Below are 72,089 nucleotides of genomic sequence, written 5' to 3'. Positions count from 1 at the left end.
GCAGGGAAAAGAAACAGAAAAAAGTTAGAGAAATAACAGCAATAAAAGGCAGTGGCAGAATAAGCCCCAAAAGGGAGTGTCTTGAATAAACATCTACACATCTTGTTGCTGGGTAAAGACTGGGTGCTGCCAGGCAGCTCTCTAAAAACATGTCTTTAATATCAGTTAACTGAGACATGTCAGCATTCCTAGTTTAGATCTCAGCCCTCGAATATGGAATTGGGTACTGGATCCTCTCCTGGAAGAAAAGCAGTCCTGAAACCATTTGGTTAGTCCTGGAAACACTTAGGAGCTGCATTGCCATTGTATTTCAAAACAAAAGAGGAGGAAATGCTTTTCAGGGAGGTAACTTAACCTTAGCTACTTTGATAATTTACTGTGCACTTTCACTTCTAAGTTTTGCAAGCAGTAGTGGGCTGGCAGGATATCAGAACGGGAGCTAAAGGATGACAGCCCTGAGTGTGTATGGAAAAACAGGACCACCTAAGGCTGGCAGGAGATTGCTGCCAACAGGAAGAGAGTCCAAGGAAGCAAAAGGCTAAAAAGGTAAAAGGAATGAAGACCAGAAGATCTGAGCAGTGACATCTCTGGCAAACCAGGAACGTGGCCCTCTTCCTCAGCTCCAGCACCTTAGGTATATTCCAGCTCATAAGGACTTGAAATCCAGACCCATATTTGTTGGGAGAGGAAGGATCTAGCAGGACACTAGCAGAAAAAGGTGCCTTCCCATCTACTGCAGGATGAAGGAAAAGCAAGAGTGTGTGCTGTGTCCTAAGCTGAATGCACACATCAGTAACTAGGCTGGCACCAGCTCAGCAGACTGGCACCAGCACCGGGCAGCATTCTGGCAGATAGACCATGAACCAGCCACAGCCTGAACAGCTCTTGGCATTGACAAATGGGCCAAACACAAAAAATCACAATAGTTCATTTTCATCCTTATAAATCTTGTTACTAATGATTTCACATCAGTTCAAAAGGGCCTTCCATAGCTCTTAGCCTCGTAGAGCCTGAAGCAGGGCCAGCTCTGAGCAGATGGTAGATATATTCTCCTAATTCTTAAAACTAGCTGTGTAATCTCATTTTGTCATCACCAGCAACATGGACTTTCCCAACAGGCAACCTTGGAGTGCCTGGGGGGACTTTTAGAATCACATAAAAATATCCCTTGTCTTTACCAGTGGCCAGAACTTCACCATTTTTCCTGTGGGAAAGTAAAATGAAGAAAGAGAAAAATCCGCACTCTGAGTGATGTACAAGTTCTGAATGTGAATTCAGAACCTGCTGGTAAATGAATGTATTTAACAGGAATCTCAGGACATTAGAAATATGCTGCACACTACAGGCTTTCTTACAGTAAATAGAAGAGTCTAAATACTGGCTAAGGTTTAATTATGCATTCATACATGTAATGGGACATTTTTGCAATGTAGTTGCATACCAAAGTTCCATAACAGTTTATGACAGGTATGAGCAGCGTCCACAACATCGGTGGGCTGTCCTTTGTCACGCTAGAGCTGCTTCTCAGGTGGGTGAACAACCTGAGCTGCATGCTGCTAGGGCAAAGCTGTCTCCTGTGTTGAATCAGCTCATTTGGTTTGGGTAATGTGACACTGTTTTGCAGTCGAAATTGCAGCCAAATCCAGAAAGATTAGTGTCCGGAGAGCAGGAGTTGAACTAAGAAACTTTCTCCTCCTGCTGAATAAATGTAGCAAATGAGTCCTGAAGAATGGAAGTTGAGGGTGCTGTGCAAAAGAAATGCATATCGCTGTCTCCTAAAATGAGGGTGCCAAAGGACTGGCTGTACCAATTAAATTAAATCAACTTCATAGCCAATATCACACTATTGCACAATCATTTGTAGACAGTGTTATTTAAATTAAGAGCATTTTCTCTCAGTTTAGATTAAGCCAGTTCATAGTAAATTTTTAAAACATTAATATAAACCATTGCTGAATGGAATCAGAGCCTTGACAGCATACCATTAGCTGATTTCTTGCAAGCCTTGAAAAAGCAGCTTCTCACCAAGATACATGAAGTTATGAGCAAGGTTTTTGTTTCTTGTGAGAAGATTTATTATTACGACTATTATTTCTAAAATTCATTTCTAAAGCACTGTAAGACTTTAGTGTGGCTGGCTTTGTGCTTCAGTGCTGCAAGCTGTCTGAATACTGAAGACTTTTTTGCTGATAAAAGATACTGAGAACTTACACCTTCTTAAGCTTGGACTATTAAATGGTCATTGAAGATCTACCAGCTTCCAAGCACAGTATTTTTTAAATTAACTTATGAATTCATATGACCAATCATTAGACAGCATTTTAAAAACTTGCAGGAGAATTTTTTTAGTTGTTACAGGAGAAAGACACTCTTGAACTGTGAAGCCGGAGAATGGTGCAGGTAAGTGAGACTGTCCAACAGAAGCAAGAACATTCAGAACGTTCAGTGAGACTGACACAGATTTACAGCAAAAAGCAAAAGTACAGACATCTGTGTTAAATTACCTAGTGGGAATACCCATTGGAGTTTTCCTTCCCTCAAGTGGGGTTTTATTGTCACCTCATCTAAGGCACGGTCCACTCTTGGTGTATTTGCCAGTATAATCATCTCCTATGTATATATGCGGAAGGAGGAAGCGAGGAGGGAAGAGAAAGAGGAAACAAAAGAGGGGAGAAATGAGATCATATGATGTTTTCAGACTTGACAGCATAGATGTATTTCTGCTGGAACATCACTTTAGCTTGCCTCATTTGGTTTATTCATATACCTGGTATAAATAACAATGTCAAATGTAACTGTGCTGTTAGAAGCTTAGAAAGACTACTTATGTTACACAACTGTAAGCAATGAAATTATTTTTGTTCAAATAGAGGTTATCTGGGATCTAGTGAGTGGGTTTGCATATATCCGCAGTCTAGTTTAGTACAAAGTGCAGTGGCTTGGATTTTTCCAATTCGCAGAGTTTGGGATAGCACTGATACTGAGGTAGAAATCACCACCCTCACCCTGAACAGGTTCAACAAACAACTTTCAGTCTGACAGCAAGCTAACCAGTCACAGCTTCTGTGCTGAAAATTTCATTAATCACTTGAACTCAAGATTTTGTTTTTGTCTGATTATACTGTAAGAGGGCTGAGTGGTAAAGCTATTCCACTATACTATGTGTCTTTTAGAGTAGCCTCTGGCCATGACCTGAGAAGATACGTCCTAGGGCTGCACTTGCATAATTTTGTCAGAATTCATGGTCACTTCTCCATCTCTCTTATGATCATGCAAAAACATCAGTCCCCAAACCACAGATCGGCAAAGATTTGGTCCTACCAGACCTCAGCTCCCTGGCCATAGGACTTCTTTGATGCCACACTGGTACAATTTCTGCTAGCAGCTCCAGCCTCTTAAGCAATCCTCTGGGGAGTATTCTTGCCTAGAAAAGTTGATAATGTCCTTATTGAGCATTCATTAGCTTTCCCTAAGCAAGCCACTGAGTGGGCAGGGAGAAGAGAAGAATAGAGGATACGTATTGAGAAGACACAATGTTCTTCTCTAGCAATGTGAAAAGACTGGTACATCATAAGATTCAGGAATAATAAAGGCATCTCTTGCACTTTCACTAGCTAGTTCATCAATAGGTTTAACACACGGATGTGTTTGAAAAGTAACCACCCATGCGAATACACAGCTTGTGTACGTCACATAAGGGCAATGGAGGAGAACTCTTTAGAACTACTTGATAAGAAATTCTATTGAAAATGAAAGTAGTTGAAAAGCAGGTTCCTATTTCTAATTTTTGCTACAGAAAAGCAAAATCTCACATAAGAAAGAATATATTTTTATCCAAAACACTGGCGAAGCAGAACTAGTAACTGTCAATTGAGTGACTCGTGTTGCCCCTGCTGTAGGCAAAGTTCTGTGGTCCAATTGCATGCCCTGTCATGCCTGAAAACATCATTCCCCCTCACTCATGAAAATCATTGCTTCTGCGACACCTGGTTTGCAGGGCAGAATGGAGGCATGAGGAAAATAAATGACAGCTCTCCTAAGGATCTGGCACAGCACTTTCAAAACCAAAGGCACAGGTTTGGCTGGACTACCTCTGTTTTCAATGAAAAAAAATACCAGTTTCTGCCAAAATGCCATTGACATCTGAGTGACTATTTTATTACATCTTAATGATTGAAAATGTTACCTCCTCAAATTTTGTGAATTACCCTCCTTGAGCCATAGGAAACAATGATGGACTAATCTTTCTTCTTGCATTAAAAAGGAAAAAATGTGGTGGTATACAACTTGACTAATTTTGCTAGACTTTCAAATCTAATAATAGCATTCTTCATAATTGATTTAGTCTTTCTCAATTCCACTTAAATTAGCTTTCTGCTTTAATTAAATCACGACGTATTTTATGCCAGAAGAAAATTGGTCATTTTGAACTGCTGGTATAATTACGAAATACCACCACAATGCACAAGAGCATACTGAGTTCTACAGCTATGAATAAGCTTAAGAGTTAATTTTGTGCTTCTGTTTTCCTTACAATATTTATAGCATATTTGCATTGCAGATACATTTAACACTGTTATGTTTTATAGTGTTTTGCAGACAGTGCTGAAATTCTCAGCATGCAATAATAGGAATTAAATATTTATGGTCGTTTATAATTTCAATTCTCTCTGCAGTCTTCACAGTTCCTCTTAGAAGTCAGCATTTGTCAGCTCAGAGCCTGCGTTGGCACCAGCAATGATTGCACTGGCACAGCCTCATGCTACAGCAAGGGCTCTCTCTAGCCACAGCTCATCCATAATTTCTGTGCATTTCATCCCATCTTCTTCACAGAAAAAAGTTATCAAAGTAAAAAATATTGCCCTATTTTTCAAGCCTGAAGAAGACACAGACTCAGACTAAAGTTTTGCTTTGAGTTCCATGCGTCTCATGCATACCTTGGAGTGGGAGTTTTGACTTCATGTGAGACATTTGTAACTCATGCCTCTGATCAGGCCAAGACTTCAGATTTCTCTTGCCTGACGATAGGTCACATAAAACACACAGGAAGAGACATTCAAGCACTCTCCATGGCATTTGAATCTCTCTAGAGGCTGCAGTGAGGGGCTGAAGGAGCAGATTTTCAGGGACAGACACTCTTCTTCTGTACAGAAACACAACACAAGCATGAAGGACTGGAAGAGCATTCAACCTCTTAGCAGAGCCAAAGCTGCAGCTGACACACAAAACAGTTGAGACAAACCTTTGCCTACCACTGTCTAGCTCCCTCCTGGGTCTGGGTCTCATCCTTATAACTGGTCCTGGTGATGTTCCTGAATTTTAAGATACTTTTCTAGCTAGTAGACAGAAAAGCCACTGAGGAATTTAGATGACACAAGACAATAAAATGGAGATAGTAACTTCAAGGAGAAACATAATTTAGCTATGGATCACTTCATGTCCATTCACGAGCAATCACAGGCACCATGCAGGACCACTGCTCCCTTCCAGCTACAAAGAACTCCAGCAAACTATAATGAACTCCAGGTGCATAGTAAAGAAAACCAAAATCCATAAAGGATCATGTGCCTTGACAAGTGGTCAGGAAGATCAGGATCATCACCAGTGTGAAGGGCACTGGCATTTGGGCTCACTGGACTTGCCCTGTTAGTGGCAGGCAATCCCACACATATAGTCTAGAAATTTAAAAACTAAATAAGAATAAAAAATCAAGTTATATCTGTTAACATCTATTACAAATGTCTAGACTTTTTATTTCTTTCTAGGTTCCTTTATCTGACCATCTGTGCTACTTCAAAAGCAGGAACTCAAGTTCTACAGACCCCTCCCCACAGCTTTTATCCTCTGCTATGTAAGTGATGTTATTTTATGAAGTTTTTTTAACGATAGTACAATACTCTTACATTAGGCTTCATTTCCTTTCCAAAGGGCCTCAAAATAGGGAGCTCATTTACAGTGTTCAAAAGCACTTGTATCTGCATATTGCTTGAACTTCTTTTAATATGAATTCTTGCAAGACAGAGCACAACATAAATCACCTGTATCTGTATTTGCTTGTGAGCTTATAAACATTTGCATCTCTTCCTTTCTTGCTTTTTCTTTGTTGGGTTTGTTGTTTTCTTCTCAACATAATTTGTTAGGGAACTGATAAAACATTTGCAGCAGTACCTGTTGCCATTTTCAACCTTCAGTGTATCCATCTAAAGAAAAATAAGAGGTCAAGAAAGTCAAATATTCCTCTACTGTATGTACTCTTGTATATTGTTCCTAAATATAATTTCTATTTTTATCTGGCAGAAGCTAGGAAGGGACAGCAATGATTTATCTTAAAGATGACAAAAGCTCAAGAAATTATGGAATTAGATTTATGCCTCCAAAGGCCTATTCACTCAAAATGCCCTATGTGTCTCAGTATGAGTAGAGTTACATGCCTTCTCAATTGGACCTTAGACTATTCCCTTAGTGTCTTTTCTAAAAGAACATTGAGTCTGTAACTTGGACATTCATTAAAAAGAAGTGGGCAAATCCTGTTATAACTGTATGCATAGACACAGAAAATTACGCTATGTGTATAATTGCATAGGACAATTTAAATTCTTTATACATGTGCGTCTGTATATATGTGCGTCTGTGTTTATCTATAAATATAATAATATAAAGATATTATTAATGACTGACAGCTAGAATACTGGTGCCTATTCTAGTGGTAAATGGCTTAAGAAATCTCCCAAGGGATAGTGTCATTGGAATAGAGTTGGACAAGTGGAGTGGACAATTGCTATGGACAACTTGCTCTTCATGTGGAGATTTATTGACAATATAGTCCTTGGAAAGTTTCTGTGGCAGATCTCTACCTATAGCTGCACCAGCTCTTTACATTAAAACACAGGTAAAGCCTTCAAATCATGTGAAGACTCACAGCACCAGAGCATCTGAAAATGTCTTATGAAAATGTTAAAGATTTTAATGAAGTATAACTGTGTGGTAGCTGAACTGGTTCAGAAGGTGTTTGACGTAGTCATACATGCATGGCAGCATTCTACTACATCTATCTGGAGATCTCTGTTAGTCCAAAATTAACTTGAGTTTTAATAAACATTGCAAAAGGAAAACAACTAATTAAAGGCAAAGGAAAAAAGTAGGAACTCCTTAGCTTTTAGGTTCTACTACTATGAGCACAAACAAGTAGAATTCAGTCACTGATGTTACATTTGAAATAACTTAGATGTCACTCAGGACATGATGATGGAATAGCTGAAGACAAAAGAAGGAAGGTGAAGAAACCAATTAAGCAAGTGGTAATACATTACTTGCTATTACATATAGACAACATACAAGAAAAAGAAATCACATAGCAAGAAGAATGCAGGGAGGAGACCTAGTGCTTTTCCTGAAAAATTGTCTAAACTTCTCCCTGTAAATCTTCTTTGGGAGCACATTGGTCTTTAAGGCCAATGTTTCTCACATAATGTGAGGACATTGATTTTCTTCATTAAGTCAGAGCTATAATCCATAAGACTGACACCAAAAGAATTCATGGTCCTTTGTCCAATTTTCAACTGATTATTATCCACTCCGAGCAAAGCTGTGGTAAGCAAAAAAATAACTGACTCATTCAAAAACAGACCAAACTACTTTTCTATCAAAACCAAAATTGTCCTTCTTTGGGAAAATGCTGGCAAATTTAAATAAGAAACTTATTTGTCCATTATATACTCAGCATATTACTTATTTCATATATTATTAGTTACTTGAAGTAAATCAATTTAAGCATTGCCAATAATCAAGTCTTTACTTATTGAGCTTTGTTGGGCTTTTACCCAAAAAATCCTATTTAGTTTGAGAGTCATAACTTTTTAAAAACTTGTGCAAATCTGTCCTGTACTTCTTATAGAAAGGACAACTGAGCTATAATCATTTAGCATTATTAACATGAAGAAACTACTCAGGTTTAAAAATTGGCACTGATTTATTTACACAGGTAATTCTACAACAATTGTTATCATTTTAGAAACAAACAACTGTGCATAAAACAAGAAGAGAAGGCCCACTGAATGCTGGAATAGTTGCTGTAAGGATTTCCACCTGCAGTGACACTCTTGAATTGGGTCAGCGCAGACCATGCACTCAACTGCAGGGGTGGTGACCAAACCTATCACTCGTCTGCAGTGTGGCTTATAACACTTAAGATCTGGCCTTCTCTGCCTCTCAGCTCCAATTGTTCCTCCAACCTGGCCAAGATCAGTATTTCTCATATAGCTGGAGGCGACCTTCCCTCCTGTGGGCAGGAAGAGATCTCTGGGATGGCCTGTGACACAAGAGGCTCGAGTGCCTCTCAGCTTTAGGGCTCATTCTGCAGAAGGTCCAAAGAGACTTTTGGCCTCCGGGTACCAAACCTGCCTGCAGGCTTTGGCAGGCTTGCAGTGAGGAATACCCTAAGTCACAAATCCCTAGCATTTGGGAGAGTGCTCAGGGAAGTATCACTGTGTACTTTCTCTGGCCTTCCTCTCTTACTTGAGTATCCACTCCTGGACAAAAGGCAGGATACCAGTTTAGGTGGTCCCTGGTCTGACATAGTATGTCTTAGCTTACATTAGGTAGGATTACTGGCTACAATTTGATATCCAGATTTCAGAAAAAGAATGAGGCAACACCAGTTTCAAAAGATCCCTTTTTTCCTTCCTTCTTTTTTTTTTCTTTTTTTGATATTCCAAGGAGTGCAAATAACTCACTACTTTTAAGAAGTCAGTAAAGACTGTCATGTCCCTGCAAGTAAATGAATGATGTTTAGACTTTCTACTATACAAGTTTGAATAACTGATGGATTTTATGCCGGAAAATTAGTTTAGGTAAGCAGCACCACTAAATTCTCATGCATCAGAACAAGACAGACTTTCATTTGAAACCACCTGAAAAAGAGAGTGAAACTATATGTCTAAACTCTTCAAGTACACTTGGATTGTTTGACCTTGTAGGAAGCACTCTGAGAGCTACTTATATCACCTAGGGAAGTGCAGCAGAGTGATGCTATGCTTCAATCTGTGTGGCCTCCTCTTTGCTATACACTTCTATATGAATGATAAAAATTATCTCAGGAATGAAAATACAGACTAAAAGCTGGGGCCAAGATGTTCTCAGAACAAGAGTGTTAATAGTGAGCAGCAGCTGGAGAAGTTTGTAAACTGTGCCATCAGAAAAAAGCAGCACAGAGACTCTTCAATCAGCAGACTTCCTGGGGAAATAAGGTGGGCAGTGGCTGAAGAATTTGTTCAGACCTCAGGCACATCTGAACAAAACTGGCCCCAGCCACGCCAAGGAATCCAGAAGGCCATGGAGAACTACAGCTTCTATCCTAGTACCCACCTGTAGGTCTCACCCCTCCTGGAGGAGTGCCCAAGAGATTTCTGCCCACTGAACCCTAAATCTAAATACCACATTTGCAAACTGCAAGGGAGAAGCTGGACTGGACCTCAGCTCATAGTAAACATGTGCTTAAACACATGTGAAGGCAACTGCAGATAATCCATTGGGAAGGGACAAACCTACACAGGAACACCTTCACTGCTTATTGAGAAGTAGCTTTGAAACTTGGAAACTATTATTCTGTTAGATGTCAGTGTGATTTAAATGAAAAAAAAAAAAAAAGAAAAACAAATTGATGACTTATTACAAATTCTTATTAGACTGGAAATTGATAGAGTACTTATTAACTTGTAGAACCCAAATCCTGCTCTTTAGCATTCTCACGACAACGGTCCAGATACTCTCCTTAGCTGATTAGTCTACAGTTAAATCTCACCATCTGAATTAATTCTGAATTTTCAGATTAATTTTATCTTTTCTTACCAATGTTCTGACATTTGACTGGACTTTCTTACCCTGCTTATTAAGGAGAGCATTTAAATTACAGTGGCATTCTTCCCTGGAACTATGTGCTGATAAACAATGCTATGCAACTTTTGTAACCATGTTTTTAGATGCTAACTAAAGCAAGGACAATTTTAACTGAAGTGCACAAACACATTTGAGGTGACCAACAAAGACAAAAGATTTTATTAACTTAAATATTCTACAAAGTCAACACAATAAAAGTGGATTGACTGAAAAACACATCAGTCAATAAAGCAACACTCATCATTTCAAATCACTCAGGGAAAAATATGTTTATCTGTGGCTGCTTTTAAGAGTGGAAAGTAATTTAGCCAAATTTCAGAGGGGAATAAATGACCTTTTGCCAGAGCGTCATAGCGAAAACGTAATTGCTTTCTGACTTCTAGCATGATGGCAAAACCCAGAATCCCACATGGCATGTGAGTGCAGGGTCCCATCAAATAGATCAAGGAGAGGATCTAGTATACAACCAATGCTAGTCTCATTTGGAACTATATGTATTTATAACTATTCTGATTTGACCGAAAAAAAAGAAACAGAGCAGGATGAATGCGCTAGCTCAAATCCACGATAAGGTGTGCTGCTGCTTCATTTAGAATGAATTGCAAGTAGCAGGCCAGTTTTACCAAACGAGAAGGGAGTCACGAGTGTTATATCTCAGAAAAGTACAGGTAATTATTGCCAGATCAATACATGATAAATAACAGTGCATCCCACACAGACCCTGTATCATAAAATCAGCCCTGCCAAACTATGCCTGTTGAAGCAGAGCTTAAAATGACATTGAAATTTTTCATGCTGCGTGTACTTCAGAGTAAATCCATTCAACCCCAGGAGACACAAACCAGGAGCGGATCCTCCCAGAGAAACTTCTCTTATCTAGCAGCAGCATTCCTGCTTCGCCAGGGCTGAGGACATTTTTAATGCATCTAACCAGCAGTGTCACTCAGGCATCCCTTCCCACAGAACTGAGTCCTAATTTGACGAGTACGCAGAGCACAACATACAGAAGCAAATCACGACAGCTTTATACCCTGTGCCCTGCTCATCTCCCAAACACCTCCACTTGCGCTTTCAGTGGCTAGTTTCCAAACTTTTCTGACAAATGAGTCACCACCCATCCACCCATGTTTCTTTCAGCAGAAAAAAAAAGCCTTATGCAATTTTCATCATGACGAGGGATAGCAATGCAGCTGTGAAAATGGCTATTGCCAGCAGGTCGCTACTCACAGAGAGCATGGGACCAGCACACAGATCCACACACCAAGCTCTCCTAGGTCACAGCGTCTGCAGACCACCATCAGAAACCCCCACCTCAAATAGAGGGGCAGGCCTGGCTCACCAAGGCCCACTGTGTCAGGATTTTCAGTGCTGAGAGAGTCTCACCCATTGCAACTGGGTGGCCACACAGAGCCAGACCTGCAGGAGAGCTGGCCTCAGCACTGCAGCCCCCATTACTGTGCACAAAATATTCTCAGAAAATGGCTGAGGGCTCCAGTTAACATAGTACCACTACTAACAAGTATCTCATATTTAAGAAAAGGCAGCTTCTAAATATTTTTCCTAAACATTTGAAGGAACCTTCTCCTACATACCACCTTTCCTCTAAACCTCTGAGTTTACTTAAGCAGCATTTCACTTCATGCCTACATCACCCTGCCTGACTCAGTTTTCCCACCTGCATTTGTTTTGCCTATTATCGATGTGCTTCTGCTTACACTCATTTCAAAATAAAGTTTTCATGTCAGTTCATTAAAGTATCTTAATCTAAACTTGTTCTATTGAAAAATAAGTAAATAGCATTGAGCATATTTGCAGTTTCTTGTGTGAAGTATAATCTGTACTGAAATACACCTCTAAGGATTTCAAAGCTCATCATATTATACTGATAGTAGCCCTATCAGCTAATTAAAGATTTTACTCTCTTTGAAAATGTGAGTCCTTTTTTTTTTTTTTTCTGTTCTGTTTTCTCAGACACAAAGTTCTGGGGTTTTTAGTAGCACCTGATTTTTTCTGAAAGACATCTCATCCAGAGAGACATTCTGGAAAGAGCAGCAATAATTTCTGACCTATTATGGGCAAATCAGCTGTATTAAGAGATCTTCAAAGCACTTCTGTGGATGGTGCAAAATGTATATAAGCTGCTACAGCCAGTTATTGACAAAATTATCTACCTTCTGGTGCCATTACACAGAACAGCCTAATATGCATAATTACAGTAATTATGCAGAGTACAGCACAAACAAAAACAAAATTATATGCTGCTTCACACTGGCACTCTTTCAGCCAAATTCATTTTCACGTTTACAGTACTGCAAATACAGACAACACTATTAAAGCGGAGTTTGAACATAATTATGAGTACCAATTCCACATTAAATTGGTGTTTTCCATCTTCAGTAAGTTGTAGTAGCTGCTGTGATGTCGTTTTGGTGGTACACTAAGCCACCTGAAGTCTAACAACCTGTAAAACTCACTCTGTTTTTCTTTTAACAGTATAGCTGAAAGTTAACCACTACAGCGTCTGTTATCACCGGCTGCCTTCAAGCTAACAGTCCCTGCTTTACATAACACAAGGAGCTGGTAGGAATTACCAGACAAGAAATCTTGACTTTGGGACCAAACGGGTACAAAATTACATCTTAAGGTAATTCTGAAAAGAAATATCCTTTCTGTTTTAGGATTTAAAATATACTTTTCAATTTCCCCCACAAAAACAAAAAAAGTCTGGAGAAAATCTATTAAGCACTTATTTAATTTTAAATGAATTTTAAATTCAATTTATAATTTTAAATTCAATTATTTTTAAACAAAGTGAAGTCTTGGAGCTCTAGTTCTGAGACTTCCCAGACCACAGTAATAACCTGCATGAGCACAGCTGTTTCCAGAACATACATCTCCCTGTTCCCTCTGATAACATTTCAAGCAGCTGTTCTTTTAAGCATGCAGTTATATAAAAGCAGAGCCCCTGTTGGGACACAAGGCTGCTCTGACTTTGAGGCTACCACTTTGGCTGTGGTTTGGCTGAGAACTATCCTAGACCTTTTCCTCTTGCCAGCCCAAGCAAGGGTCTGTGGCAAGAACAAGAGGAAGCAGAGGTATTTTAGGGAAGGGTGTTAAAGGTACCTGGAAAGGACTCATCAGGCACCAGCTGTAAGACACTGCTGTGGCTGAAAGAGTATCCAGAACCCACCTAGACAAGTAGTAAGTGATTATTAAGTGCTGGTGTTTGATTGTAAGCAGTAAGTTATTGCCAGAACAGAATACCTGCACTTGTAAACTCAGTAGCTGGAAGAGGAAGAATAAAGGGTGGCCCAGTTTAAAGCCTCCAAGGGAAGAAGCTTGATACCATCAGCAATTATGGAATTATTATTTTTACCTGTTGGAAACCACCTCTTTCACAAGTGGATTCATGTATTCAGGCTTTTGATACTTGGAGGTGGGGAGAAAGAAGGATTATTGCAAGCAAGCTGCTGAGGAAAGCAAAACTGAATAGTGTGTTTTTTCCACATTGACATGTTAATGATGTCCTCCTTCAGCTTACAGTGGGTACCATACATTCATACTAAGACCACCAGGAAATGCAGAGCAAAGGAGAGTTAGAAAGATTGCAAATGTGAGAGGAAACCTATGAAGCCCTGCCATGGGTCAGCAGGGAGTGGGTGATGTTCAAACTTGCTCAGACTGGTAAGCATGGGAGAGGAAACCTTAACATCAACAGGCAGACTCCTTCAGCCACTAACCTGTCCTGAAGGTCCCCAGACCTGAAGAACTTCATGATCAGAAAAGCACTATTTCTTTCTAGACATTCCCTTAGTCAGCTTTGGCTCTCACTTTAAGAGTGAGAGCTAAAATGCTAGCATTTCTCAAGGAAACAAGGGTCTTGTCTGCATCCGTGCCTGTTTGTCTTCTGTTTAGGTGTCTTTTCCCTAACCTTTTGCGAATTCATTGGCAAATTTTGATCTAATAAGCAAAAAGTCTTAAAGTCACTAAGATCCTACACTTTTCTGGAAAACAGGGTGTGGGTGGAAGAGAAAGACCTCATTAATGCTGCCTGCGAGGGAAAGGCTGGCGAACAAACTCCCACCTCTTTAGAAACCAGATTGCACACAAGAGAGAGAAAGCAATCAGTTATGAATATCTCAAGTGTGGGAAAAGCTTCACTGAGCACTCACACATTAGTAGTCTGCAGAGGACCCAGACATAAAGCTCAGAGCCACAGGAATCCAAACTTTGTTTCTTTATATGTTTTGACATTCAGTCTAACCACTTGGGATAATTCAATCTTATTTTCATTGCAGGACCTGAAATGAGAAGGGGACCAGATGTGTTTGTGCTTGGGGTCTAAGTGTGCACATCTGTGAGTCCACATAAGCTTCATGTGGATACCAAACATGCCTCAAATAACACATGAAATTACTCATGTATTTTAACTGCCCTAAACTGGGGAATTGTCATCTATAATTGCAAATAGTTGATGACCATTGTTAAAATTGATGGAGCCCTGCTTGTTGAGTGGACTGTATTATACAAGCAGGGTAACAGCTTACACAAAAAGAAATGAAGCATTCGGTACCACACAGCAACTTAAAACTAAGATAGATGAAAGCTTTATGATCAGAGTTGTGGTTGTGGTACATGTACTAGATAAATATTCTAGATAAATATTCTGCTTCTGCGTGGACATGTGATCCAGCTGAATAGATCAGCTTTGACCCTCTGATAAAATTATCTATTTAATCAAATTTAGAATCAAATAGCAGCCAATTTCTTATGAGAATATTCTTTCACTGAGAATATATGGTTTTGTCTTGGGTTTTTTTAGTATGTTAGCTTGTTGCATTCTGTGTGGTCTCTGACTGGGTCTCCACCAGGTGCAGGGACTCAGGACTTCACTTTTCATGACAGAAAATTCCCTCAAAGTTCAAGCCCCAACTCTCATGCTCCTACAGCACTCTGACTTTATAAAGGTCTCCAAGTTGTCACTTAGGAGCTATGGCAACCACTTGAAGACAATGACCCAAAGCAGCTTTTCAAACATTTCAAACATTTTAGCTTGAATTTCTTTTAATCTGAATTTCTACTGAAACAAAGTGTTAAAAGATAAAAAAGGCTTTAAGTAGGGCAGATGATATTTAATTTAATTTCTTTAATCACAAGATTTTAAAAAATGTGTTCATTTCAAAAGAAAAATTTCCACTGCAAACACTTGAAAAATAAAAGGCATTACATAGAATGTTTTCAGCTTCTGTCTTAGAGTCATGATATTTAATTTCCGTATCTGATTTATTTTATTATATCCATTTTACTTTATCCCATGATGTTGTTAGAATGAATTAATTTTCTGCTTAGAGGAAACCACCTCCCTACTAGTCTCATTTACCCTTTTGGCCACACCACTGGTGCTCTAGAGCATTGCTGAAACTGTGGAGTCAGCACATTCGAGCCACCACAACACCTATCTGCTCCCAAAAACGATGCAGCCACAACAGTACAGCACTGCTTCTGAGCCTGGTGAAGTGAAACACGGTGTTCACACTACTGTAACACCTTCCTATCTATGGCAAGTGTGACAATCACTGGCCTGGGCACTTCGGTGCTTGCAGAACATAACAGGCAGATATTTCCCTTGGGGTAAAGAGAAAAGAAAAAAAAACAAAACCGTGATAGGATTAGGTGGACATTAGCTATCTACTGACCCCTGCAGGCACTTCAGTCCAATACTGAGAGCCTCAAAAAGCAGAGTGAGGTTCTCGCTCGTACATTGACTGTCTAGGGCTACATACTACATTTAAGGCACCTGTATTTTCAGCCTTAAAGCTCCTCTGGTGCTTAAAGTTCAGTCCTAGAGCATGCCCACACAGTGCTGAGCAGATGGGAACTACCTCAAACCTGTGCTCCCACCAGGATTTACAAACCCCAGCATTTGTCCATCCATGTGCCTCTAATGCTTCTGCCATTTGCGGGAAGTGCTACCAGGGCCACATGAGGATAAATCAGCCCACGTTGGTTAGGGACATGACAGAAGCTGAGCACAGCCAGGGCAAAGGATGATCGCACAAGCACGCCAGTGGAAAGCCACCATCCTGTTTTAGGTCCAGGACAGGACAGATTAGCCTGAGCTTCTTCCTCCTGCACCAAGTGGACAGTGACAGTCAGGTGATGCACCACCAAGAAACAGTCACTGGATTTCATATTGGCCAAGAAGGAATTTTCCTAATGAGCACTGATTAAGAGAGGCTGGAAAGATTCTGCTGCCTCCCTTGTGACATCTAGAGAACAAGCCTTATGAGGAACGACTGAGGGAACTGGGGATGTTTAGTCTGGAGAAAAGGAGGCTGAGGGAACACCTGAGATGCTCCAGCCACAATCATCTTCACAGCCCTTCACTGGACTCTCTCCAGTACATCCATGCCACTCTTGTTCTGGGGAGCCCAGAACTGGACCCAGCACTCCAGGTGTATCTCACCACTGCTGAGTAGAAGAGAAGGGTCACCTTCCTCAACCTGCTGGCAACACTTTGCCTAATGGTGCCCATGGCACCATTCACCTTTTTTGCCGCAAGGGCACATTACTGTGCTCACATTCAGCTTGGCGTCCCAAGACCCCTAGGTCCTTTACTGCAAACCTGCTTTCCAGCCAGTGTGTATTAGTGCCTGAGGTTATTCCTCCCCAGGGGCAGGACTTGGCCTTTCCCTTTCCTGAATTTCATGAGATTCCTGTCAGCTTATTTGTCCAACCTGTTGAAGTCCCTCTGAGTGGCAGTGCAACCATATATGGTGTATCAAATACTACTTCCAATTTTGTAGTGCCTCCAAACTGGCTACACTTGCATACAAATGCCTCTTTCTTATAAGGAGTTCCAATTTTATCAGTCAAACACCTAAAAGCACTGGAAAATCTCTGTCTGGGTAGAATATCAGTATCTACCTGTCTTTCAGCAGAAAGGCGTGAGTTTTGCCTAAGGGCACTTTTTCCTATAAAGTTCAACACTAAAAGATGCAGTACTACTATCAAACCTGTGTCAACAGATTTAATAAAAGATACCATCTCTCCCTAAAACATCACATCTCTTATTAAATCAAAATGGTCGCTACTAGTACTACTGCTATTGCTACCATAAAATTTCAATCTTCTTTTTTGGGCTTTAAGAGTAGGTTTTATGGTTTCTTTACTGGTAGTTAAAAATCTCTGCTTCTTACCTCTGCATACTCAAATAGATTGCTTCATATATTCTGTTAAACTATTATTAATCACATTTATTACCTGAAGATTTAAGCCTTCACTTGAGAGATCCATATAGAGTGTAAGGAGGTACACACTATTGGAGGGGCACATTGCTGAGCTGTCTACTTCTGTTAATCAAGGAACCAAAGGAAAGATTTCCATCCATATAGCTACACCAGTTCTCACCAGGCAACGATCTCTCTTTAACGTCTGAAAAGCATTTCTTATATAACAATGCCAGATAATTAACTAATCACAGAAGCACATGTCTATGGAGAATGAGAGAAATATATGCCTATGAAGATTGTTCAGTCCCAGACACAAGTATGACAATGGGTTTTTTCCCTCTAATTGGTATTGAAGCTAGTTTCCTCTTTAACTCCATCCTACTGCTCATTTGAATTTCTCAGAAACATTTGTTTTGACTCTAAAAAAACTGCATTTCAAATACTTGCACCTCTGCTGATGTTCGGATTAGATCTCCTCGCAGAGCAAAGCGTTCCCCACGACAGCTCTGCTTAGCAGGACGCAGGGCTTATTATTTGTGTGAATCAATCCAGACTGTTTCAGGGTCACTTTTAGCAAAGGAAAGCCTGCCTGTTAAGACCAGATAAGAGTGAGGTCATTGATTTATTTCTTTCCTCATTATCTGGCAAGGTTTCAGTTGAAGCCTAAACTCATTATCTCTGTGGAAATACAAACATAAGTTGCTCCCTTGAAGCAAGTTAATTTAGTTTGAAAACAGTTAGGGAGTTACCTTCTGAATTCAATTAGCTAATAACTCCTGATAGGTAAAGGTCACAGAAGATCAAGGCACCGTGCTGGTTTAAGTTAAATGCAATTCCAGGTAATACCAGAGCAGCACTTTTCCCCTTCCTACTGAATGAAGGCTGTAGCTCCTGCCCACCATCTCCAAATTCTCCATCAATAAGGGAGACAAATTTATGCCAGAAGGGAACACCTTCGGGGCTGAGAACAGCAGCAGTCCTTTTGAGCCACATCTCCTTCAAAGTCTTTTCTTCATACTGGGAGGAAATCAGCAGGGGAACAGCAGGGGAAGATCTCACCAATCACATTGAATAAAGCCCCTCTACTCACCTATGTTAATCAGAATAATGTGTACATTAAAATCCAAATCCCTCTTGACAGCAAGTTTGTGTCTACATGCAGGATCCATTTTCTGTTCCCAGATGTAGAGATGTTTCTTACAAGGACTCATGCACAAGGAGAGACTGTACTTCTCCAGAAGATATGACAGTTCTGGATCACTCATGGGCCACCAGCCACAGAGGCTGTTGCAGGCTGGGCTGGGAAAACATTCCCTGTTTAACAGCCAAGTTAGAAAATAACACTATAACAGAAATACTGGCAGGCTTGATCACGGTATAATAACTATTGGTATCACTGTCATGGAGGGGAAGTAAATGGCACAAGGGCGGCACACTGTGATTGTTCTCTCAAGGAAACACTGGGCTCTGAACCTACCCTGGGCAGTCACAAGCTACAAGCAGCTCCCTCTTAGAGAAACGATTTTTCATGTTACAACGTGAAAGCACATTTCTTGCCAGTGTTACCTCAGGTCATTAGCTGGATTGTAATTCTTGTGTTTTTCCAAACTGATTTCCACCTTAATTTGATTTTGAGCACCTGATTAAATTTACCCTCCCTGAAGAAACATTCAATTTAACTCCGGCTTGACATTATCCTTGTACCAAAACACAATTCTCATGGTTGCACTTTTAGCTATAGAGTAATTTTGCCACTGCTTTAAAGTGGCATTCTCTAAGCAATGACAATATGTTGGCTTGTTCCTGCACTTCTATGTTATACACAAGCTCAGAAAGCGGGACAATAAAGTGTACAATGCAAAAGGTGGAGCAGTAACTCTTCAGAGAACTACAAAACATTGAATTACAGTATCATGCGTTACTCAAAACCTTTTCCAAACTTTACCTTTCCCAAGTGACTCTTTCCATCCCACCAAGAGGCACCACAGGATAATATGCAAGGTGCAGCACCAGTATTCATTTCACTTCTTCATCCCACAAGGAAAGGAATTCAATACCCAAAAGCATGGGTGCCTCTTAGAATCATTACAGTAGTCCTCAGGGCTCTCAACGTCTTCACGTGGCTGGGTCAATGTGACCTTTTGGATGCTTCCTGTTCCAAGACTCCAAGTGGACATACAGGCTAGGTCTAAATTCTGTAAGTAGAAGTCAAGCCTCAGGACCCTGTGGGTCTCGGAGGTATTTTATGTGCCTTTCTCCCAGACTGATCCCTCACAAAACACATTATGCGGAAGAATTATACTGGATCACACACTCCAGTATCCCACCACTGACAGGAGCCAGCACCACATACCAAGGGGAACAATTTTAAAAAGGGGTAACCATGCAGGTGCTTTCCCCACTCTCTCCTCCCTACATCCAGCAGCCTGCCATGCAGGCTGTTCCTCAGGCAGGAATGTCATCTTGCTGCCTAATTGCAGCTGATGGATTTGTTTTGGCATTAATTCACCTGATTAGTTTTGAGCCTGTCTAGCCTCTTGATACCCAGCAGATACCGTCAGACTAGTTCCTGTTTAATCACACACTGCAAGGACCAAGTTGTTTGCTGTTGTTAGCTTAAACCACTACCCAGTAATTCCACCTGATGTCCCTTGTTCTTGTTCTGGGAGAAACGCAAATAATCATTTGCTACTTATTTTCTCCATGCCACTCATGATTTTAAACACCGCTATCGCATGCCTTTCTACCTCTCTTTTCCTGTCTTTTCCTGTCTAAAGAGTCTATTTAATCAATCTCCATTCAGAAGCCGTTCTCTATTTCTGAAAACACTTGTCAGGTTTCTCTGGCCCTTTTGGGCTCTGCTGTACCCTTTCTTAGACAAGGAGATCACAATGGTGCTCAGTAATCAAGAGGTGAATGCACAGCAAAATGATTATTTTGTTTTCTGTGTCCTCCCCAGCAATTTCTGACCATGTATTTGCTTTCTGAGCATTGCTCTGCCCTCAGCCAACATTTCTTAGAATTACTGACAGCCACTCTGAGCTGTCAGCCCTGAATGGTAAGAGGTAGTTGAAGCTCATCTTTAGCATCACACAGTCAGGTTTATTTTTTCCCATGTGCATCATTTTGTGCTTATTGACATCGAATGCAGGCTGCCGTTTTACTGCGATGCCACTCAGAGTCGTGAGACTCTCCCACATTTTTGAAAGTAGGCTTTTATTTTTTTCTATCCTGGATACCTCAGTTAAAGAAGCATCCGGCACATCACTATTTAGCACATTTTCCAGACCACTTATGAATATGACAGACATCACAGATCTTAATGCAGATCACTGTGGGATTCCACTTGTTATCGCCCACTGAAATACCTGACCGTCTGTTCCTATCCCTCACGTCAGTTCCAGGGGGGATCTTTCCTTTCATCCTGCTACGGTTTTGCTTCTTTAGGATCTTCTGACTGAGGATTTTATCAAAAGCTTGTGGAAAATCTGAGCACACCATACCAACCAAATCACCCTAAACCACACACGTCAGCGCTTCAGATGAACAGCAGCGGATTTCTTTCAGACACTATTTCTCTCGACAAAAACCACATTGACATATTTCCAAAGTCCTTTTTAAAGATTAGTGTCAAATTGCCATTTGCCCATTCTGTGGTCCTTTAGTATAGTGGATCTGGGGAGAGGAGGTTTGGGGGGGCAGGTGCTCCTGCTCTGCTACTGAAAGTTGCCTGAATCAGAGTACACTGTGGTTGCAATGACCAAAAGTCCCTCCAGCTGTAACCATGCAAACGAGGCCCCGCTTGCTCTTCTGAATGATGCCAAGCACCATTTCTTCTCCAGGGGATTCCCTGTTTAATGGCTTCAGTAAGCAGTCACTCATGCTGCTTACAATGCAGTCTCCCTCCCCATCACACCACCTTCCCCACTAACACTCCTATGTTTTTCCCTACAGCTGCTCGGTTCTGTGGGTTGCTTTCATTCCTTTAATGCCCTAAACACCCCCTGCAGAATAACCCCTCAGCAGCCAGACCTCTCCTGCAGCCAGGCTGCACTTCCCTTGTGAACTCAGGCCCTTCCAGAGCTCTCCTGCAGGGCCAGGGATCTGGTTTGTAGGGGTGAGGCTCCTGACTTTCTCCACTGCCTTCAGCCGTCCTTGGTGAAGCTGGTGGAGCTCTCCTTTAAGAAGTGTTAACAAAAGCCCAATTAACAATTCATGTGGGTTGCCCAGTGATGAAAATTTTGAACCCACAGAACTATACTAGCCCTTCCCTTTACAATTCTAGGTTAATCATCTTAGTGTTACAGCTACTCATCTAAAGCCTGAGACATTAATTAGATCAGTGCCAGTGACAGAGTTCTTCTAATAACATCCAGCTATTTGTCAACATCTGGTAGTTATTCCAAATTGTTGCGGTTATTCCAAATAAAATATAATTATGCAAACATACCTGATTCTTTCTAATTTTACATATTTTTATGTCAAAGGACATATTCTTATCTTATCCTTATCATTCAATGCCTTGAAAAACATAAACGTGCAAGTTTCAGTGGCAACTTAGCTTTCATGACAAGTTCTTAAAGCTTTATACATACAATCAGTAAAAAATCCACCAGGCTCTTAGGCACTTCTTTGCATGTATGAGGTGCTATCTGTAAAAGAATTCAATCAGAAAATTCATTACAAAATGTGAGAAATGGCCCAGAACCTCCAGTCTAGTGTATGCAGAAGTTTATGAAGTGGTGTAACGGGAAAATTGTTTCCAGAAGGCATCAGACAGATGAGATAGATAGCAATGATAAAGACTTCCAGACAAGAAATTGGAAAACAGACCACACTGATGACCCCAAAATATGCCATTATAATTCAAGATACCAATGCTCTAGTTAACAAGTAGATGTGTATCCACTCATGTGAAGCTAGACTGGGGATTAAAAATGTTCCTGTCTCTGAAAACAGATATTATGAAGTATGTTAATATTAATGGAGTATTCTCCTCTGAAGAGGTAAAACCTTCCAGTGGAAGAAAAACAATCAATTTGAATTTTCTCACCAATACATTTATATGTCTGCGCATGTGCACGCACCTAAAGATGAACACATGAGCTTATAGAGCATTGTAAAAACATGCTTTGAGCTTCACAGTATTTTTAGAATCGAAAGGAGAAACAGGTAAGGTGGCACTACTTTTGCATTGTGAAGCAGCCTTATATGTTTCATTTCAGATGAAAACAGCCCTGACCCTGCACCATCTCCCAGTAGCAGCTGCCTGCTGGGGAAGGGAGGGTGGAAGAAGCTGCTGGCCTTTCCCTCAGCCAGCCCATGGCAGGAAAAGCCTGCAGGCACAACCGAGGCAAAGCAGCTGCATTCTACCCTTGCAGCCACCTTGCCTAAGAGACAATACCAAATCTGACCCATGGCAAAAGGAGGAGACTCCTCCAGGTTCTTCTGTCTTCAGCTGCACAAAGCCTGGGCACAGTTCTTCATTAGCATCACAATATTTGCTTATTTCCCAAAGTCCCTCCTTAAAAAGTCTCACAATTAATTACACAAAAACTCATCTTTCATTTGAAACAAGCAACAGGTTTGAGCCTCCGTGGAAGCCCAGACATGTGAACTGTACATGCACATGAGGAACCACACAGGTCCAAAGATCTCCAAGTCTATTACCATTACTGCTTCCCATGTCCCATCTTTTTAGCATCTGGATTTGGCAACATTGCACAAAAGCACCAAGCACAGGGCTTACCATTTCCTTTCTTCCAAGCTTGAGGCTGTTATGTGCCACTGGGGGTGAGATCACTGCTGCCCAACAAAGCTCGCGCTCTTCTGTTGTGGGAGCACTGCTGTCACTGACAGCAGTCTTCACACCAGAGATGCTCAGGCCAAAAGTAAAATCTTTTCAGCTTCCAAAAAACAGCCAGCCCCTGAAGCTACAGAGAGGGCAGGCTCACGTTTGTTGTTTTTTTTTTTTTGAGTGGGTGCAGAAGGATTTGGCACATTTACTGACCAGGCTATGCATTCTGTCATCTGGAGCCTCCTACTTGCTCTTTATTTGTAATTTTTCAGAAAAAACCCTTGGTGAGGAAGGACATACCCTGGGTTGCTGGTGACAATCTTTTCCCTCCCTCTCACAGTAACAACCCCTCAGCAGCTCTCCTGCCGTTGCCAGAAGTGCCCAGGAGCACTGAGATGGGAATGTGTTGAAGCATGAAGCAGTGTGGGATTATAATGAGCTATAGACCCTTAACAAATAATTTGGTATGTCTAACCAGCAGTTCCCTGTGGTGACCTATTCAAACACGCCCAGGCGCCAGGCGCAGTGAGCAGGTGATTTGCAAGGTGTACTGCTGCTGTCTGGGGATGAACCAAGCAAAAAGCCCATGGCACAGCCAAGCCTGTTCAGTATCAATGCCAACTTGCCACAGCTGTTTCTGGCTGTATCCGTGGGTTTCCAGTAAGTAAACTGACCTTATGGGTGATAAAAATGAAATCACAGAAGAGATGGTGTCAGGCATTTTTAACAAGATGTTTTTAAAATTAATTCTTCCTTACTAAGCAGTAAGAGGCTCCAGTCTGTTGGTAACGTGGCTGCAGACTCACGAGGACGAAAAGCATCATGTCAGCCCTCTGTGAAATGGCATTAAATGTTGCAAACGACCTTGAAGTCTGCTTTCCTGCAGCATGATCAAGAGATACAGAATGTGACATTTCCTTTTTTATTTTTTTAAGTGCTGCTTATTTTGTTTCCATTGAAAATACCATCTGGCAGAAATCTTATCTCAGAAATCAACACCCAGGTCTAAGGGAGGAACTCTGCCCCACAAACTATTCCGTGTTATCAGCTTTCTTAACTGGGAACTTCAGCTTACTCAGCCAACTTTTCCTAACAACTATTTCAAAGCGTAGGCCTGAGGAATAATTCAATGTAACAGCTAGCTGTGCAGCAGGTCAACACATTATTTTATCTCAGCAATACTTACCATCTTTAAAAGCTTGGAAAGTTTTAAAATCTTTTTAAAAATAGGGGGAATTACTTATTGGCACCTCATAAACCATGCACATGGAGAACTGCTATTTTATTTTCAGATTACCCAACGGCATGAACCAACCCACTCCCTTTTTTACCACTTTAGACTCCATACTGAAGAAAACAGTCATAGTATTTTGGTTTTCACTCTTGTGTTATGAGTAGATAGATACAAGAAAATCAGCTATACCCAACTGTAGCAAGTTGCAGCTGTATTAGTATCTTCTAAACATTTTCTTCCATATTTTGATTCTGTAATGGTGAACGAGATTGTAGGGTATAAACATTTGCACATAGATAGTATACTTTAAGTGTGCTACCTTGAATACATCTAGTACATTCAAAATCCCTATGCTTTTGCTTAAGAGTTTGTAGACTTGCAAACTTTTCTAAATTTCTAAGACTGATGTCTTTCTCAAGAAAAAGTAAACACACAACAATAAATAAAACACCCCTCTACAAGCAATGGGGGTATTTTCCTTTAATTATGAGAAAACAACAGCACTCAATTTCAAGTTTAAATGTGGTAGATCAAATATTGGCTCTTGCACAGAAGCATGCTTCCCAAGGCACTTTGGAAAGTTGACAATCCAAAGCAGAGAAGGAGCTTTGACTCAGACAGGGATTTATTAGTATTGAGCTAAATTACTGTACAGTTCACCACCAACACAACTTCTATGCTAAATTGCACTAGAGGAGCTAACTGAGCTAAATGGTCTGGGAAACACCAATATTAGATCTATTTCACTTCCAATGACTAAGAAATTTTGCTTTGCAAGGAAACCCTTAGGTCCTTGCATTAGACCAAGCAGACAAGCCGAAATAGTTGAATCTCTGAAATGTATGCAAAATTGAATTGGAATGGATGAGGATGTTACCACAAAAATTGGTGAAGTCTTCATTTAGTTAGAGTAATTCTAAATGGAAGATGGAGATTTCGAAAGTAGCAGAGAGGAATGAGGACCAGTGCACTCCTCTCAGCTTAATTATAGTAGAGATGGTTTCTTTCTGGAATGCTATTTAAACTCCCAGAAAACTGTGTGTAGCTAGCAAAAAAGGAAGCAGAAACAAAAATCCAATATTGATTTCAGTACTCCATAGTGACTAGGCTAAAACTTAACTTCTGTTACAAACTTTCACCTCTTTCATCACAAGTTTTGTGGTTGCTTTTTTCTTATTTTGTCCTCCTTCTTAGGAGACTACTTTAGTATCTCCAGCATCTTCACTTTCAGAGGCTTAATAGAGAAAACTTCTTACTGAAAAGTTATACAAGGTTGATTACCTTTATTGTTTTAACAAGTTCACGGGAACGGGAGCTGTTTATGAGTACTGAATATAGATTTCATTTTGTGTTTCCAACACCTGTGGACCTTGTATTTAGGGGTGGGAGGGAGAGGGGTGGAAAGAAGAAAAAAGAAAGAGAAAGAAAAAGGGCTTCTGATACCAAATCCTCAGATTTTAGTAAATTTCAGGGATTTGGAGAATACATTACTTCAAGGCCAGGCTGGATGTGGTTCTGAGCAACCTGATCTAGCTGAAGATGTCCCTGCTCACTGCAGGGGGGGTTGGACTAGATAACCTTTGAAGGTCCTTTTCCACCCAAACTGTTCTATGATTCTGTGACTTCCATTTATTTTATCGGTATAACAGCATTTTACTGCCACCTAGTGAGCAATGGAGAAGAGGCTAACATCAACGTGCAAGAACATTTCTGGTCAAAAGCCATTTTTCTCTTTCACAGGTCCAAATAGCAGAGAAAAGCAAATTTAGATATTGAACAGAGCCAGAAAATAGGTAATACAAAAAAAATTTCAAGAAAATACTGAAGAGGGACAGGCAGGCATAAGGAGAGGAGCTGAGAATATTTTAAAACCATGTTATCCCAGCGTCATGGAAATGCAGCCTCCACTCCTCCAGAGATCTTGATGTGATCACCCATGCTTCAGGCAGTAGGGTTTACTGTATTGACAACAATTAAATATTCCATTTTCCTCCACTTAGCCTTAAGCTTATAGAAGGTGGAAGCGAGGACAGGCGGCCTGGGAAGAATATAGGAGCATTGCCCGAGAAGCTAGGGACCAGGTTAGGAAAGCTAAGGCCCAGCTAGAATTAAGTTTGGCAAGGGATGTAAAAGATAACAGGAAAGGATTCTATAGGTACGTAGCAAATAAAAGACAAACTAGGGACAATGTAGGCCCTCTCCAGAAGCTATCAGGAGAACTGGCTACCATGGATTTGGAGAAGGCTGAGGTTCTTAATGACTTCTTTGCCTCAGTCTTCACCAGCAAATGCTCTGACCACACCACGAAAGTCTTGGAAAGCAAATGCAGGGACTGTGAGAACGAAGACCTTAGGCCCACTGTAGGAGAGGATCAGGTTCGAGACCATCTTAAGAACCTGAACGTGCACAAGTCCATGGGACCTGATGAAATCCATCCACGGGTCCTGAAGGAGCTGGCGAATGAAGTTGCTAAACCACTGTCCATCATATTCGAAAAATCCTGGCAGTCAGGTGAAGTTCCCGATGTCTGGAAGAAGGGTAATATAACCCCCATTTTCAAGAAGGGGAAGTGGAAGACCCAGGGAACTACAGACCAGTCAGCCTCACCTCTGTGCCTGGCAAAATCTTGGAACAGTTTCTCCTGGAAAACATGCTAAGGCACATGAAAAACAACGAGGTGGTTGGTGACAGCCAACATGGCTTCACTAAGGGGAAATCCTGCCTGACCAATTTGTTGGCCTTCTATGATGGAGCCACGGAACTGATGGACAGCAGCAGAGCAGTTGACGTCATCTACCTGGACTTGTGCAAAGCGTTCGACACTGTCCCGCACGACATCCTTGTCTCTGAATTGGAGAGACATCAATTTGATAGATGGACCACTCGGTGGGTAAAAAACTGGCTCGATGGCCGCACCCAAAGAGTTGTGGCAAATGGCTCAATGTCCAGTTGGAAACCTGTAACAAGTGGTGTCCCTCAGGGATCGGTGTTGGGACCGGTCCTGTTCAACATCTTTGTCGGCGACATGGACAGTGGGATTGAGTGCGCCCTCAGCAAGTTTGCCGACGACACCAAGCTGTGTGGTTCGGTTGATACGCTGGAGGGAAGGGATGCCATCCAGAGGGACCTTGACACGCTTGTGAGGTGGGCCGATGCCAACCTTATGAAGTTTAACCAAGCCAAGTGTAAGGTCCTACACCTGGGTCGGGGCAATCCCAGGCACTGCTACAGGCTGGGCAGAGAAGAGATTCAGAGCAGCCCTGCAGAAAAGGACTTGGGGGTGTTGGTTGACGAGAAGCTTAACATGAGCCGGCAGTGTGCGCTTGCAGCCCAGAAAGCCAACCTTATCCTGGGCTGCATCAAAAGAAGCGTGACCAGCAGGTCCAAGGAGGTGATCCTGCCCCTCTACTCTGCTCTCGTGAGACCTCACTTGGAGTACTGCGTACAGTTCTGGTGTCCTCAACATAAAAAGGACATGGAGCTGCTGGAGCGAGTCCAGAGGAGGGCCACGAGGATGATAAGAGGGCTGGAGCACCTCCCATATGAAGACAGGCTGAGAGAGTTGAGGCTGTTCAGCCTGGAGAAGAGAAGGCTGCTTGGAGACCTCATAGCAGCCTTCCAGTATCTGAAGGGTACCTATAGGGATGCTGGGGAGGGACTCTTCCTTAGGGACTGTAGTGGTAGGACAAGGGGTAATGGGTTCAAACTTAAACAGGGGAAGTTTAGATTAGATATAAGGAAGAAGTTCTTTACAGTGAGGGTGGTGAAGCACTGGAATGGGTTGCCCAGGGAGGTTGTGGATGCTCCATCCCTGGCGGTGTTCAAGGCCAGGTTGGACAGAGCCTTGAACCACGTGGTTTAGGGCAAGGTGTCCCTGCCCATGGCAGGGGGGTTGGAACTAGATGATCTTAAGGTCCTTTCCAACCCTTACAATTCTATGATTCTATGATTCTATGATTCTATGATAAATACAAGGCAGGTAGCACACCCATAAGCCTGAGCAAGGCTCTAGTGCCTACCCACAGAAGAGGCACACCCAGGCATCATCAACAACTAACAGCCACACCTGCCTCTGTTCTGGTTTGAGAGAACATGAAATTGGGTTGCCACAGGGTTTCTTTCCATCCATAAAGCTGTGGTGCAGGCACCTGTGAGGGCAGGATGCAGCTTTGCTTTTTGTCTGAGGTGACAAATTTTCCATCTTTTCCCAAATGCTGACTGAGAACAAGACTTAGAGTGTGCTGGTCTCAGTTCAGATCCAAAAAAGCAAAAGCAAGGGTGGGACCCTGAGGCCAAGAGCCTATGACCCCGCTTGAGACCACTACACTTAATGCAGTGGGGTTACTGCTCTGTGGGTGAAGACCTCTCTTGGTCAGCAACACCACATAAAGCTAGTTAGGTTATTTTGGCTAGCAAGTTCCTAGCTGTGGTGGTCTCAGAGCACATCAGCAACATGCTGGCAAGGGCAGATCCAGACATCCAGCGTGGATTTTCCAGTGCAATACTTCAACTGTCCTTCATAGTCCACTGACTTTTAGAGGACAGCATATGTCTAACAGGTGGTGTTCAGCGTTGACTTTCTCTGTCCTCACTTGTCAGTACAGCTGTCCTAAAACTGTGCTAATGCTCAGAGCCATTTGGGACACTTTGAATACATGCTTGTTAAAGGAAATAAAAATGGATAGAGCATAAACACATTTGTAATACATCACCCAGACATGGCCCCACAAAGGCTATGTTATTTATTAGGTCAAGAAGGTGGTTTCACAATATTTGTTTATATTCACAAACTCATAAATTCTGTCAGCAGTTACAGAAGCAGAAGAAAGCTTGGAACAGGTGGTGCTTTAGGAACCATAGTCCCCCCATCACCCAGTGACTAGCAGTATTGATCACCCTTTCTTGCCATGCTCATTCAAACACATTAATAACATAGAATCATAGAATGGTTTGGGTTGGAAAAGACCTTAAGATCATCTAGTTCCAACCCCTCTGGCATGGGCAGGGACACCTCACCCTAGACCTTAGGTGACACACCTAAGGCTCTCTCCAACCTGGCCTGTTCCGATCACACAGGACCCGCAGGGTTTCTGGCACTGATGCCGCAAGAAACAGAGCTGGCTGGAGGAGAAAGGGAAAGAAATGAAGCACAACAGCAGAACTTTTCTATGGCAGATATGTTTGCAGAGGAAAAACTTAAATGCATTTCAAGTACTAGCATATTCCCCAAAAGTAGGTTATAGGAATAAATATATCTATGATACCTCCACACTGCTGAGTGGCAGATTTTAAGAAGTTTATGTTTACATTACCAGCCATACTGCTTCAGCTAGCTGAAAATATTAGCAGCGGTGAGAAGTCAGGATGAAGTTCCTGTCAAAGCAAATGACACCACTCAGCAATTTTCAGCCTGGTATACCTCTTCAAGGACCCTTTGCAGTCAGTGCACACACAGCCGATCCCACCAGTCTAGCCTTTTCAAGAGCCAAAAAGGAGAAGACTTCTCTAATCGGTAATTTTTGTTATGGTCATTTTGATCCAATACCACTTACAAAACAGATGTTTCCTACCCTCCTTTCTCCAGCAAAGTCTTCTAAAAAATTTCTGTCATGCATGACAAGCAATGCAATATATTTGTTAAAATGTCCCTGTAAACCATGAGAAGGATAGAACCAACTGCTAGTTTCACCAGCGCAATACTGAACATCTGCTCCATCTGTTCCAGGAAATGGCGACAGGCATCTTGCTACAATATATCATGCTAAATTTTCCAAGATATTTTTATATTAGGTCATTTAAACGATAGTGAGGCATTTTATCACTACAGGCAAGAACAGATTGAACCTCCATAACCATTTCTAAACTACTTTAGTAGCCTAAATCATTCCCTGTTTCCGTAACTTTAGTGCCACCATGGCAATGACACCCTGTCACAGTCAAGCCCTTTGCCAAAACTGAACCATCCTTGTGGGCCTGCATATGGCATGGCATGCAGGGACACAGCCCATAATGCAGTGGAGGAAAGGAAGGATTTAAGAGCTTCCGTTTTGAACGTGGTAAACCTTGCCAACTTCAGAAGAGCTGTACAACTGGATGAATGTAGCACATTTGCACGTATTCACAGCATCGCTTAATTTCATCAATTTGAACACAAAAATCAGCATTCAGAACAAGTATTTCATCACTTGCCAAAGAAAGAAGGCCGCCCATGTTCTCTATTTGGACACTGAAGAGTGATACATATTTGGATTTCATCTTGGATTTCACTTATGAAATTTTTAATTTTTTTAATCACTTGCAGAAGTCCTGATAGTACAGCAGCAGCCAGAAAGCCTTTCTGGTTGCTCTTTCAAACTCTGTTCCATATATTTAAACACATATAAACCTCAAATTAGTGCTACTTAACTAACATTATATTCTACAGATAAACCCCATTTTTGTCCTTCAGCATTTTCTCCACTCACAAGAGGCCTTATTCTTTTCTAATTTTATGGCATTGATTTTACTGGGTTTCTTTTATAGGCTTTTGGGAATATCTTTTGACTGAGGGATGTTAACATCATGCAAAGTGCATACCTCTCAGCTCTTCATTTTTTTTCAGGTTTACTATATGACTACTTTTCAAATCACTGCCATTCCCTATAGCTCAAAACACCAGCAAAAATTGAAAAGCAGGAATAACCAAAATAACTTGTTCTGTGAATTCACAGAGGCCATGACTGTCACTTTCCTGACAAGCACTGAGGTTGAGGAAAGCTTGGTATTAAATTCAGTACTCCTGGAGTTGGATCATGTAAGACAGTAATCTATCAACACATTTTAGCAAGCTTAAATATAAGTAAAGCATGCCTGAATCTGAAATCAGGGGGAGTACAAAGACTTTGAAGTGCTTTTCTCCACCAGAGCCAGAATGCTTAACATGAGCAAGTGGGATTTGTTCATCCTCCCTTTAATGAGATGCCCTTGGTAGGGGAGGGAAGTCAAACAGCAGCACTGGAAAGAAGATCAGATTTTATCCTGCTTTCAACATTTTAGGAGGTGTAATCAGAGACTCGCCACCATCAACTCACTGTGAAAAAACAAGACAAGGGGATCTCACGTGCCATCAAGTCCATTTCTGCTGTAGGCAGACATCTAATACAACTTTTTATAGTTTCACATACACTCATCAAGCCCCATATCTATGTATATATGTTGCTTCTGTAGCATCAGAGGGCTGTTGCAGAGCCTGAGCCTTCTGATCCTCAGTAATCTTCAGTCCCTTTGGGTGGGCAAATATGCCCAAGTAAGATTATTACTGTGACAGTAGCAGTATGAATGCCATTTTACAAGCATGATCCCTAACTTGCAGAACCTAGACTGGAACTTAAAGGCAATCATGACAAGAGATGGGAAAGGAAAGAAGCTCCCTCTGGAGATGAGTCAGAGCTTTGGGAGAAGTGAACACTAACATCACAGGTTAAGAAGTGCAAGCATGCCTGCAAGGTCTTGTTTCTCCCACTTCCATTAATTTAATTTTGTTAAATATCTTTTTAAAGGGTGGATTCTGCGGTAGGAAAACCGAAAACTAGTAGGATTTGTTCAAGATGCAACAGATAATGGCAGGTGCCTCACTAAATCCTTTCTTCTTTTACAGAGCTTGTATTCTTCGAAAACAGCCCCCAGCATGTTCTTTTGGCTCTACTCTTTATATGCCTGTTCTGTATCATTTTTAAAAGAGAGAATTTGTACTGGCCATTCTGGCATGGGTACCATGCCATCCTGGAAGTATGTTTATCACAAACCACCTGCAGAGATAGGGTGCAATGCAGATGTTCCTCTGTTAAGCACCTGACGTGGTCAGCCTGGAATCACCAGTTTTCCCAGAGGATGGCATCCACAGTGCTCCAAGCACAAGAGGTCAGGGGTAGCTCCAGTCCTTTCATATCTTAATTTTTAAGGATTGTGGTTACAATTTAACTGATACAATTGACAGATGACTTGAACTGTCAGAGCCAAATAGGCATGCCTAGCATAACTTGGTTCAAACAGACATTGTGCTGCAAAGCCTTACCTACTGCTTGTCACAGCCTACTTGCTGCCTTCAAAATCTTGCTTGTTATTAAATGTGCTGCTGAATTACCTACTAGCTAAGCTTAAGTGTGTTGTGACACATATGTAACTATTTTGTGGTATGAATCACAATCTACTCAGCACTGAGAAAAATGACCACTCATGAGGCAAACTTGTGCACCAAGACATCTGGTCCACAAAGATGATCGGAGAACTGGAGCACCTCTCCTCTGAGGAAAGGCTGAGAGAGGTGGGGTTGTTCAGCCTGGAGGAGAGCAGGGGAGACCTTATAGCAGTCTTTCAATAATTTAAGGGGGCTTATAAGAAAATTGCGGACAGACTTTTTGGCAAGGCCTGTAGCAATAGAACAAGGGACAGTAGTTTTAGACTAAAAGACGGCAAATTCAGACCAGATATAAGGAAGAATTTTTTTATGATTAAGGTGGTGAACAACATTGGAACATGTTGCCCAGAGAGATGGTAGGTGCCCCATCCCTGGAAACATTTGAGGTCAGGTTGGACGGGGCTCTGAGTTGAAGATGTCCCTGCTCATTGCAGGGGGGGTGGACTGGATGACCCTTGAAGGTCCCTCCCAACCCAAACCATTCTGTGATTCTAAGAATTAAAAGCCTCTTAGCGGTCTCATTTCTGTTTAACCACACTCTTAATGCAGCCATCACATACACTACGTGGAAGTCCTTCATGAATTGCTGCCCAGCTGGCAGCAACTCAACATTTCAGACCTAAGGCAGAACGCTTTTTCACACTTTGTGTATCCCTCAGGCCAGAACGCACAAGCTGCGCTTGGCACAGGCTGGTATGGCTGCAGAGCCAGCGCTGGCACGGGTAGCAGAGCTACCAGATGGGAAATCTCACATAGCGGTGGGGAGTTCCATTCTGCATCCACATGCCCTGCGCTACACGCTCGCTCGCTCTCCACATACACGTGTCTTTTTCTTCTCTCTTTTTCCCTACACCCATATAGTAATTTCCCACTTCCTCCACGAGGCCGTAGGCCCGCCGGGGGCTGAAGCCAGCGCCCGGCCCCACAGAGCGGCAGGGCCCGGGGGGGAGCCGTGTGGGGCGGGGGATCGCGACGGCCTCAGGCCTCCCCCTCTCTCCCCGTGCGGCCGGGAGCGTGTGCGAGCGGACCGGCCAAGCTCCTCCCCGCCGCCCCGCCGCCGCCGAAGGGACGTGCGCTCGCTCGGCGCACCATGGAGGCGGCGTGGCGGTGGCTGCGGGCGGGCGGCGGGGCCAGCGCCCGGCGCTCCGCGGTGTGGCTGCTGCTGCTGCTGGCGGCGGCGACGGCGGCGGGAGGAGGCGAGGCGGCTGAGTCGGCGCGGCAGCGTGGGGACGAGCAGTGCCATTACTACGCGGGGGGGCAGGTCTACCCGGGGGAGGCGGCTCGTGTGCCAGTCTCCGACCACTCGCTGCACCTCAGCCAGGCCAAGAGTAGGTGCCGGGTGGGGCTGGGGCTGCGGGGGGAGCGCACGGGCGGGGGGAGCCTAACGGGCGCCTGTTGTCGCGCTGAGGGGCCGGGGTGGGCGGGAGGTGCCCGCAGTGCGCCGCGGGCTGAGGGAGGAAAGGAAGGGGGCGGCGGCGGCCTCCCCGGGCGGTCAGCGCCACGTCAGGCGGGATGGCGGCCATTTCCACACACCTCGTCCCGTCCCCTCCTTGCTCCGGGGGTCCCCCGGAGTCCCCCGGCGGCGAGGCTCTTCCCCGGCGGGCGGCTGTTAACCAGCCGGTGGCCTGGCGGCGCTGCCCGCTGTCTTCACCGAGAGCAGCCTCTGGCCCTGCCCGGCCTCCCCGCCGGGGGACCGTCACGGTCTGGTTGCGGGTGGCCCCCGCCGAGGACCCCGCAACTCCCGGATCCCTTCCTTTCCCTTCCTTTCCTTTCCTTTCCCTTCGCCACCCGGCTTCTGTCCGTAGCAGCGTGCGTGCTGCCCCCGGGAGGCCTCAGGAGGGAGGAAAGGCTGGCCGCCCCTTCCAGACCCATGTTTTTATCGCGGTGCACTGCCAGCGAGTTTACTGTTTCACAGACATTTAGCAAGGTGGGGGATTCCACAAACAGCGACTGAGCTAAGAGAAGCGCTATAAGCAACATACAGGAGTGTTTTGTGCTCGCACTGTGATTAGAAATACCGAACAGTCACCTCTCGTAACGCTTGCAGGTTGTTACTGGGCTTCGTTTGTCGCTTGCCTTTGTGCCTAAGCTCTCCTGTGGTTTAAATACTTTGTGGCAGAGCTAGGTGCAAATATCTCTAATGCAGGCACAGCGAGATGCTCAGAGGCCCCACCTGAGTTCCAGTGGTCAAATGCTCTCCAAAAGTCCTGTTCTGCAGAAGACAGAATAGAGAGAATTCACATAGAAACAGTCTTTGCTGTGCGAATTTACTGCCTCTACTGAGCCAGGGCATAACTTCCATTTTAAATGTTTGCAAACAGATACGATGAAAAAAATAGAAACCTAGCCAACATATTTGTAACCAAAACTGTTTGTCTTCTCCGCCCTTCCTAATATAAACTACTACAGCATCTCAGACAAGTGCTTTTAACCTCCTCAAAATCCCCTTAACTGAGAAAGGGGTCAAGATACAACGTATTTGATTTAGTTTATTTTCCTTCTCTCGCCTAATTTGAAGGTCAGTTGAAGAGAACATTTTGTTACAAAGAGATTAGATTTGGGGTGTCACAATTTTGTAAAGAGCAACATGTTTGAAACATTTTTTGAAAGCTCGAAATAACTTGGAGATCAATCCTTGCTTTCACTTGAAAATAGTCCCATACGTGCAAAGACTCAATGAAACATTAGAAGTCTGGGGCTTGATATCTGATCAGAAAGAATTCTGCAGAAGGCTTGAGAGAAAGAAGAGCATTTCTTCAAAAATGTGAACTGAAATTGTCAGTCATAACTACTGACCCTCTGTACTTGTATTGCTGCATCCCTTGTGGGTTGTACTGAGTGAAACCAAAGACGACTGACTGCCTTCCGAGTCACAGCCACCATCAGTCTGATGACTTGGGGTGTTTTTTGCAGTCCTTGTTAGACATCCTCACTAACTATATTTTACAGCTGTGGGATGTCCCAAGAAAAGACAAGCCAAACAATGCGGTCATCATCCAGATAACCATTAAGATTCCATATATTTTTCTCAGCAGCGTTTCCCTAATTTCCTGGAGCTGTATGTTGATGTCCTTGACATCACAAGTGTATTCAGATCACCTTGTATCTCCAGCATATTCTGTCCTTTTTCTCAGAATTCACATTACTTGGTGGAGGAAACAGATGCCGCCCCAGTCTTCATACAGGGCAAAAAGGAGGACCCTGGGAACTACAGGCCAGCCAGAAGGTGGTCAGGAGCAGTCAGCATAGGTTCACCAAACAGAAATCACACTCAACCAGCCGGATTGCCTCTTACAATGGTTCAACTGGCTGGATAGGCGAGGGTTAGGGTTGTGGATGTTGGACTTCAGCAAGGCTTTCAACACCATCTCCCGTGACATCCTCATAGGCAAGCTCAGGAAGCATGAGCTGGACAAGTGGATGGTGAGGTGGATTGAGAGCTGCTGAATGGCAGGTCTCAGAGGGCTGTGATCAGTGGCAGAGAATCTAACTGGAGACCTGTAACCAGTGGTGTTCCCTAACAGCCAGTACTGGCTCCAGTATTGTTTAACTCACTCATCAGTGACTTGAGTGAGGGGATAGAGGGACTATTCAGCAAGTTTGCTGATGATACAAAACTGTGAAGAGTAGCTGCCCCCCCAGAGTGCTGTGCTGTCATTTGGGAGGATCTGGGCAGGCTGGAGGGAAGAGCAGAGAGGAACCTTTTGAAATTCAACAGAGGCCAGCACAGGGTTCCGCACCCAGGGAGGAATAACCCACGACGGGCTGGGGGCTGAGCTGGTGGAAAGCTCTAGGGAGAGGGACCTGGGGGTCCTGGTGGACAACAAGTTGTCCATGAGCCAGCAGCAATGTGCCTTTGCAGACAAGAAGGCCAATGGTATCCTTAGGAAGAGCATTGCCAGCAGGTCGAGAGAGGCTCTACTCAGCCATGGTGAGGCCCCACCTTGAGTACTGTGTGCAGTCCTGGGCTCCTCAGTTCAAGAGAGACATGGAGCTCCTGCGGCAAGTCCAGTGAAGGGCTACCAGAATGACCGAGGGTCTGGAGCATCTCTCATATGAGGAAAGGCTGAAGGAGCCGGGCTTGTTCAGCCTCGAGAAGAGATGGCTCAGGGGGGATCTGATCAGTGTATATAAGTATCTGAAGGGAGGGTGTCAAGAGGATGGGGCCAGACCCTTCTAAGTGGTGCCAGACAATGGGACAAGAGGCAACAGGCGTGAACTAAACCACAGGAAGTTCCACCTGGATGTGAGGAAGAACTTCTTTACTGTGAGGGTGACTGAGCATTGGAATAGGTTGCCCAGAGAGGTTGTGGAGTCTCCTTCCCTGGAGATATTCAAGAGCCGTATGGACACAATCCTGAGCAATGTGCTCTAGGTGACCCTGCTTGAGCGGGGAGGTTGGACTAGATGACCTCCGGTGGTCCCTTCCAGCCTCAACCATTCTGTGATTCTGCCATTACTGTGAAAATAGCAGCTGGCAGAATACTTTTTTAGTATTTTAAATTCAAGGTTAATCCCTTTTGATAGGAATAGCAAATATGTTTCATGCGTTTTAATTGGATTTTTTAAAAACACAACTATCTTCAAGTTACAATTTACTTGGGAGTTTTAATTTAATAAATACATACTGCATTTTTAGACATTTTTCTCTAAACATGCTGTAGCATGTATTTTTTTGTGGACTTGAATTCTGAGTACTTTTTCATAGCTAAAAAGTAACAATACAGATTTGAACCATTTTATGCTTTTGGTTCACAACAGCTATGCATAACAAAATAGTGAAGGTTCCTGAAATCTTCAGCAGCTTCCCCCTCAGTCCAACAGATGTTCTGCCGTGACCTGGTCGTGCACACATGTGGTTTGTTCAGTATGCCCAGATAAGGTTTGTGCAGCCTTGGTTAGCGATTCACAGGACCCATGTATAAGCACAAGTTGGTCAAATTACTTACTTTCCACCTGTACTGAAACCTACTTTTCTTCTTCATTCTGTAACTCTGTTTCAGTGGTAAGGAAGTTTCATTTTGTAACTGTGTGCAGTAGCTTGTTTTCAAGCAGAAGGAGGAGGAACGGTTGTCCTTGCACACCAGCGAGCTCATGCACAGCTTTGAACATGTGCTTCTGAATCTAACTTTTAACCGAATGTTCTTCATATTTCAGTCTCCAAACCAGCACCTTACTGGGAAGGAACAGCAGTCATTAATGGAGAATTTAAAGAGCTGAAATTAACGGATTATGAAGGAAAATATCTTGTCTTCTTCTTCTATCCTCTTGACTTGTAAGTAAGACCACTGTTGACATACCAAGACTGAGAGCAGCTACACTAGACATGTAATTCATTAATTTTTCTCTTTTTTGGGGGACCTGTTTTTTGTTTGGTAAGGGTTTGGGAAAAAAGAAAGGAGTGATGGAAGAAAATATATTCTTTGCATTTGTGTTTTCATCATGCATTGGTAAAATCGTAACACAATCTTTGTCCTAATAACTGTGTTCACTAATTTATGTCTCCACATAAAAAAATAACTTCCATTCTGTAATACCCATCAGACAACCTTCACGTTCTGTATGCTGCTGTAAATCACTGCTGCAAATAGGAGACAGCATCCCATCTATATTGGGGGTGTATCCAAGAGATGGCATTTTCCATTTAAGCTCATCCCATAAAATCCTAAGAACATTTAAAGTTACCTTCCTTTATTTAGAATTCAGTAACTTTACTGGTTGGGTGAAATCTCTGCTTTCTACCAGAGAATCCCATTCTTTTCCACAAAATGAAGAAAAGAGGACAGAGATGCATAATTACCCTAATATTATAAAGGAAATAATGCAGCTCTTGGCCCTTAGCTTCAAGGCCCTAGAAATTGTGATCTTTACAACTCTATTTCTTCTGTAGTAGAAAAAGTTCAAGTCAAAATAGTTAAAACTTGCTGCTGTGGTTTGAGCCCAGCCGGTAACTCGGAACCACGCAGCCGCTCGCTCACTCCCTCCGTTCTTCCTCCCCCCGCTCCCGGAGGGATGGGGGGGAGAATCGGAAGAATGTAACTCCCATGGGTTGAGATAACAGCAGTCCAGTAACTAAGGTATAATACAAAACCACTACTGCTACCACCAGTGATAATAATGATTAGTGAAATAACAAGGGGAGAGGATACAATTGCTCACCACCCGCCGACCAACACCAGCCCGACCCGAGCAGCGATCTGGGCCTTCCGGGTAACTCCCCCCGGTTTATATACTGGGCATGACGTGCTGTGGTATGGAATACCCCTTTGGCCAGTTTGGGTCAGGTGTCCTGTCTCTGCCTCCTCCCAGCTTCCCCTCCTCCCTGGCAAAGCATGAGACTGAGAAAGTCCTTGGTCAGAGCAAACATATTACTTAGCAACAACTAAAAACATCGCTGTTATCAGTGTTGTTCCCAGGCTGAAAGTCAAAAACAGAGCACTGCACCAGCTACTAAGGAGGAGAAAAATGACTGCTGTAGCTGAACCCAGAACACTTGCAGACATGCATAGTAACAACAAATTACAGTATGGGCCTCTGGAAAAAAAATAAAGGCTTATTGTACTTAAATTCAGCCACTTAATATTCATAAAGTCTAAAGGAAAGTAACTGTAAAAACATTGAATCCAGATTGTAAGCTAACTGTAGCTTTATAGTCTTCAGTAATAAATCATTTGTAACTAAGCTAGAGTCTGAGGCTGGAAGATTTGTCAGGCAGCATTTTGGTTAAGTAGTTGAAGCAGCAATAAAAAATAAGTAAAAGCTGAAATCACTAATGATAAATCCACCATTTTAAGCTGAACAGAGAACTTACTGGATGCTTCATGAAATTCTGATTTTATCTTGTCTTACATTATCTAGTACATTCGTGTGTCCAACTGAGATAATCGCCTTCAGTGACAGAATTGAAGAATTCAGAGCAATAAATACCGAAGTAGTAGCATGTTCTGTGGACTCAAAGTTCACTCACTTAGCATGGTATGTATCTGATCCTCATCTTTCACTAAAAACTATTCAGGGGTCCATCTTAGCTGAAGAACAGTATCCCCACATTTTTAGCCTATGTAGGTATATCATAGTGTGTAAAAGCATAATGCTACTGATATAAATGTTTAAAATATTTTTCAGTGGTAAAAATTTTTAACCCTAGCCCATGAAAGTACCTTTATCTTTGAAGCTTGCTTAATACGTTCCTTGAAACATATAATGTCTCAGTCCAAAAAATACTAAAAATACAGACACAAGAAAAAAAGAGATAAGGACACAAGTATCTGTAAACGCAGACACTGTCCCAGTTCATGAGCACATTGGTATAAAGCACCTATGACTGATAGGAAAGAGGTCATTATTAAGGGATGTTGCAAAAAATCTAGTGAACATTTTTCTCAAACCATAAATAGTATTCAGAACAAAATATGTGCAGAACAAAAACGTCACTTGTATTAAATCCTTCTGTCTGTGCTGTTCTAGTTTGTGACTTGTAACTTTGTGTAGGGAATACAAATCTTTATGAGAAAGACATCTGTATCTCATTTCCTTCAAAGGATTAATACTCCTCGAAAACAAGGAGGACTTGGACCTATGAAGATTCCACTTCTTTCAGATTTGACACACCAGATTTCAAAGGATTACGGAGTATATCTCGAAGATCAAGGACATGCACTTAGGTATTTCACCTGGTTACAGTTATTTTTTGGGTTTGGTTTGGTGGTTATATTTAAAAAAGCATTTGAAAGTCTTCTTTGAGAGCAGATTTTACTTGGGGACTCATGCCAAGAGACAAAATAAACATTGCAAAACATGAAAAAAGGTCATAATGAGTCCGAAGAGGGGTTGAGGTTAATATCCTGTTTAACAGCAGTCATCAGCAGATACCTAGGGCAGGGCAAACAGAATTCCCCAGAATTGCAGTTACTCAGGGTCCTCCCAAGTCCAAGTGGAGTCAAGGCTAAAGGTAACTAATGGCCTCAAGAGATGTATCTTTCATAAACTTGATTAGTTGCTTTTGGGACCCCTGTAACATCACAGGGATCAACAGATGCTGTAACATCACAGCATCTGCAACATCCCCTGGCAGGGCCTGTCAAAGCATAGTTTTAGGTACTGCAGAAAAGTAGCCTATTTTGCTTTTAACTTATCCTCAGCTTGTGTCATCTGATATTCCATGTAAAATAATAGTAGGTTACTAGTATTCTAAGGTGTTGGGCATTGTATGGTGTTTGCAGAGATCAAATTCCTCCCATCCAGCAGACATAAAATAAACACAACACTGTAATTAGTTCTGTTTCCTAACACACAGCAAAAACCTGTTTTCACAGAGGCCTTTTCATTGTTGACGATAAGAGAATCCTTCGACAGATCACGATGAATGACCTTCCTGTTGGGAGATCAGTGGATGAAACACTTCGTTTAGTACAAGCATTCCAATACACAGACAAACATGGAGAAGGTGCTCTTTTAAATACTTTCATGTTGAAGATTGTTTTACTTCTACTGCAAGCTGTATTTGTAGCTTTTTGGAAGAAAGGTACTTGGCAGCACTAGAGACTAGCCTCATGTAGTGAGTGAAGTGGTTTGATTGCCCTGCTACAAGGTCCCAGTATCTCCAGAGGTTGCTTCTAGAATAGTAATTCACATTGTGCCTCACGTCCGTGAGAATGCAGTACATAAAGCATTCCTTAGTCTCAATTAAGGCATTATGTACCATCTGTCACAAGCATAAATCTGTACAAAATATGAGGCCATGAAGAATCAGGCCCAATATTTCAGTACATTTGGCATACTACAATAATGGAGATGCAGGCCATCCTTGTCCTGTGTCATTCATTGAGGATCTGTGACAAGTAATTGAGAGTGATTCATGTCAAGACACATGGTGATACTGTGAAAGTTAGACCATCATTACTTGTATTTTCTTTACAAGTGCTATGTGATCATCTTCCCCTGACAAAGCAACTTTCACTTCAGGTTATTATTTTGCCTCAAGAATTCATATTCCCCTAGTCCAAGCATAAGGTGAACTTTCACATTTCTTTAAATACTCTGTTTAATAAACACATTAATTTATATAAAGATTTGTTTAAATATTAATACACATATTCAGCAGCTTAACTTCTATTTCAACTCAATTTCACCCAGCATTTGAAAGTACCTTTATGTGAAGGTACAAAATCATTATTATGCTTTCCTGTACAGACTTAAAAAGATAAATGCTGATACTTAGGCTACACACAGTTCACAAAGGAAATTCAGCCTCATTCAGTTACAAAGCTGTCTTACAGAGTATCAATCTCCAGAGTAGCACATTTTTTTCCAGCTTTTGCAGGAATGCTGAGGAGAGCCTCCCTAGACACCTTACTGGATTCTTTGCACGGAATAGGGGAAAGAGGTCTCCACAATTCCTAACTGCATTTGTGGCATTTTGTCTGCCAGCATGTCTGAAAAGCAGAGTAATATGGCATAACACATTAGGGTAAAGCTCAGAGGGAGAGCTCTGAACAGAAAAGAACTTCACTACAGAATGTGCAACTGTACAGGTGGTCACAGTTAACTGCGAGTTAACTGCATCCTATAATCCCTTTACTCCCGAGCAAGGCTTCAAATAAAATCACTTGGTCTCTTGTGGAATCTTTGAACTGATTTCTTTGCTAAAAAATTCCCCTAGCATTGGTTTTCAAGGAATGTAGGTCTCTGTGTGGTCACCTGAATTTTATTAAGAAACTTCTGTTTCTACTAGAATAGCTGTTCATTCTCAGATACTGCTTTGCCAGCACTTTCTCTAGAAGGGCATGAGAATTAAACGAAGGCATAGATACCCGTCCAGAGATAGGCAGTTCCCAGTTAACAGAAGTGGTAGGTGATATCAGGCATAAACCCACACCACCACCCCATGTATGAAGAAAAATGCATATTTAATAGTTACATATATTTACATGTGATGCTTGTGTGCTCTTTTACTTCAAGTTCAGAAAGAAAATATCAAGTACACAAAAGGGTGTGTAAAAATACTTTTACTAACTTATTCTCTTTTTTTCCCAGTTTGCCCTGCTGGTTGGAAACCTGGCAGTGAAACAGTAAGTCACTGCTTATATTTAAATGCATATACTACTGAAAAACACTCAATTATCATTTCCACTAAAGCTATATCCAAAATCTTTGCAACTTTCAGTTAGATGATATGAGTAAACTCACATTATTACAGTTACAGCTTTTGGATTACTACTGGTTTCACTGGGAGCTCTATTATGTCTAGTGTGGAATTATTATTTCCCTCACACTAGTCATATTCCAATTATTTCAAGTTCCCTCTGTGTGAACAAAACTCTCTTGAGCAGCAATGAGTTTGTGCTGAAGAACTTGTTTCCTGTTAACACCTGATGGAAGAAGTTGGGAACTCTTGAGTCTGCCCTGTCTTCTCAGGTTTTGTCGATATAAATTCTTGGTTCTGTCAAGTCTTACTGTGGATCCTAGGCATTACCCAAAAAAAGAAAGATAGGAGTTCCCAGGTTGCTGTAGTATCTGACAGAGGCAGTGTGCCACTAGAGCTCCAGCAGAGAGCACTGCTTTCCTGCGCAACAGCTCTTCCTCATTTGCTACCATTCGCCTACATGTGACACGACAAGGAGAAGAGCGAAGGTTCAGACAAACACCCATTTAACGTGTTTGTGTTCTCTGGCTTGGATCAAGCCTCAGCAGAATAAGGAAACTTTCACTAGAGGGCTGAGCTGCCTAGTTCAGATGAGATCACTCATTTTTTTGAGCATGTGGCTTTCTTGTGAACCATCTGGTGATGACAAAGAGTTGTTGTTTAAGAGCTGTCTCAACCAAAAGCAGGTCCCAGCAGCCTCTAGGCAGAGTAGCGAGCACTGTAATTGATAGTAAAAACACTGGAATGTTAAAAACCATGTTTCTTTGCTGGAGGACTTCCCAGGATGACTGGAGGCTAGGAATCACCTCTTTCAAGCTAGCAGAGGAGCACAGTGATAGAAGCTGGATATTAAGACTATAAAATGAAAGAGGGCTGGCTGGCCTAACAAACATATTTTGGCTCTGGGAAGTTCTGCCTTCCATAACTATGGATCACCTAAATAATATGACATTAACATATTTTCTAAAAAACAGTCTTAGAATGCTGAGATTAACAGCTCTACTACTATCAGTTTAAAAATCTAGAACAATACATAAGCACTCCCTTTCTCCTCTGTGAGAAAGATGTAGATAATGTAAGCAGCAAAGGAGTTCAAAAAGCCTGTCTCAAAGATGTAGCCATGCCTTCTAAATGTGTTTGACTTAATCAGATCAAACCAGAGGAAGCCACGAGAGTGTGGTGGCCAAGGGAAGAACTGTAAGTAAATCCTAAGACTCCTGATTACAGATGTTAATTGATTAAAATATCTTGCTTTGGGGGCAAGAAACATACACGTGCGTGCCCCCAACTGCCAGAATTCTTCCTTTGGTAAGCTGCACTCTCTCTTCCCCCAATCAGTTAAATCTTTCTGCATTAAGTACCTTCGGAAGTAAATGGTAATCAAGTCAACTGATAAATTACTCTCTAGTGTTGCTTGTGGGATGGCCTTCGCACCATATTCTGAAATAGAATGCTGTTCTGGTTTTATGGTTTGTTGTGCTTGTGTGGTTTTGGGTTTTGACCAACATTTTCATTTTCTTTCTTGTACAGATAATTCCAGATCCAGCTGGAAAACTGAAGTATTTTGATAAACTAAACTGAGGCTTGCTCCTGTTGAATTACATAGGTCACATTCCATTTGATTTTTGCCAATAAAATTTCATTAATTTTGTTACTTTCCTTGCTTTGACTAACATGTAACCGCAGTAGACTACTGAAGGTCTTGTTGCTTAAACAGGAACTTAACCTGTGTGAAGTCTGGGTTAAGCAGAACTCCACCGAGCCCAGCCTCCCCATCCATCCCTGCAAGGCCTGCAAGGGGGGAGGAGTTCCTGGTCTCACCTAGAGGGTAAAAGGGAGACACCCAAGGCTGGTACTGTGCTGCCCAGCCCCTATGATCTCAAGAGAGCAGCATGTAGACAGGCAGTTTCTCACGTTACTAAGCTGTAAATCAGCTGCTTGAATTTTACCCAGGATTTTCTTTACAGCTGTTATCAATCCTGAAACACCAAAAAACATCAACACAGAGAACGTTCAAATAACCAAGCAACTGCAGCGCGATGAACGCAGGCCCAGCTGTTAACATGGCTATTTATAAGCAGCCCAAGGCACAAAAATCTAACACTCGTGCCTGCCCTAGAAATGGTGCTTGTGCCCTGAGCTGAGAAAATAAAACAGGACTGAGAACACCTAGTGACTGAGGAAAACCAAGGACATTTGCACACCTTGAACATTGCAGATTTAGGTCCGCAGCAGTGTAGCTATGTCAAATATGAAGGCCTCAGCCCTCTAAATGCATGTGGCAAAGGAATGATTAGCTAATGGGCTAAGGAATTGGGTTTTTTTAAGAAAGCAGTTTAATGGGGATGAAAAGTCTTAGTGAAATAGTCCGTAAGCAAAGACCTGAGTGACATACTTGAAATGAAAGATTATGTATATAAAAAAAGAGAACAGGGTTTTACAGAGATTTGGATATGCTGATGCAGAAGTTTAGCAGAAAAAAGACTGGGAAAAAAAAATGTTTGAGGGGGAAAAGGTGAGAGTTGGCCAGGGCAACAGGGTGGGAACAAAGGCAGATCCTTAGTTACACACTGCCTCCAGGAAAATGAAGCCAAAAGAGGGAATATGAGATTCCTGAATGAAAGAATAACATTGAAAATTTGGGGGAGGGGGAGGAAGAACCCTGAAGTCTGTGGGTTTGGAATCATTAGTATTTCCAGAAGCGCAAAACAAATGGCCAGCTAAGGATTTTGCTTACTGTTACCTACAAAAGCTAGTGCACTGTAGCAGTGCAGAAACCCACTCCTCTTCCATACGCACATTACTAATTCTTGCCAAGTGCTCCAGTGTATTTTCTATGCAGGTATCATCATCCAACTACAGCTTCCACAAAAGGAGTCTCTGGTTTCTCTTTCATGAAAGCTGAATATTTGCCCTTTTATTTTCCTATGAGCTAGTGCCTAGCCCATGAAGATAATCTCTCCCACAACTAGTTTAAAATGCATTTAGAGGAGTCATTACTGTGCCACCAGGCAAAGGCTGGACTGAACGTGCAGTACAACCAATTAAGCATGCAGTAGGTTTAGAGCATGTTTCTGAACTGAAACCCTTGCTCAGCAGCCCATGCTGCACCGGCTCCAGCAAGCTTCTTCCCAGGACACTGCACACCACGTGGCTGCAAAGGAACCATGTGTATTTGAAGAAGGGCTGCCAGAAACTGTTACAGTAAGTCTGAGAAAGTCATTTTATTGATTTTAAACACCAAAAAATAAAACCATTTGAAACAAAGTGCTTTTTCAGGCACTGAGCTCAGCCAGTCCAACAGAAATCTTCTTTTATACCACCACTAAGCGAGAAGGTATGGGGAGGCAATCCAGCTAGCACACACTTCCTCCTCCTTGCTGTATTCCAAGACGTGATGGGCACAGAAACATTTACTTCCCACTGCAGAGCCACAGCCAATTACATAGAAAGGCTCACTACAAGTAAAAATATTTTCTACCAATACCTTTAGGCTTTTGTGTTAATGATTAGTCGCTGGCAGCAGTGATGGGTTGGCCAGTAAGTTGCAACATAAGCTTAACATTTTGTTAAATATTTTAACTCTGAATGTGAGATCCAAGAACAGTTTTCTCTCACACACAAAGTTACAGAACGACATGCATAAATAACACCCTTGAACAAAGACACATTTAGCCTCTTATCAGAGAGGGTGATAACTTGGAGTTACCTTCTCGGAGAAAAAAATATGTGAGCACATACTCTTCATCTTTCTGTTTACTGCTGTATATATTTTTATATCTTTTACATATGTATATATATACACACACATTCTGTACGACTGTACATACATTTCTATATCTACTGTGATTGCGGTATGCGATTAAGTTAGGATGAACTTTGAAAACACAGTAATTCTTCTAAGCATCTTCATCTGCAGGACTCATTTTCTTCCCATTGTTGCTCCCTACTCTATTACCTATTTTTTGCCTCTTCAATCCCTTCCCAAAGGCTGAATTGAGGAAATTATGATGAACACAGCTGAAGAGGCATTAGCGGAAGAACTAGGTACCCCATTAACTTACAAGTGTTATACAAAAGTGACCCAGGTAGGACCACTGGGTTGATGTAATCCTGCAGAGTCAGGAATAATACATAGCTCTGACACAGATCCCTCCACTTCCTGCCTTCCAGAGTTTCAGTTCTTTGTGTGGTCAGTTAAGTACATTCAGCTTCAAAAGTGTTTTTTAAAAAGGAGCAAAACAGAAAACACAATATATATCCACAGTATATAAAAAGACTGTAATAAAAATATTGTAACAGCATACAGCTGGGTCAGCACTGGAGTGTGGCTGAAGAGAGAAACTCCATGCCAGGAACCAAGAGCTTGCTATCACTGCAATGCATTCAACTGATCCGGATCCAGCAATGCCTCTGTCCCTCCACTGGAAAGATAACTAACTTCTGAAGGCAGCCAAATCTTAGAACAGAAAGGCTGATGCACAACACACTGGTTGATACAACACTCACCTTCCTCATGTGAATACCAATCAGCTGTTAGGAGCCATGACCTTCCTGCTATCCTAGCTCCAAAGGATGCTGGTCTTAACTGTGAATTTCTCAAACTTTCTTACTTAGAAATAAACTTTCGACATGTAGCTTTATTTTATCAACCTGTTTTGTGCATCTGTGCCGATCCACATAACTTCTACTTACTGCTTCCTGATTTCAAAAGATTTTAAACCTAGCAGGAAAGCCAGAGTCTGTTCTTATGCATTGTAAGATGTCATATTTCATCCATTTAACCTACCATTGAGCCTAACTACTCCTCTTTGGGTGTCTTGATCAGACACAATGTCAGTCTTGATGTGAAGGTATCAGTCCAGTTTTATGCTTGTGACTAATCATCCTCACCACTAAAAGTTAATGCCTCCCATCCACTCACCTTCCTAATTTCAGGATGTTGGGCTTTATCTGCCAGATATTGGAGATGATTTGTACTTTCTCCACCACATCAGAAACACTTCAGTGTTGAGAACTTTCTCTCTGCTACTTATATGCCATAGTTATGTCCCCCCCTAGTGTCCCTTCTGTGACGGGGCATTACTCTGTCCTCCACAGATAAACTTGACAATCTTTAAAGCTGTGCAATACTCATATTTCATTACAGTCTACAAAGGAACCAGACAAATAATCCAGCCAAGGGGGGCTGTCCTCTAGCTGTACCACCCCTCAGTGGGATAAAAATCCTCTCACCATTCAGCAGCTGACTTGGGAGCTGCTCAACACAGAGTTGCTGGACCTCTAATGCCAGCATCAAACATAACTATTACCGTTTGAGCAGCATTTTACTTTTTCTGCTCCAAATCCCTAACAAACCAAAACATTCTGCCCTACAATGCCATTTCCCAGTCCCACCCAACCTCACCAATCACACCTCTGCCCTACAGACCATGAGAAATAATTCATTAAGGAACTTACAGTTAAAAAGTTAGCAGAGGCTGGCAAGGGCTGGCTGTACACAGACAGAATGCCAAAGAAGCCATCTGGCCACCTCAGTCCAGTGCAAAAATCAGTTTTCTCCCAGGGGAACCATGAAACCATCCAAAACAGGAGCTGTAACAGCCTTGTAAAATCCCAGCTGATGGAAAGCGCCTGCTATATACTGTGCACACACTAGGAACTTCTGCACAGTGCAAAAAATAAACCGAATTTACACAAGAATGTAGGTCAAATGGCTTTGACTGTGTGTATCTACTTATTGCACACATTCTTCTGATAGAACTTCTATCCCTTATCAGGGAAGCACAACGGAGAGCTACTAAGGGAAAGGCGGCAGATGATGACAAGACAGCAAAGGTCATAATGCAATTAACTCAAAGAAGACAAAAAGAAGCTACCTGAAGCTTAGTACTGTATTTTTTTCAGCGTTTTTTCCTAGCGTTAGCATGTAAAATTAGATTTCAACAAATTCTAGTAGCAAAGAATAAAAAATCCAAATATATGCGAATACATAAATAGCATTTAAAAGGTGTTTTCTGTTGTGGGGTTTAGGTTTGTGGTTTTTGGTTTGGAGTGGATTTGGTTTTATTTTTCTGGGGTATTGCAAGCACCTGTCTGTTAGCCATCTCTGGTGACAACTCTTTCCAAGACAGCATGCTGCTATTCTGCTGATCCAGTGCCTGTCAGATTTCTTTCATGACAGCAGTAAAGTGTCGCTTCCCATCTAAATACAACATGGACTCTGAAATAAGGTGGAGAAAAGAGAACCACATTAGTACCTTAGTGTCAGTACTGGGAAACTACACAGATTGGTAAGATTAAGAAGCAATCCATGCTGTCATGAAAGCATCAAATAAACTTGGTTTGCCATGAAACCCTGTTAAATTATTCAAACGCCATTAGTTCATCTATTAGAATGACCAGTGTTCCAACAGGCAGTCATCTTTTCTACAGACTTATGATGACAAAGCATTAATTGGATACTTGCCTCCATATGTTTTGGGGACAACCCGTGGGACCTCATTTTCTGATATAAATGTAAAATGGAAGATATTGGTTGTGTGGTGATCCCTGGTATCTGCATCATAAACCTCAGTGTGTACTCGAACCTGGATGTGGTTTTTTTCTGTGTAACAGACCTGCACAGTTAAGACAAGAGTAATAGTTCCTAATTTATTACTGGCGCTGACACACTGTAACAGACTTCATTACACTGTTTAACAATCAAAGTCACACACTCTCATAATGCACTGTTCATTATCAGTGATTAACAGTGACTATAGAAAAGATAAGTTTTTCTCTTTTGAAAAAGAAATCGACTCCTACCTGTCCAGAAAGCAGTAATAAGGATCCAATCTCAACTGGCCTCTGAAACATGATGTCGTCAACAGATACAATAAAAGGTCTGGAACCCCTGAGCAAGAAAAAGAGAAATTTCTTCTCAAGAATAACCAGGGTGTGTGGAGAAATTTAAAATATTTCCTCGTCAGCATTTGAATGAAGGGTTACTACAGAATAAATCTTTCTTAAACAGAAGGCCACAGAATTATGTTATCACCCAAGACAAAAATAACTGGAGGCAAACTCTCACACCAATAAAAATACACACTCTCTGTGTTATTCTATCTTATAACTTACACTTGGTAGGCAAACTTTATGTCATCATTGCTTAGGCCTCAGTTTTCCAAGCACTGACATAAAGCACTTCACTTTGCATCAAGCTAGACAGACTCCGTTAAACTTACTCATAGACCTTTGCTGGCTGATGACTCAGTTACCTTTTCTAAGCACAAGCAGCTACCAGAAGTAGTTCAGAAACCATTCCTCTTGTGTACGAAATGAGAAGATGTGATACTTATTTGACAGAATGTCTATTTTATATGGTTAGAAAGAAAACGTATCTTCAAAAGTCAATCTCAATAGCTTGGTAAGATAAAAGAAAACAGAAAAGGATGTATTTTCTATCTTGACATGTGATGCTTAACAAGGAGCAAGATGCAAATCTCTCTGTAAATACAACAGATGCTCTAGACAAAACAGGGCTGTGCACTAAACAGTGCAAGATTCTACTAGACACCTACTTCTTTTCTACTCAGATTGTCACTAGGTTGGTTAGCTTGGCTTCCCAACCTATGTGCATGCACCCAGTGCTCTGGATTATATAAATATTGCAGGTCTACAACTCACCCATAGCTACAAGCAATTGCCCATCCCAGTTCAAACGCCTTTCTCATGAGAAAACCCCCAAAGATCCTATTGAAGATGTTCCGTTCCTGTATGTGGAAACAAAAACCAAAACTGCTATATTACATACATTATTTCCAAAGCACTGTGTTGAAGCCTGCACTTCAGTTCACAGTATTTAACAGAACTCCCAGCATCTGAATATAGCAAAAGCACTACCGAAATATATATACAAAAGTCAAAACGGCTGAGGCAACTTTACTTAATAGGAGCTCATCTGACTCATTTGACAACATAAAACCTCAAAAATTGTATTAGCAAGCAGAAGCCCAACCTCAACACTTTGCAAAGGAATCTCTTTACACAAAATGAGTAGTCTGGTAAGAAAAAAAGGTAATTAAAAATCTTCTATTTTGCAGTGGTAACCAATACAGATAATATTAAAATTGCAAAAGAAACTGAGATCTAAATAGATTGCAAGGACTGCAGAACTGAAACAAAATAATGGATTGATTAATCTTACAAGACAATTCATGAGTAACTGTTTCTGTAATTTATTTTTCAAAATACCTGAGGATGGCAAATCTGTAGGCCTTTTAGCTTTGTATCTTCCATCCACACCGAATTGGGGGGTAATTTACGACTCCGGAAACTTACTGTCCTTTGGAAGAGACAATAAACTTTATAGCCCATGTTAGCAGAATTCAGCAAGTCAAAAATGCACAAATACCAAATGCAGACACACACTGAGGAAAAAAAAGACCAACAAAACAATAAAAAAAAACCAAAACAGAGACTCCCCCCAAAAAAGCATAAATTCCTTCATTAAAAGCTGTTCCAACTGACATTGAAGACCTATCTAAAGTGATACTTTGATTTTTACTGCAATAAGCCTATGCTCCTGATCTTTCAAAAACTTCTGCTAATGCTCAAGCTTATGTGAATGAACAAGCTCGAGAAAGGTACATGAAAGAGAAGATGAATCACAACCACAAAGCCTGTCAGAAAAAGCCTTACTCTGTTTTCTAAATCATAATAGGACTTAAAAGCACATAATGAGCTAATAGAATAACTCGACATCAAACATGCAGACAGTTTGAGGTTTTCAAATCCAGACAGAATGTGTACAAAATAAAACTGCTAATTTTAGGGGAAAGCATGTCTCACTTTGGTAAACAGCTTTGAAAATAACAACTGTGTAATAAGTTAAAGAAATAACAAATTATCCATAAATACACCATTGCATTAATGGCCTTAGGCATTGTTCTATCACCACTGGCACTGGATGTTTTCCCACAAAGCTCAGATATAAGAGAAGTACACCAATAACAGTCTCCCTCAACTAATGCTTTCAGGTATTATATTTAAAACACATTGCAAGGTTACCTGACCAAAATATGGCCAATTCTACCCTCACAGGCTTTTTTCTAGATGTCAGGGCAGAAAACTCTCAGACTGTGTAAGTCACACAGCTGCAAAACCATTCTATTCCCTTATTTGGTTAAGCATCATTAACCCCATTCCTCAAGATTATTCCTAACAGCTGGCTCAGAAGCTCTTTGTGCTTATACTGTCACTTTTCACCATCTTGGCACAGCTAACACTAACAACAGAAGACTCTTTTAAGAGATGCAGATGTCACATTAAAATTTGTACCTGTGTTTCAAACAAAATGCCACAGAATTTAAATGGTGAAATGGGAAAACAAAATGTGTGCTTTTATTCCAGACTACCCTCTTAAAAGCACCCACTCAAAAGGCACATCATTTTTGCATAAGACTTCAGTTCTCCTCCACCCCTCCCCTTCTTGCCTTGTGTCCAGTGTATTAAGGAATATGTCATGAATAATGTTTCTTTCTTCTGCAGTGGGAGCCATTTTCAGTAAGGAAGCAGTGCTGAAATCAATCCTCTTCAGCTTGTTCACTAAACATTTCAAAAAATCGTATTACAGTTCAAAGAAAAAAACATTTGGCTTGGCTCAGAACATTTTAACCTGGAATCAGCTGTCTCTTTCCTTTTCTCTTTTTCCCCCAAAAGCTAAAAGCTGTAACTCCACAGTCCCTTAGATTCAAATAGAAATCTGGCCTTTAGAATTGACTGCATCAAAGAAAAAATCAGGCAGAACTTCACTGATTCCTCATCAATGTGATGAAGACCTTTTATACATAACTATGATACCCACCCACGGCTCCTACAGAAAACTTCAGTATTGCCCTCAAAGTACAGAAAAACATATCAAAGAAGAAATCTTACAGAACAACCAACCTTCTTCAGGTTTTGCCAATGGTACAAGAGTGCAAACTTATGACAGATCTCACTACCATAGGCCACAGTGGTTGAAATTTTAGCTTAAAAGATCTTCTGTTGAGTTTATTCAGTCTTTAATGTTTCTCTAATTCTCTTCTTAAATATTCCAGCTTGAAACAAAAGAAGATGGAGCTACACGCTCCTTCACGTGCTCTCCCCCTTTCTTTTTCTGAGTTTCTTCCCAAAAGGAACATGGAATCAGACAGGCAGGGAGGGAGCTGTGATGCACCCAGCAGGGCCACCATGGGGGCAATCAATCAGCCAGAGCATTAGGAAAGCCTGTGTTGCACTCAGATCTGAAATGGAGCGAGCATCCTAGAAACTGAGAACTCGACAGGGGTGCAGAGCACATCAGGAGTGCCCTTCTCCGTCAGTTTAGCCAGAGTTCCCACGAATATGATAGCAGGCTTTTAAACTCTCTTACACTACTGGCACGAGACAGAACAAAACATTATCTTAAACGAATTAGGAGCATTTCTAAGTAGCAACACTTCTGAAGTTTACTTTCTTCTAGCTATTAAGTTGAACCTGAGGCACATGTGCATACTACCAGGAAATATGACATACATTCCCCTTGCTTGAAGATTTCTTCTTCCTCAGGGCTCTCAGGAACTAGTGGATTAACAAATGCTGGCCTATGGACAGGAATTTTTTTTTTGTTACAAACTTTGCAATAATTTCCCCTGTAAATACATTATGAGTCTTCCAGTTTTGCTTACATACACAGTACAAGATGAAAAGAGATACTTCAGGTTATGTCGTAGAAATAAATAGATTATTTCATATTGTGCAGCTGCCAGCAGAATATCACATTAGCTTTAACTCTCAAGAGGCAGTTAAATGATCCAACCACTATCTAGTATAATTAAGAGCAACGCATCTATGCTTCTTAAAGAGCTAAATCTGTACACATAGATTAAAATGAAGATTTTTCAAGCTGTTTAGAAATTCAGCAAATGAAGATGTGATGATGTAGAATAGTCTAAAACAGATACATAAAACTTGAACGGTACCACTCCTCATGGAATAGAAAGTGCACAGTGCTGTAGCTAGCAAGTGTTCTTATAATCTACATGTTCCCATGACAGTCTTATCAACAGCCAAAAGCTGTTTACCACATATACCACTTATCAAAGAAGATATGAGGCTGCCTTGAGCACAAATTTTTATGTTTCTTTTGCTGCACAAATAAGTTTACTCTCACCTAATTATATAACATTTAATTATTTATTGTCACAAAGAAAGGCAAATATTTATTTTCAAGAGCCATTCTTCCCCATAATTTCCAATTATTATTTTTCTATTTTCAACATTTACACAAATGCTTAGAATAATATATATAAGCATACACACAAACAAATATCTGCTGAACAATTCAACTCTACCCCAAGACTTTACTTGGGATGGTGACAGAGGCATGCAGAGAGGACCTTTTAGCTTAGAACAAACTGGTCTTTCCTGGTTTGCTCAACCTCTGGATTTCAGAGGCACACCAGCTCCTTCTCCATGATAGAGCTCATTCTCCCTCTCCTCAGCTCAGGACACGTCTACATCAGCTGTTCAAGCTCCAGGCTGCTGAGATGACAGTTTGCTATGGCCCAAGAGCTACACAGCCTTGCTTCTGTGGCACTATAGCCAACCTAGCATACCCTGTGCCTCTCTGAAAAGTTTTTACTTCACATAGAATAAATATCTTCCTTATATGGACAGAATGCTTCCAAAACACAGCTGGCTTGAAGAACAGCAACTGAAGTTTGTATCTATTTGCACAAGTCCATATAGGCTTGTCCTCAGTCAATCTGCTAGTGTATAATTACATCAGATTTGATGTAAATCTTTCACAAAATAAGTCCTTAAAATGAGAACCATAACTATATCTATATTTTAATGTATAGTATGTTAATGGGTTCTAAGAAAATACCATAAATCTGAAGGAAACCAACTTAGTAACTACTTTTAACATTATCAGGACCAAATAATTATCTCACGCAAACCCCCCTCATTAAACATATCCTTCTTCATTAAATACAGGCAATTATTAAAACTAATTAGAAAATCATTTATTACATTTGCAGGCTGTACAAGAAAGAGGTAAGAAATACAACCGATTTTTCTGGCGCTGGAGTCATAAACCAAAACTGAAACTAAGCAGCCTGTTTGTTTAATGACTAAGGAATTACAGAAAGTGTAACACCAGAAAAATAAGAAATTTGGGTTGGGTTTTTTTATGTTCTCTGAATACTTATCAGTTCCATGTTACTTACGTAAGTAAGCTTTAGACTGAATTATTCTGATGACACCTATCATGTGTCTATTAGGGAATTAATGGCATTATTCACTCAAAGACTATTTAACCATTAAAACTTAATCTTCTCCAGTTTTATGACAACAAAGCAATTAATTCTAACAACTCTTAGAACGCAGGTGGGTTTCTAGCAGACTCATTCACTTCTGTGTTTATCTGGCCAGTCAAACACAGGGAAAATCTGATAAAGAAAAGGGTCAGATTCCAAGACTAATAGCAATTCCTGGTATCATCTGACTGCTGAATTAATGCTCTGAAGCTTGCCACAGGAAAGTAACACCAGCAGAAAACACTGACTGTGTGATTTGCCACCTACACTGTATGCCTTCTACACATATATAGCAAGCTGCCATGTTTGCTATTTTCACCACAGCAGGAATCTGAAAACTATTTTCCTCTCCTACAACTTACCCTTTATTCTCTGGATCCCGGGCCACCATGACAAAGGTTGCATCTAACACGGGGCTGTAATCACCATCATGTAGCTAAGAGAGACAAGAAACAATATATTTTAAAACTATAATTGTAAATGTGCTTAGCAAGCTATTCAGTTGACATCAACTATGTCATCACACTGTTAATGTTGTTTACTTTCCCATTCTGTTATCCCATCCAAGATCTCTCACAAGAGGTCAAAAAGAATGAAATAACACAAATTAAAACTCTTGTTTCAGGAATTCTGCAATGTAAACATTACACTGGAAAAACTTATTAACTACTACTTTCAGCTAGGTGGGGAGGAAATCAATGCAGGCATTGTAAAAGGACCCGCTTACCCTTTATTCTGAGAAATGCTAGAACATCTTCTGTCAATAACAAATTGCTACTAATGCCAGCACTGCGAGTTCAGACAATAAAGGTAAAACATTATCTTCTATATCAAAGTCTTCACTTAGGGAGGCCAACTAAATAAAAAATATTTACCTGTTTCTCTGAATATAGCCACTAATACCACTTAAGCACTCAAAGCTACTTTGCTACGCTAAATAATTAAATAACTGAATTAATGTTTCAGTTAACTAATCAATTGACAGTAAATATTCAATAGAAATGTTAAGGATTTTTTAATTTAGTTATTAATATTCCTCTTGCTTCCTGCACAGTGTACCCTTGTTACAACCTTCATTTATTTTTCCTATTATTTAGTATTTAATAACTTACTACAAAAATTGTGCTACACAGTACATAAGATGAACACAAGAGATACAATTTAATACTGAATCTGAATACCAACATTAAAATCTATAAATTTTAATGCAAAGGTATAGGGAAAATAAAGTTTGTCAAGAGCAGGGGGGAAATTAGTTAAGAACACGCAGAGCACAGCCACCTATTTTTTCTGTAGGAGTACTGCATTTCAGTTTAATTACAAAACACAGGTGAAGAAAAATGCATGTCTTGAGAGAAAAATTAGCAACATAATATCTTGCTGCATCTAGACTACTCAAAGTTGTCTTATTCTTGAAACACCAGGGCTGCCTCAAGCCCTTTAAAAACAGTTGTTCTAGAAAATGTAATTTATATTGCTAATATCATCCAGAATTTCCCCAAAGCACTTCATGCCTGTAATGAAATGGACAGAAGTCACAGGAACTAACCTGCAGCATGTGCATTTTCACTTCCATTGAGGTCTTTCCAACCCAAGAAACATTGCCTGTGAATTTGATGTCACAGTCTGGATATATAATCCTCTTGCATAAATCTACAAGACAAACATTAGAGGCTGCTGGATCACTCACATCTAACATTTGAAAGACTGGATTTTCTAAGACATTTTTGTGTTCTGCAAGTGGCAACACACACGAAGACAACCCAGAAAAGATGGTTGTTGCAAGGGACCACACTGCCAGCCTACAGTTTGTGCCGTGTCAGACTTATAAAGCCAGAACAGGAGAAGGAAGTAGGCACACATATGGCAGACCCACAGCAGTGTTCAGCAGAACATGTGGCACAAGCAAGATCCAACTCCACCAGAACAAAAACTGTTCAATAATGAAGCTGAGAAACTCACGTGCCAAAATAAAACCAAACACAGAAGTGCAGGAAGCATGAGTTTGTATTTTGAAGGGAAGGGAAATGTGAACTGTGAAATGCTGAAAACCCTCTTCCCTCCCCCCTTCAACAAAACTCATAGTACTCAGAGTTCAAAACTAAAACAAGATGAAGCGAACTAAACAGGAGAGTGAAAAAGGTATCCTCAGTAACAACTCAGGGAAGGCAGCAGCTGCTGAAAGAGTAAGACAAACAGACGAAACCATTTCCACTGACCAAATTGCCACTTACTGATTTTATCCACCAGAGCTGTAACTATTGATAAAGGAGACTTTGGCTGCATTTCCTGCTTGGTGTGAGTGTAGCAAATAAGAACTGTGGAGAGACCAAAAATGGAGTCAGCTCTTTAACAAAAACTTCAGTGGAGCAGATCAAAGCCATCTTTGTGAAGCATGAGAAGTACCTGTAAACCACAAACTAAAGTATCGTTCAGAGTGCACGACTTCCACATTTTGTGTATGTAACTCACAGGATTGCTATAAAGAAAAATGATTCAGCAGCTATCTCAATTATATGCATATTTACTTGCAAATAGAAATGAAATTGACCACTTTAAATCAGCTCATCGCTGCACATCCAATTCCATGTAATCTCTTCCCTCTACCCCTGCAGGCCACAGTCTCGGATCCTTCCTAGCTTTTATTTTGATTTCATGCAGGTTGTCCAAGGATACATGCTGTCTGAGGACTTACTTTCAACTACTGATTCCTTTAAGGAGGTGCAGATTAGATAAAACTGTGCCTTACAGGTATGAAAGCATAGTTAGAGGTATTTATCACACTGTAATTACTACTAGCTGAACCACTATTTAAATTAATTAGCTCTGCTCATAAGAGCACATCCAAGTAAACAGACTTCTTGGAGTACTACAAGGCTTCAAAGTGGTTTGGTTTTTTTCCTAGTACTCATGTGATTTTCACTCAATACAGATTTCCATAATCAAAACTATCTGTTTATACCTAATAATGAGATATGCAAGAAGGAAGATCTCTGACCTTGCAGGTAATTTAAGATATTTTTCCCTAAAATTACTGAAGTCACAACTCTAAAAATTGTTCTGCCTATCAATTCATGGCCATCAATATGATTAGTAAGAAACTGAATGGGATTTATCAGAATACTATTGCCAAAGACAAAAATCTAAAGTCAATCAGACTTTTATGCAATATATCTGCCGAGATCAGAGAATATATGGGGTGGGGGGCAGGGGAGAATGAAACAGTACACTGTCCTGTGCAAAGTGCTGACCACCATCCCAAATATTGTGTAATTGGGACAGAATCTTGATTAACCCCATTAAAACAACATATCCCCAGCAGAACTGACTGAAGCCCACTATGACTACAAACAAGGCAAAGACATTCTGTGCTCCAACACAAAAAAACTAAGAATTTCACAGATTTCCAGGGAAAATAAATTAGGCACAGAATGAAAACCAGGCTCATCTCATCTACCAATAGAGGGTAGTACTAATAGTTTCAAGTCTCCTTTTCTAATTCAAGACAGGTACTGAAGCCAGCACCTTCCCCGTCCCAGAAATAATCATCTATATATAAATATAAATCATCTAGCTGTTTTGTTGATCCTCAACAGATGTGACACACACTCACTTGTTTCTCTGCCTTCCTCAGTTTTGCCCATCTGACCCACAGTGGTTTTTTTCATCCTCCCCAAAAAAAAAGCCCTGTTCCATTCAGAAATTTCTCTTAATAAGCACTTATTCTTTGCCAGAAACCTCCATCAAAATGCTCCCAATCAGCTAGAGAACTTTGATGAAGAAAGAAGTGACCTGGTGACATTTTAAGAGAAAAGTATCTCCAATTTACATTAATAACCTGCCACTTGTTTTAGCTTAAAACAAAAGTCAAAGAACTTGAACTTTTAAAGACATGAAAAGAAATGAAATGAAAACAAGGGGGGGGAAAAAAAAACTGCAACAAACCCTAACTCATGAAACAACTGAGTCACTTTTACTCTAAACATCAATGTGGAGACAGAATCCAAGAATCTACAGACTGTTTTCCATTTTTCCTCAATGGATACAGTCTGTTCTTTCCACATTATAATATCTTCTCCCCAAAGGGAAAACTGAAATAGTTGCATCTCACTATCTATTACGTTTTGTGTTGGTTTTGTTGGTTTGGGTTTCTTTTTTTAAGAGCAAATTAATTTGGTTTAATGTGAAATAGCGCACTCTGCAAATTTTCTCTGATTACACTCAATGCAGATTCATAATCTAGGATCATTTCTCAGTAAATTATTCCTGACCTGCTCTTTTACAAAATTGGCAGAGGCAAGAATGTGAAGCTAAGCAATTTTGCTTCTGTCTGTTCTTTATCATCCTTCCTTCTCCTTCAGCATCAGTATTTTTGGGGTTTTTTTCCTTCTCCTTTGAGATAGTGTGTTTATGTGATTCCCTCCCTGAGGTCACACTATGCCAAACAGTGGTGAACAAACTCACTTTGTCTGCATTACTTCTGCATTCTTTACAAGGGTGTAGATACATACCTCCTAAACTGTCAAGATCTTCAAGTATCCTTCCAAACCTGTAAGATACGGGGTTTTGACAATTAAATACCTATATATGTAGTAAATGAAAGTTAACACTATGCTGTATATGTAACATGGTTCCTCTGTTACCTTACGCTGTTGTGTACATTCAGGTACTTTTCTCTTACTTCAGGTTGACTTCCTAGAGGTAGAATAACTTCCAAGTAGCTATCCTTCATCCTCCTAGGAGGGAGATCTTCCTGCCGTTTTGGCAGTAAAGTATAAAGAGCTTTTCTTTCTTGCATTGCTTGCACATGATCCCTGTAAGGAAAAAAAAACCACTGGAGTATGACAACAGAACTGCAACCACAGCTAAAAGATGTCACATTGAAGATTACGAAAATGAAAACAAAACAGTAGTAAAAATAGTAAGGCACAGTAAGCGTGCCATGAAAAGAGTGTGAAATGCACATAATGAGATATGCTAAGCAAGACTACAGCAGAAAACTTTTAAATATTTTTGTGTACAAGTGGCAAGCACATACTTTGCACTAAAGAGATGAACAAAAATTATCTAATTCTGAATGCTACCAAAATGGTTCCCCTTGAAAAGAACAAATCACACATAATTTAACATATGAGGTTTTGTGTATATTCATGTCTTCCATAGCTACCATATCACAACTCTTCCTACAGTCCAAATTTTTGAAGGACTGACTGTCAACTTACAATCTCTCCCAAGAAGTAAAGCATGTATAGTGTTGGTTATCACTAACAACAGAGAACTAATCTGCTAAGACTTGCTATCATCCACAGGTGAGTTCTCCCTTTACAGCATCAGTTCATATAGCATACACTTGATCGGCAAGCTATAAGAAAGGGGAAATTAATCTATTTCCCTCTCTCTTCCTACCCAGTCATCTTACGACCCTATCAGAAGGTTATAGAAAGAAATAATAGAGGAAAAGGAGCGCTATGCCTTCAGAGCTGCTTTTCCAGCACCAAGTCAGAGGGGCTGCAACTCTCACAAAAGAGTAAAGGCCAACTTGCTGTCACTTCTTTCCAATCTACCAAATTGGTTCCTTGCACAGGTATCTACAAGACACAACAACCTTGCCCAACATTCTCTCTTACCTGTTCCTCCAAAGGTTTCTCCCCTTAAAAGTGCAACCTGATGAATAAAGCAAGTATTTCATAACATTCCTAGACATTCCACAACAAAGCATTAAGAACCTAAGGGTTAAACATGCAACAGTTCCAGTATAAAGCCAAGAAGTATGCAAAACTATGAATCCATTTCATAGAGCAAGAGAAGGCATGTAACCAAACTTAATTTTAAACTTGTGGAAATGTGTCATTCATTCAGTTGTGCACGCTGCATTGCTGAGACCCGAGTGCCATTGTGTTTAACAAAAACAATTAAAAAAAAAAAAAAAAAAAAAAAAAAAAAAAAAAAGAAAACACCACAAAGAACCTTTCCACCAAAAATAAAATATGTCTTAAGTTTTGACTTTGGATACATTCTGGGAATTAGCCATTTAAGATGAAGACTTTTTTTGCTTTGAGTTTTATTTTTGGAAGAGAAGTCCAAAGCAGTCACGCTGCAACATATTTATATTCCCTCTTTTCTGTTTAATAATTTGGGGAAAAATATGAATAATTCATGATCAAAGAGAATAAAAGTCTAGCAGAAAATTTGTTTGTTTGTTTGTTTTAAATATGAAATATGGTTTACCACATCTGAACAATAAAACTACTGCAGAGTTCAGAGAAAATAGAAAGATAAAAACCTCCTCCAGGGGGTTAATGTTTGAAGTTATGTCACTGTACAGAAATAGAATATACTAGATGACCAAGGAAAGATGCAATGTCCAAGATGATGCACCTTTATGCTTTTTAAAAGATTTGCTTCCAAGGTCTTTAAGTGAAAGGTTTCAGAGAAATTATATCAGAGGGTAAATCTTAATCAGAGAGTAAACCAGAAATTTGTCTACAAGCACAGAGAGACCAAACAATAAAAATTTAATTATGTTCTGTTTTCACCAGTGCCATCCTGGCTCCTCTGAGGTCAGCAGCAGAACTCTTCTTGACTTCAGCTTCAGAATGTGCTCTTCAATATACAGAAGTATTGGTCTCAAGGCAATAACATTTTTCAACAGATAAATACTGTTACACACCACAGTACCAGTCATACAGTAACGATAGTTCATCTAAGTATTAACTAATGCCTGCCCTAAACATTCTGAGAAATTACACTATTTATTTCTGAAATGGCCACAATTCCATCTAGACTATAATTAACAATGAGCAGATTAATAGTTTAAATTACAATTTAAGTACAAAACCAGAATAAATATATGCACAAAATATTTCTTTCTGATACAAAATGCTACGGGCCTTTACAAGAGAAATCACAAACCAAAGTTTCCTTTTAGCAAATATAACAGCCAAAGACATTCCTCCAACATGCATCTCTCCTCTCTCCCAGCAATCCAGTTGTATGTGCATCAGTCCTTCCCTAGTTCCCATTTCAGGACCCCTGCCTATCAAGCTGTTCCCTTAGGTTTGTCCTCTTTAGTCATTCTGCAGCCTAACTTAACTAAAGTAGCGGCTGTTCAGTGTCCACATGTATCAACTCTTTGTCACTCCATTTTAAAAGTATGATCTCAAAGGCAACATGATCCTTGTCCTTCATACCTCCCATACTAACCCTGTCATTCTCAACTACTCCCAGCTATGGGGTCGCCAGCTTTACTTCTTCATAGTAGTTGAAGCATACAGCACTCCGCAAACCATTTCTGGTGTAATTTATACACCACAAGAGACATACCTATCTAAGAAAAACACTGTTGTGGTGATCCTGGCTTCAGCCTACTCTCCTCCCAGGGTTGGAGCAGTGCAGAAAAAGAAATGGATAGAAGATCAGATTTTTCCAGAGCCTCTAAAATCTTCATCCTCAGGTGGTATTTCCATATGGCGGGGTTCCTTCCCAGACATTCTGGGCTGCAGGAAAGGTTCTTTTAAGTGCCCTTTTCAGCTGACCTACTGAAAATTTCAAGCTCTCCCATGCTTAGACAGTAGTCTTACTAAGCAAAAATCAGCTTTCTGGATTCAGACATTTTCTTTGGTGTGACTATAATCCTATCTAGATAAACCTAGTCAGAAGGCCTGTACACATCAGACACTCCACTCAGGCAAGCATCTCTTCATTTCGCTATTAGTGCACAAAGCGTGAAAGAAGAACTCAGCAAACACAGCCATAAGAAAATTAAGAATCAATACAATGAATATGGCAACAGCAATACATAATTGCAGCAAACTGCAACACATAATTCTCCCAGGCTATACTGACTTTAAGAACTGATAACAGTGGAGGATTACAGTCAACTCTGGCTTTGCAATGTAATGGAGGGGGATGAAAGTCACCTGAATAAAGCCAAAACATCAATTATTTAAACTATATGTAAATTAATATTAAAGTACAGCAGAGAAAAGAAATGCCAACGATACTCCTGACTAAGGAGATCCCAATCCCGAGCTGACAATTTTCCAAAGTGACATGGGTGCTGCCAGGCCATTCATAATGCAGCCTGCTTCACACTGAGCCAACTCAGCTGCCTCTGAATCCAGCGCAGGATAAATCCATCAACATGTTGGTAATCCACCAACAAATAACTCAAGAGCAACCAACAGCAATGTAACATTTCCAGCCAGACTCTACAGCTCTTACACTTTCATTGGATTCAAAGCTGATGGGAGAATCTTGTAAGCATTAAGATCACCTATTTTGTTCCTTTGGTGGTACAGACCTTCTTGTGATCCAAAAAAGTAACAATTCAAAAACCTTGCTTGCATTACTTTTTAGCTGGATCTTCTTTCTTCCCCAGTCAGCAAGCTAACATCGTTAACTCCCACTACCACAACCCTGAGCTCTACCTGGGTTTCACAAATAAAGTAAAATACACTTAATGCACACTGTACCTCCAGTTGGTAGATGCTCCCACTATTTCCCTCAATCTGCTTCGCACTGGAAAAAAAAAAAAAAAATCAAAAGCAAATCAAGCTTAGTTCTGCAAGTGATGAACATGAGGTTGAGGTTGCCTGGTGCTAAAAGGCACCATCCTCATCCCAGAACAGGAAAATTAAGCAAATTCATGCAAATAGCATTCTAGAAATAAAAGTGTGGCTAAATTCTCTGATGCTGTTAGTAGGCATATCACAATAATGGGTTGAGTAACATGATTCCATAGCTTATTGTGTTTAGCCAACAAAAAGTGTTTGTTAATGCAATCAAACACCTGCAGTGCTAATTAGCAGTTGAAAGACACAGTGGATCAGGATCAGGTTGAGGAATTTTGATGTGAAAATATTTCAGCCTAAACACAAACAAAACTGGGGAGATAACACAAATCAGAAAGCCATAAAAGAACATAAACAGGAACAGTGCAGCTGGGAGACAGGGAATGAGGAGAGCATTTTTTAAATAATCCCACCCATGAAGGCAGGTAATGGCATGAGGCTGGCTCTTGCCAGCAGGGTTTCACAGACTAAATTTTTATCAGTCTCAAAGAACACATTGCTAAGACACTGAAGACAGGTCTACAAAATTCATTCCTGCACTATTTGCAGTATCAAGAGTTGATACTAGTTCTCCACAAGTTTTTCCTAAATTTCAGTAATCTGCATAAGCAGTTTCTCTTTCCTCGGATGAGGATAAGTGTGCTAACATCCCATCGACTCTATCAAACTACACCATCACTATAAGGCAGATAAATGTATGCTATTTGGAAACACTTGAAAACAAGCAGCAACAATTCCCAAGCTCAGGACAGAAGCTGAGAATTGTATAGTTGGGATTCCTTGCTTATTTACAAAGATTTTTATATAAGGGGGTTCAAATATTAGGACAAAATAGTTAGGGACACATGAAGGAAGGGCTACAAAAAAAAAAAACCCAAACCAAAATTTCAATGAAACTGAAAGAGGGCTGCTGGATCACAAGCGAAGCCTTTATACTTGCAGGTTATTATGTATCATCAGGTTTGGCACTTTTCAAGCTAAATGCCTGCTCAGTGTATTTGTAGTGATCAGCAAGCTGTCCTGTGAACCCTGGAGCAAGAAGAGCCTGATTTCCTCGATATTTAAATCACATACCCCTCTCAGCCAGATCCGCTCGGCTCTGCCCCCACTCCTCCACACACAGTCACTTCAGTTTCTGCTGCTTTCCAGCCCAAGTCCCACACACCACCATCACTGTAACACCCCTAACCCCCCTTTTGATCCTTCCCCTGCAACACCTTCAGCACCCGTTCCTGAACTTCCAGCCTAATTCTATCGTGCCTGCCTCCTAGACAAGCACCAGCATGAGCTACGGTTAGCCCAGAGATAAGCAAGGGGCTGAACACCAGCCAGCCAGCACAGAGATCCCGGTCACTCGCCAGCTGCCAGCAAACATCACGGTCCATGGCTGACCCCAACACTAGCTTTGGCACCCTAACAAACCTCTGATTTGGAAGCCAGTTTTCACAAAGATTGTGGAAACACGTTTCTCTTCATCTATTTTGGCTGACATCAAGCAACAACAGGCTCTGGAAGAAGAGGGTGACAAGGAGATAGACAGACGAAGACAAAATAGATTGCTTAGGCCTCATTTATTTAGGAAATTAGGCTAAAAAAGTCTTTTGAAATTAGAAAAGTTCCACTACAATTCTAAGGAAAAAAAATTTCTATGAAAGAAACTGATTTCAAATCTTAGAGTTAACTTTTTTTTTTTTGGAAGGGGAGAAGGTCAGATTCATTTTTCTTAAGCAGCAGCAGGCTTGTTTACAGCATAGGTACTACTTTCCTGTTACTCACACTCCACCTGTGAAGCTGCCATAGCATGCGTTGGATCTACACAGTGTTAGTAGAAACACTGTTACAGCTTCTAGAACACAAAAACTCAATTTTTCCAACAGTGTGCAGACTGTGCTGGGATGTAGGGGGAATAAACAGTTGTTTAAACCAAGTTCATCTTTCTTTTCAATTCTAGACAGGTAAAAAGCTCTGGAAAAAACCTCTGGTCCAAACCTGTAAACATGTATATACGTCGTTAGTCCCAATTAATACTTCTGATTTCAATCTTAGGCATGCAAGTGAGCATTTGCCAGGCTAAGACCACATACTTTTTATTTTAACAATAAAAGGGACAAAGCATAAAAGTGTTACTAAAATGTTGCCAAGCTAAATTTTACAGGTTCATAAGTACATAGTTTTTCTCTTCCCTTCCCCTGGGGAAGGCTACATTGCTCTTACAACAGAAATTTAAGTGAGTTATTAAGCACAGAAGTCCATAAGCTTTTTCTCTTTTCTTCTTTGGCAAATCTTAAAAGTGCAAAACAATTGCAGCAAATGGGGCTTATCTATCATTGTGCATTTCACAGTATCTCCTAAACTCTGATCAGTGGATCATTAATGCCAGAGCAGCAGGGTCTGAGTATATTTGCACTGTGACATGAAGAAGGACACAAGGGCAGCTGGACAAGATCATTGCATTCATCTCTGCCAGTAAGATCCGTGCCCTCTTGTGCCGGTGTATCCCCAGGCTGTATCCAGGTTCACGTAGACCGCTATGACGTATTCTACCACCAGTATAGAGCTTGGTCTGGACTTAATGAAAGATGCAGATTCAAATGTCTACCATGAAGCTAAGTACTGCAGGAGTTGCTGCATAAGAGATTTTGTATCCCACAAGCCTCTTAGAAATGTGTTATCCAGCACACCACCAGAAACACAGTGTGCTGACAGAGATCTAGGACAACGCCACTGCCACAGAGCCACTGAAGGCAAAGAGGCTTTAAGCAAGTCAAGAGAGAAGAGTAATAGCATTTCATTTTTAATTAATGCTAAAGTAAGGAAAAACAGTAGCTGTCTAGTTTAGTGTTATAGCAAATATTTTAATATGTACAGATTACCACAACACACCATTATTCACATGAAGGGGTAAGTGTCCTGTGGAGTGGAAAACACAAGTTAGATTAACAGTTAAAAGAAACGATGCAAACCACATCTAGTAAGGAGTTACCTGATTATTCTACCTGCTCGACTTCCATTTAAGCACGTCCTGCAATTTTAGTAAGCAACTGTAGGCAACCTGTCTTTGCCTGATTTACACTCCGTATCTTTGTGCTTTCAACTGAGTTCATCCTTTCCTTCAAAGACAGCTTTGTGGTTCCTTTGTCTACTGGCTCTGTGTAGTATCTGCTTGCAGTGTAATTCCAATCAGTTTTTCAAACTCGGTGTTACCATGTGCTGTTGACAAACACTATTAACTTTGGAAAGAGTATCTGGAGGATTTTTCAGAAAGTGGGATGAGAGTTATCTCAGAGAAAACTTCTAACGTCCTGCTTCATGTAGCCTTTGGAAGAACCATGGAAGAAGTGAGGACATTCACAACCGAGACCCAAAGTTGGGAGGAAGCATACGAAAAGCTAGTATTTGGTGCTTTGTGAAAGCATGGATACCAAATTAAAGGAAACTAGCTTACATAACAGCAAAAGTTTGTGTAACATTATTTAGTACAATTTTGGAACAGAATCTCAAATATTTACAGTTATAAAGTCCACAAAACACTAGTATTCCTTGAAAACAAATCAGAGGCAAGGCCAACATGGCTTCACAGCTTCACTATTTTTACTGGCCTTCTAGATGGTATCATTATCAGATATCCAAATAGAGAGCAGGGTAATATTTGCAAGAATGCAATATTCTGTACCCTTGCTTCTTTCCTTTAGCCTTCCAAATTACTATTTATTAACTATAATGAAAAGAAATTCTCTAACAATTAATAACCCCCATTTTCTCTTGTACACAGGATAACCTGTGATTTCTATTTAGAGAACAACAGGGGAAAGAAGATCTCAGAAACAAGCAGAACTCCAAGTCCATGAAGGAATTATTTGTACCTGGCAGCAGCCCTTCTCTTCCTCCCCTTTTCTCAGTACCTGGGATTAGAATGCAAGAAAACTTTTTTCAAAGCTTCTGCAACAGGAACATTATGGCTTATTACTATTGGAGCGCCCAAACAATCTTTCAACACAAAGCTCCATTGACAAGAGCATTTTCACGAGGCAATGCTGCTGATCTGATTAAAAGATTTCTCTAAGTTTACAAAATTAGTGGTATTAACACACTAAAAGTTCTGTAAAACATCATTTCCACTCAGTTCCTCCATTTGTTGGCCATTTTATGTTGCCCTGGGTTCTATCTATTAAATAAATAAATAAATGTTTACTGAGCAAAAAAAGGATGCTATAAATTCAAAAAAGATCAAGGACGGGTTTAAAAGGCCATTAATTTTTTTTCTGCTCCCCAGACTTTGCTAATTCAGGGCTCGTGACCTGTGTTGCACTTGAACCTTTGATTATAACTTCATTTATGGTAATGAATGTCAGTTAGAAAACAGCAATGTTCCTTACTCTGCCATTTCATTTTATTCCTTCTGCGGTAAGATCAGGCGAGGCTTTGAGCACCTGGTCTAGCAGATGGTGTCCCTGCCCGTGACAGGGGGTTGGAACTAGATGATCTTTAAGGTCCCTTCCAACCCAAACCATTCTATGGTTCTATGATTCTGTCCAGTGGCCACAGTACCCTTCTGTACTACATTGCCTTTCTGTGCAGAGCCAACTTGAGAAGCAGTTGTCCCCCCAGAGGAAGAATCACATGTTCTGCCAAGACTAAAGAACCAGATGAACCTCCAAATCTGCAACTTTGACGACTGTGCATATTTGTTGCCATTAACCTCCAAACACACACAGAAACATTGCTACCTCTTCCAAAGTACAGCCAATTACCTTACCTTCATTCATGTCAGGAAGGTCTGGGGAACCAGTGGTCCCAGAATTGAGTGTGCGAGCCAGAAAAGAAGGAAGCTTCCTCATCGTCCACAACCTATAGGCAGAACAGAAGAATTTACTGCCATTAAAACTAACGCCATGAAAGTAGTTTAGGATTTATTTTTGGAATGGTGCTGATTACTTCAGAAACCACATTCTTTATTTTTATCCTGATTTTTAGAACCACATACAATCAGCACAACAGTTCCAAGCCAGCTGAAATTTCAACTGATACCTGTCCTCATCTGAAAACAGGAAGGAAGAATGATTCACTGGTAGTAACTGTTCTCTTCACTGACTCACTGACTCAGATGTCGTGGGACAAACGGCAGCTTCTATCCTGTAGACAGGTCCATGTGCATCTGGGAAATCATCCATGACCCTAACCATAAACTTGTCCTGCACTTGGCAGGTGTCCATAGCAGTGGAAGGTGGAATACCCCAAGAAGGATATCACAAGGCCTACTACACAGTCTCATTCAGCTAAGCCCGGTCTTCTCCTCTCTGGCTTAGTACTGCTGCAACTCAGAACAAGCCTAGTGTGCAGGATACAATCCTCTTAGCTGTTCAGCAAGAAGGGACAACCATGAGAACCCTTCAGAGAATGTAATCCACCCAACAATTCATAAGAGTTCAACCAGGTAGTAGCCAGTGCAACTCTTCCAGGCAAGCAAAACTGTGGTAGCACAAAAATACGCAGAGGGTCAGCAGGAATAAAACCCCTCATGATAATTCACAGTGTTATCCTGACAAGGAATATTAACTCTGTCCCTTAAATTTATTCAGCTTAGGCTGGGGTTTCACCTCACCTCAAAAAAGAGGCAAGTCCCCAGGCACCAGTGGAAAAGTAGGGCCATGTACTTATCACAGAATCATAGGATGATTTGGGTTGGAAGGGACCTTAAAGCTCATCTCGTTCCAATCCCCCTGCCATGAGCAGGGACACCTTCCACTAGACCAAGTTACTCAAAGCCCCATCCAACCTGGGTACGTATCTACACATATATATCATGTACACACAAATTTCCTCTTGTCTGCAGGTATACGAGGAGTGCTTAAGAGAGTAAAAGGGAACACACACACAAAAATAACCCCACTCAGAAGCCAGCATTCTCGTACACACCAGAGATGCCATGAATGGCAGTGGTGAAAACTCTGTGTAAGTGGTGCAGCCTCTGGACCTGTGGCACAGCCAGGGAATGACTCCCAGCTCAACCCGCCCGCACCCCCGCGGGACCCTATCACGCCCGGTGCCACTTCAGGTGCCCCGAGCGAGGTGACAGGCGCTCCCCACACCGACGGGCCAGCACGGACAAGGCCAAACACCATCACCCTAAACTCCAGGCAGCCACGCCCGGCCGCGCCCTGCCAGCCATCGCACACATCCCAGCGCCCGCCAGCCATGCCCCGGATCCCCTCCCGGGAGCAGGCAGCCCAGCCGCGGGGCCGGGGTCGGGCCACAACACCCCCCAGGTAAGGCGGCAACGGCGGCCCAGGGCCGTGCCCCACCTCCCCGGGGCCCGCCCAAGGGAACCGCCACCGTCTACCCCGGCCCCGCCGCGGCGGGCAGGAGCTAAGCGGCGCGGGGACAGCCTTACCGGGTAGCCAGCATGGTGCTCGCCGCGCCGCCACCGGGACCGGGGCCGTCACTGGGACCAGGGCCGCCACCGGGACCAGGGCCGCCACCAGGACCGGGGCCGTCACCGGGACCGGGGCCGACAGCGGGGCCACGCCTGTCGGAGGCACGCGGTCCTCCAGCAGCGCAGATCCGCAGCTCACCCGGCACAGTAAATGCTCGGCGCGGCCCTTCCGCCTCGTTGCTCGGTGCGGTTCCCGCGCAGGGCCGCTCAGGGGCGGCCTCCCCTCTCGTCCTTCCAGCCCCCGGGGAGCTCCGCTCGGCCCGGTCTGCTGCCAGCGGCCGCGCCTTCAGCCAGGGGCGGGCCGCCGGGGCCGCCGTCTCCCTGTGTCCCGCCCAGCGCGGAGCGGCCGCTCTGAGGGGCGGAGGTTGGTGCCGCCGGCAGCCGTTGGGCACCGGGCGGGCCCTGCCCGCGGGGCGCCGCGTGGGCCTCGCGTTTAATAAGTACCGTGATTATTGCGTGATTTTTGTAACACTCCTGTTTGCCACCATGGCTGTCGGAGGCGTCCCGGAGGCGCTTCCCGAGCCGGCAGGCCCGCGGTAGCTGCATGTCCACATAGCCGGGGCACGGCCTGCTGCCCCGGCCGGTCACTTGGTGGCACTGTTAGGGAAGGCAATTGAGAGCAGTGATATTTGATAAGGGGAAGAGGTTCAAGAAAACACTGCCGTGATAGATAAGCTGTGAGCAAATAGTAAATTTAATTAAACAGAATTACTTCTATTTATATACTGGGAACTGAAGAACCTTAGAGCAGAGAGGACAATCGGCCTGCGCCAGAGTCTGTGGAGCCATTCCTTGCTCTGCACAGGGACACCATAGAGCCAGTGAGGATCTAAATTTCAGAGACTATAGAGCCAGTCAGGATCTAACTTTCGGAGAACTAGCTGCCGACCGGCTCAGCACCTCTGAATGACTTGTAAGAGTGGCCAGGAGCAGCTTTCACACAGACCAGAATGTGTGGCGCTCACTGGTCTTTTCAACTTGTGAGCAAAATCATGCTTACAAAATGTACCAGTTAGCAATGAAGTTGTTAAACAGACTTTGCTAAAGACTTACCCAAGACACCACTAAAACTGTAAGAGGGTATCAGAAAATGAATGTTCTAGCAAACAGTGAAAGTACATTAACCGGAGTATTGTTCAGCCTGGAGAAGAGAAGGCTCTGGCAACACTTCTATCTAGGGAGGCCTTCCAGTGCCTAAAGGGGCCTACAAGAAATCTGGAGAGGGACTTTTTACAAGGGCATGTAGGGACAGGACAAGGGGGAATGGCTTTAAACTAAAAAAGGGGAGATTTAGATTAGATTTCTTTACTGTGAGGATTTTGAACAGCTTGGCACTGGTACAGGTTGCCCAGAGAAGCTGTGTCTGCCCCATCGAGGCAGTGTTCGAGGCAGAGGGTTGGAATTAGATGATCTTTAAGGTCCCTTCCAACCCAAACCATTCTAGGATTACATTACTTGCAAAAGTAACACCTGACCAGGGTTTTTTTCTCTACCAACTTTTTGATAAATTGCTACCAAACAAACTAAACTCAGGCCATGTGAATTGAAAAGTAGGGTTTGTGTCTTTTTTATGAGACTGTGATAGGTTGCAGATTTACATTTTGAAAGCCCAAGAGACTGAAGTTGTGTGCCTTGCACACCGAGCAAAACCCACCTGGAACTGACCCTTGCTACTAGCACAGTTTTTGCTGTCATAGATGTGGTGTGAGTGCTTCCCTCCTGTTTCCTGACTGCATAACCAGGCAGAAGACAGGGGCCTGGCAGGTGAGCCTCCTTCGTGGGGGAGGAGGCAGAGCGGCAGGCACTCCTTCCAAGGGGAAAGGCTTCTCTCAGCTGGCCCACGCCCTAAACACCTTACAAGTGCAGTCAACCTCTGCCTGTTTACAGAGGAAGAAGTTGAAAGCGCTATTGCAAAGCAGCTCATTCATCTGGTCATCAGAAAAAAACATGGAAACCTGGGATGGGTGCGTGCTGAAGTTTCAGAAACCAAGATGCCATGAGGAGAATCACCTACAGGCAGTGCAAAACACTGTGCCAAAAGACACAGTTGTGGTTATGACATGTAAGAAAAACATCTGCTCATCGTGTGAACCCCCATTAGTTTTAAGAAAGAAAACCAGATTCCCTAGGTTTCCTTTTAGAGCCTGAGATACTACACCGAAGAACACTGACTTAGGTATTTTGCAGGATCAAAGCCAAAGGGACTTCTACTGTATCCGAAACATAAGGTTATAAATTTGAGGCCTGGCTTGGGTTGGGGTTTTTTTCCCCAACATTTAT

General features: G+C 41.7%; 2 protein-coding genes across 10 annotated transcripts; one reads left to right on the top strand and one right to left on the bottom strand.

Annotated features, from left to right (window-relative positions):
- The first annotated feature begins 33,206 nt into the window (after positions 1-33,206).
- PRDX4 (peroxiredoxin 4) lies at positions 33,207-44,138 on the top strand. 2 transcript variants are annotated; one of them, XM_030470991.2, is made up of 8 exons: positions 33,316-33,661; positions 37,491-37,608; positions 39,192-39,308; positions 39,875-39,997; positions 40,649-40,779; positions 42,369-42,403; positions 43,628-43,674; positions 44,008-44,138. In XM_030470991.2, the coding sequence occupies exons 1-8, from the start codon at positions 33,424-33,426 to the stop codon at positions 44,009-44,011; spliced, it is 813 nt and encodes a 270-aa protein (XP_030326851.1). In that variant the 5' UTR covers positions 33,316-33,423; the 3' UTR covers positions 44,012-44,138. The 2 variants fall into 2 exon arrangements, with proteins under 2 accessions (XP_030326845.1, XP_030326851.1); XM_030470985.1 differs by lacking the exon at positions 43,628-43,674 and having other exon boundaries at positions 33,207-33,661; positions 44,008-44,131.
- Positions 44,139-45,676: 1,538 nt separating this feature from the next.
- On the bottom strand, positions 45,677-70,207 carry ACOT9 (acyl-CoA thioesterase 9). Of its 8 annotated transcripts, XM_030470918.1 has the most exons (17): positions 69,870-69,923; positions 69,768-69,809; positions 68,133-68,224; positions 66,260-66,286; positions 63,278-63,323; positions 59,447-59,617; positions 59,315-59,352; positions 57,038-57,121; positions 56,353-56,456; positions 55,166-55,239; positions 53,017-53,084; positions 51,954-52,065; positions 50,713-50,803; positions 50,146-50,231; positions 49,285-49,372; positions 48,947-49,097; positions 45,677-48,700 (listed from the first exon to the last, which is right to left on the bottom strand). In XM_030470918.1, exons 2-17 carry the CDS (start codon positions 69,779-69,781, stop codon positions 48,642-48,644), a joined length of 1,305 nt encoding a protein of 434 aa, XP_030326778.1. In that variant the 5' UTR covers positions 69,782-69,809; positions 69,870-69,923; the 3' UTR covers positions 45,677-48,641. The 8 variants fall into 8 exon arrangements, with proteins under 8 accessions (XP_030326778.1, XP_030326771.1, XP_030326811.1 ...); XM_030470911.1 differs by having other exon boundaries at positions 69,768-70,207; XM_030470951.1 differs by lacking the exon at positions 51,954-52,065 and having other exon boundaries at positions 50,713-50,798; positions 69,768-70,207.
- Positions 70,208-72,089: the final 1,882 nt, after the last annotated feature.

Source organism: Strigops habroptila, chromosome 2 (assembly GCF_004027225.2).
Source record: "Strigops habroptila isolate Jane chromosome 2, bStrHab1.2.pri, whole genome shotgun sequence".
Taxonomy (NCBI): Eukaryota; Metazoa; Chordata; class Aves; order Psittaciformes; family Psittacidae; genus Strigops; species Strigops habroptila.
Note: the sequence above shows the minus strand (reverse complement) of the source record. Positions and strands in the feature narration are given on the sequence as shown.

Coding starts and splice junctions, on each gene's coding strand:
- PRDX4 (XM_030470991.2), top strand. CDS start 33,424: ATGGAGGCGGCGTGGCGGTGGCTGCGGGCGGGCGGCGGGGCCAGCGCC. Junction 39,309..39,874: donor AAGTTCACTCACTTAGCATG/GTATGTATCTGA, acceptor TTTCCTTCAAAG/GATTAATACTCCTCGAAAAC. Junction 42,404..43,627: donor GGAAACCTGGCAGTGAAACA/GTAAGTCACTGC, acceptor TGACTTAATCAG/ATCAAACCAGAGGAAGCCAC.
- ACOT9 (XM_030470911.1), bottom strand. Junction 52,066..53,016: donor AATCTTCAAGCAAGGGGAAT/GTATGTCATATT, acceptor TGAAATGTTTAG/TGAACAAGCTGAAGAGGATT. Junction 48,701..48,946: donor TGTCCCCAAAACATATGGAG/GCAAGTATCCAA, acceptor ACCTTATTTCAG/AGTCCATGTTGTATTTAGAT.